Genomic DNA, 72,089 nt, shown 5'->3' with positions numbered 1-72,089 from the left:
TCTCCCCAAAGTTGTGTCTATTCCAAGATCCCTATTCTAAAGGTTTAGAGGTCTTATTCATAGGCTTAGGAATACTCTAGAAAACCTAGAAACCCAAGTAAAATCGTAGGGTTTAGTCCTAGTGCAACTAGGACTAGAAAAACCCTAATACGAAAAAAAAAAAAAAAAAAAAAAAAAAAAAAAAAAGAAGAAGAAGAAGAAGAAGAAGGGAGTCTGGCTGCAACTTCTGGAATTCTCCAGTGCATAGGTGCGCTCGATCGCAGCCCGTGTGCGCTCGATCGTACCTCTACGATCGATCGTATGTCTTCTGCACTCTATCGCAATGCAATCGAGTCTTCTCTTGTGCACACAAGCGTACGCCTTGCACTCGCTCATCTAAACTTCTCTGGAAGTGCGCTCGACCGCAAGGGACCTACGATCGATCGCACTACCAGAATGCTTTTACGTGCTTCAAGTCTTCTTGCTTTTTCCCAATTTTATCCTTTAAGTTCGATACTTCTAGAAATGCTTTCTTTTCTTCCAAAAACCTATAAAACAAAGAAAATATAAAAAGAAAGTAAAATTGCACAAACTAACAACACTAAAGAATTAACACATATAAGTTTAAAGGCTAAAATATGAATATTTTGGTACTTAACATGCTTAACATCATTAATTCCGGTTTTATTGATTTCCTCATATGTGTGTGCCTGATCAACATATGCATGTGGTATAGATTAGTTATTTAAGTCAATTTGGATGATCGAGTCATGGGCTTAATAAAGTGACAAAAGAATTCCTCACGGGTTCTTGGGTTAATCAACATGGAAAACCGGGAGTATACACCCATGCCCTAGGTTTCGTGTGTTTGTCGATTTTCATAAATTTATACTTTCTGAAAGAATAGCTTAGTATATGCCCATGCTAAATCCTTTAAGAAAGAAAAGAGTTAGAGTATACACCCATGCCTAATTCGTTGCTTAGGAAAATCTATAGCTTAAGGAGTATACACCCATGCCCTTAGGTTGGCAAACATTAAGTGTTCATAATATGATTAAAGCATTGGCATATTATTATATTATTTGAGCATGATTAGTGGTGGATATCAAAGCCCTACCTTTATCTTTATTAGCTCAAAAAATCAATCTTTGTTTTATCTTAATTATGGAATTTATTTTAAGCATAATTTACGGCAATCCATGTGGAAATGATCTCGTACTTGCACCCTATACTACTATATTGATCTTGCGCATTTGCGAGTTAAACGTACTAAATATTATCTATTAATTTATGTAGTATTTGGCACAACATCGAGCGCACTCGTCCAGACCCTCACGTGACCTACTTTTTGGTCACGTCTCCCCCTTTTCCCTCACTTTTTCCTTGCGCCGTGCACTCACCCAGCCTCCCTTCTACACGCACAACGCCACCTAGTACCTCCCCGGCACCTCTGCACCACCACACACCACCGACCCTCCTCCACCTCCACCGCACCCCAACACTTCTCCTTTCAACTTTTATCCCCTCATTTTTCTCCCCTCACCCATCTTCCCGTTTTCCCCAAATTTTGTGTTTGAAAGTCAATCTGTGGGTACCTCTCTACGTACGGATTGTCTCTATGTTGGACTTTGTTGGTTTTGCAGGGGGTTGGGTTGTTTTCTACGATGGTTTTTCACCTCCTATTCTTGAAGCTACACGCCAGGTGTTCGACAAATTGCCTAAACCACCTTTCAACATTCCTAAAACTCGAGCTTCATTGTCTCTGTCCTCCAGAGCCCGAGACACGTCCTCCTCGACCACTAGGCAGCAGAGGGAGCTCATTCTAGATACCATATTTGCGGTAAAGCCGACTTCACATCTCTTAAAGCCCCCTAGTGGGTGGTCAAGGAATTCCAGTGCCGTGGCATAACGGGATTTTTCCAACCGGTCAGCCCGACTGTCTACGAGCGCCTGGTCTAGCGATTCTACCAAAATCTCACTTACGACTGCACTCAGCTGGACATCCTCTCCTCATCCATGAATGGTTTTGAAGTTGAGGTGACCATTGCGAACATCGCTGCTGCCCTCCAATGCGCCCATGAGTGCCCATCGACTATAGTGGATCATCTTGGCACTCCTTGGTACATGAATTTTCCCTTTGGGCTCACTACTCAACAGATCGTGGATGATATGTGCGAAGGCCATTACACCGACGATTACCGCAACTACACCAGCAAGGCCTAGATGCCTACACGACTCTGGCTAGTGGACTTCATCTTGCAGCGTAATGCGTGTCCCTTGGTACACAAAATCTAGTGACGGGGACCATTTTTAGCCACACTCTATCCCTTTTGTAAAGGCTATTGGTGCTCCATTCCTAAGCTCATCTTGGGTCAGCTATACAAGTTTTAGGACGAGGCGATTGCACAAGGCACTGTGGGTACCGACACATGGGGACTCCCCGTCCCATTTATCATCACCCATATACTTCAAACATGGGGCATTGAGGACGTGCCCAAGGATGGACCTATCATTGACCACCCTCAGTTCGGACTAATCTAGCGAAACCAAAGCTATTCCCACATGCCACGGAGACGTCAGGTATGAGCAGTAGCTGCAGAGAGGGACAAAGGTGATGCAGTGCCTATGGACATGGACAGGCCCAAAACTGAGGATGGGGAGGAGAAGACCATCACCATGGGCATCTCCGAATATGAGGCCATCCGCAATGACTTGTCGGACCTCCGGGTTGAGTTAGCTGATTAGAGAAGGGAGGCCTAGGAGGACAAGCTCCTGGCAGAAGAATGATTTAAGGCACAACAAGAACTGTGGCAGTCCATTCTATCCCGATTGCCACGTGCTTCAGGGGCATCTTCTTCTGCACTGCAGTGACTATTCAAGTACTCCTATCCCCTGCATTGTTTTATTTTCTCTATCCACACACTGAGGACACTATGCGATTCAAGTTTGGGGGTCTGTGTACACATGTTATTCTTGAGCATGCACTTGATTTTAAATTCTGGTTTGCATTTTGTTGGTGAGCTTAACATGATGAACACATGATCACTTGACTAGGGAATTAGAGGTTTTGTTACTTTCTTTGGCAACATGAGATATTACCTGTTTCAATTTGATTCTCACAAGCACATTAACACGTAGTTTGTGGGGTATGAAATTTGAAATCAATTATGTATGTTGTCAATATCTTGGATGCAGTTGGGTAACTTGTTGGAGGAATGTTAAGTGCCAAAATATCTATATTTTAACCCTTAAACTTATGTGTGTTAATTCCTTAATATTGTTCATTTGTGTTATTTTAGTTCCTTTCTGTGTTTTACATGCTTTTGTAGGCTTTTGGAAGAAAATAAAGTAAATCTGGAAGATTTGGGCTCAAAGAGAGAAATTAGGAAAAGTTGGAGCCATTGACAGTGCGATCGATCGCAGGTGCCCTACGATCAAGCGCACTACTAAAGAAGACAAGCAGTGAACCAGCCATGTGCGATCGAGCGCACAATAGAAGAGGCTCGATTGCAGACGTGCGATCGAGCACACACGGGTTGCGATCGATCGCACCTGTGCGCAGGTGACACATCAAAAGTGCATCCAGACTGATATACTTTCCATATTAGGGTTTTCCAACTCCCACTTGTAATAGGAGTAAAACACTACGAATTTCCTAGGTTTACTTGTGTAACAAGGACTTCTAAAGCCTATAAATATACCTCATAGCCTCTAGGAATAGGTGTGGAGAAAAAAGGCACAAGCTCTGGAAAGGAACTGAAGGCTAGATCAAAAGGAGTTTGGGTTTTCTTCTCTTCCACCTTTTATCTTTATTATGTAGTTTATATTTTTAATTAGGGCTAGATTGAAGCCCTAATTATGTCTATTTATGATTGCAATATTGGCGCCTTTGCTACAATTATATTTTGGTGTATTCAAGTTGATTAATACATGTTATCTTGTATTCCTCGTATGTGTTTGTCTGGCCAACATATGCATGTGGTATGGACTAGTTAGTTAAATCAATTTGGATGACCGAGTCCTGGGTTTAATAAAGTAACAAAAGATATCCACACCGGATTCTTGGGTTAATCAACATGGGGAACCGGGAGTAGACACCCATGCCCTAGGCCTCGTGTGTTTGTCGATTTCCACAGATTTATGCTTTCTTAAAAAACAACGTAGTAGACACCCATACTAAATCCTTTAAGAAAGAAAAGAATTAGAGTAGACACCCACGCCTAATTCGATGCTTAGAGAAATCAATAGCTTAAGGAGTAGATACCCATGCCCTTAGGTTGGCAAACATTAGGCATATCGGTATAATTGGCGCATTGGCATATTGTTATCTTAATTAGTCTGATTAGTGGTGGATATCAAAACCCTAATTCTTTTTAGTTTTAGTTTATCTATTATTTTAATTCAATAGTGACAATTGAATTTTATTTGTTTAATTAAATAGGAAATTACTTCTAAACATAATTTACCAATCCTCGTGGGAATAATCTCGTATTTGCCTGCTATACTATCGTTTGATCTTGTGCACTTGCAAGTAAAACATACCAAGTATTTACCTATTAATTTAGGTGGGTATTTGGCACAACAAGGAATAACCTTGGCATAATAATAATAATAATAATAATAATAATATTGATCACTTTAAAGCTTTTCACTGAGTAATCGGACCCTTGCCTCATTAAGCAGTGAGTGTTCGAGTCAAAACATGGGGAATTTGGGTTGATTGATAGCATGGCTAATTTAGCTTTGTACCCTTTTTGACTCGAGTTAGTAAGCTCTTATGGGTGTCTTAACACCTAATGCCCTAAAGCCATCTAGTTTGGGAGTCATTGGCTTAACGCTCGATACATGGGTCGATTAAAAAGCTTAAAGGAGCTAAGCACTGCACAGCCTGCATAAAATAAAAATAAAATAAATTGCCTTGGTTATTTCATCTGATGGGAAGTCCAATGAATTTTGAGTATTGAAACATTCATGATTGAGATTAGTTTTTTAAGCCTCATGACCATGTGTGAAGTTCACTTTACACTAGTTGAACCTTGTCATATCTCATAGTGTCATGTGTAGTAATTTGACTCTAAATTTCTGGGAATTGTGAAGATGGAGTTTGTTTTGTTAAGCTTGCTAATGAATGAGAACCATGATTTTTATTATGCTACATTCTTGGGGATAACATGGTACTAATAATGTTTGTGAGTATCATTCCTGTTAAACCCTTACGAGACTTCACTCATCCTCTAGGGATTCCTAGGGGTTTGAAAGGCTTGTTCCATACGCTAAATGCAATCGTATATCCCACGAAAGAAGGATTTATCTTCTTCTTTTTTGTTAGTTTTGTTTCCATTTTGTATTGCTAAGGACTAGCAATATGTAAGTTTGGGAGTGTGATAAGTGCCGAATGTTGCACATTCAAGCTCCATAAACTCGCATATGTTACTTCCTTAGTGTTGTTATTTGTTTGATTTTGTTTTGTGCTTCAGTGTTTTAAATGAAAGGTGCAAGAACTCCATTGAAAATTGGGCAAAAAGCACATTTTGGGAGCATCTTGAAGGCCTAGGATTGAGCACACCAGCAGAAGGGCTCAAGCGCACCTGCGCACGAGCACCCCACCAACTAAGGTCTAGCACACATGCGCTCGAGCGCATTCCCCTTGGGCTCAAGCACACTCGGCTTTCCAGAACACGGCAGAAGTCATTTTCCAACTTGGATTGGGTTTTCAGTCTCCCACTTGAACTAGGAGACTGACCTATGATTTTTCTAGAGTTTATAGGGCTTCTAGGGTTCTCCTAATCCCTATAAATAGGCCTCTAAACATTGAAAAAATTACACTGCTACCTAGAGCAAAAATTCAGTAAATACTTCTTGATGGCTTGAAGAGTTGAAGGGAAGTACGTCATGGCAGGAGGCCATCGTAGTAGAGTCATGAGCGGCTAAACCACTCGTGGGGTATTGATATAACCCTATCCAAGCACAATAGTTTGATTGTATCTTAATTTAGAAAATTTTTGTTTATGCATGTTGGTTGTATAATTATGATGATTGCTACAATTTGATGTTGTTCTTAATGTTTAAATGCAATTATTCTAAATTCAAAATCAATATTGGTGAATTTCTTAACTTGTCTTAGAAAGCTTTTTATCTGTATTGAGCTCAAATCATTCTTGTTTTATATGATTATGGAGATGATGATTATACAACGAGTTTAATTGACATATGATCAAGAGGATTAGATAGGCCATACCTAGGGAAGACAGATCGTACTACATTTTAGTTTAGTGTAATTTAGGTAGACGGTCCGTACCAACCAAAAATGGGTTATACTATTCTCTTGATTATATGTACCCTATTAAGGAATTAGATAGTCCATAATTAGGAAAGACGGATTGTACCGCATCTTAGTGGTTAGGTGGACAGTCCATGCCAACCGAAGATGGATTATACTTATTCCTTAATATGGTAATTTCTTGTTTATTTTTATCATGCATAAAATGAATTTCTCTAATTAAATATGATTAACCATTAATGTGCGGATAACGGTGAAGTCAATACCCTATATTCTCTCTCTCTTATATTGCAATTCTCTTTTGCGTTTATTTTATGCACTTTAGTCAACAACAAAATGACAAATCTTTTCTTAAGTTACTTTTAGTCTTGCAAAACTTGATAGCAATTCCTACGCAGTCCTTGAGATTCGACACCCTCAATATAGCCCTTTCCTACGAGGATTCGTACTATTGCGAGTGTTTTATTATTATTGATATTATTTTGCTTTAAAAAGACCACATCACCTACCAAACTGGTCAAGGCCAGATTTGGGGGCGTTACATGCTCAGAATAAGCTTACTGTCTGACCATCAAATGATCAAATATAAGAGGTTGAACATTCAGTCACGACATCAAACGTTCATCCAGATGAGGGTTGAACGTTTGGTGATCGGCAAAAACTCATCTCAAACCAAAAACCAATAAAACCTCCTCTTGGTACGTCCTTAGGTCTTAACATGATCCGAAATATAGTCCTAAACCACAGTAATGCACTCATGCAGAAAAGATGCGTCCAATATCATCAATCCACTAATTCATCGTTAAGCTAGTGTTAAAGCCAACAAAAGCCATCTAAAGGCTTAAACCTACAAGTTATGCCACGAAAACAAACCAAATAGTAAAACAACTAATAAAATTAGTTGGGCTAGGAAAGTTACCTCCTTAAACCACAAAAGACCAAGAAGACTCCTCCTCCTCCAAGACACTCTCTCACACTCACTCTAGAGGAAAACTGACTGGAAAACACAAATGTTTTACAAAGAAGCCAACTAGGTTTTTGGTAATACGGATCTCGAGGCAGTTGCAGACATTTGACATAACAATATTGATTTAGTTTTTGTTTGAGGACTTATTGCAGAATTTTGCAGGCTACTCATGGTAATTAGTACTTTTTGGTGATGTTTCAAACCTAGTGTTTTGAGATGTACTTGTGTATTAAGGTTTAGCATAGATATTCTTTTTAGTAATGATAAGTATAATGTAGTGATTTTAGTTAATATGTGACTCTTAGTAAATGCTATGATTGCATTAATAAAAGAAAAGTCATATATTTATGCTGCTTAGTGTGGCATCTCACATTGCCTGGGTATGGAGATGGAAATGTGTTTATATGTATACTTACACCCTTTATATCAACAACGCGTTTTAAAGTCATGATGGTCATGATCCTATCAGAACTCCGCAGTTAAGCGAGCTTATGCGAAAGTAGTACCAAGATGGATGACCTCCTAGGAAGTCTGATTCGGGAAAGCCAAAAGCAAACAATATTATGTGTCAATGAGGAGGGGTGTTATTCTTAGTAATCTCTTTTTGATGAGTAGATGATATATTTGAACTTATTTACTTGGTAAATGAGTTTAGGGAGACAATCGAGTTATTTACCAATTAATTAATTCCAAGATCGTTACAAGGGAGCAACCACCCATTGCTGGAGGATGGTCATTCCAGCTACCCCCAGCAGTGGAAGGTTGTCCCACATTTTCCGTCTTCAATTTCTCATAATACGTTAGGACATGCATTTTACTCCCATTTGGTGTTATATTTCCAATTTCATTCCCCATGCAATAATTCGAATCTAATGGTACTCCATTTTGTGTCAAAAGGTACAACTAAAGTTCTTCCTTAATGTCCAGTTTTATGGTAAGAAAGTTCATAGGTAAATAGATGAAACTCATAATTATAAAGCTCTATTCACCAGGAAATGCATATCCTGTCCTACTTATGCACTCAATATGAATATATTATTAAGGCAAATTTATTGTTGGATGCATCCAATTTATTCAAAATTGATAATATTACTCAACTTTGAAGTTTTATGGAAGATAGAAACCTTGTTGAATTTTCTTAACTTCCAAAAAACAATGTTCATATTACATGGCTGATCAGAAGTCAGGGTGGGGGGAGTGATAGCCTTTACTCAAGGTCAGAGAAGAACGGCAGCATACAATCAACTCCACAACTAAATAGAACTGATAATTCTTATAGGTTTTTTACCGTCTATGAAATGTTGGCATCTTTAACCACCTTCATCAGTGGTATCAGTTCATTTGATAGGCCAAGTCATTTATTTGACCCATTTCCAACTATTCTTAGAAAAGCACTGTCGCATTTGTTTTTTATTTATAATTCCCTCCCTTTCCCCCCCACACACACACATTATATATATATATATATATATATATATATATATATATCTTAAAATGCAGTAAATTAAAATTCATAAACGAAACAAAGTTTAAACGCATTCCGGCAAATAAGTATGTTTATGAACTAAATTAAGACATATAAACATATTATTTTGCTTGGTCAGTTTACTCAACCAAATCACAACACACACCAGAAGTATGTGAAGCAACTCAGTGGCAAACTTTAATCCATCAAGCCCTTCAAGAAAGGTAAAATAGTACACACACAGAGAGAGAGAGAGAGAGAGAGAGAGAGAGAGAGAGACCCTTGCTTCAGTTACAAAAAACACATTACACTTTCTTCCATCCATCTCTATATCATACTTGGTTAAGATCGATGAAGGGAAAACTAAAAGAAAACAAACAGAAGGGGGAGATGAAATCTTCGTTTCTAACTTGGAGATTAAAAAAAAGTGGAATTACAAATGATAAGTTATGAAGGAAATGGTACAAAATAATAAACAATTAAGAAAGGAAATGGTCTATTCAATATGAGATGAATTTTTCTTGTTCTTTCCATGCCTTTCCTTCAACTTCTCGACCTTCCCATTACCAGTATTCTGATTGCTAACAGATTCAGCTTGAGCACTGCACATCTGAGACTTCAACTTAAACCCAAATTTCTTCGACACGCTTCCCCAGGCACTCGAACCCTTTACACGACCCAACTTCTCAATCTCCTGCCTCATGTTTGTACATTCCTTCTCCAGCTCAGATACTCGCAACCTCATGTGATCCATTCCAACCTTCAAAACCTGATTCTCCCTCACGGCGGTGGCCCAGCCTCCTCCTCCTCCTCCTTCATTAGATGCAGCAATCCCACTTCTTAACTGTCTTGATCCATCAAGATTATCTGAAACCAGAAAGCAGCCAGCAATGGATGTCCTGAGCTGAAGCTGCTCAAAGAAGAGAACTTGAACAACTATTCTAAGAGGAAGCCTCTCATTCTGTGCAGCATGGGTGCATGCTTCTAAGGAAAGCTTCTGGCAGTCCATCAGCCTGCAGAGTTGTTCTCTTTCCGACTCTGCCAACCATGGGTGTGACTGCAGGTTTGATAACCAAAGGGAAACCAAATAAGCCCAAATTTAAAAAGTGTTTCCAATCTAGTATGTTGTCTTCTTTTTTTATCATTATTTTTTTGTCCCTTTCATTTTTCTAAGGGCCCTTTAATATGATTTCAGACCCTGGTAAATCCAGTGCCAACAGCAACAAACTTGAAGCTGATTGCTCTGTCAATAAGTGTCCATAAATACAAATAAAAAGGACATAAGGATTAAAAATTGGGGACTCAGCAGAAGGTAGCCCTGTCTGGTTCAAATTTCCAGACTGAAACCAAGACGAAGTGAAACCGACCTTGGTTTGGTGGCAGTAGTTTGTTTCAGTTTCACAGACAGAAGCAACTTGATGTGCAGTGCTGAGAGTCAGCCAAACTTTCATAAATCAAGTACCAACTACATAAACATGGGGGCACGTTCTAATAGGAGAAAGAATAGAAAAGCGCCAGATAAATAAAATAAGATATACCAAAAAAAAAAAAAAGAACAAAACAAAACAAAAAAATCAAAGAAACCAAATCCTGTCAAAATTGTAACCTGACCCAACTGAATTTGAATTGAGGTGATTCAGGTTGGGTGCAGTCAACAGCTGAAATTGGCCAGGATTGAGAGTAGCAAGTTTGGGCTAAGACGTAGTATGTTCTTTCACACAATTTCCTGTTCAACTATGTTAGAAGTCAAAATGAATTACGAGCTATTCAGGCCCAGGGTTTTGTATGTGAATGAAATAATCAATACCTTCAGATAAATGTCTATCGCGCGGTAAAGACCATCATCCAAGGGCCTTGCATAGTCAGGAACTGCAGCAGCAAGAGCCTGAAATTTGGGGGGCTTCAAATTAACATCAGGGGCAACCTCTGCGAGGTACCCATCGATTAGCTTGGCTACCATTGTGACTGGTGTCAATGAAGGTGAGCCAATCAATTGGCCATCATCGATTGCACATGGAGAGGCCCCACCTGAAACCTGATCCATCTCAAGAAAGTGCTCAAGAATCCGTTGCACACAGTCAACATTGTATAGTGTCTCCATGGAATAAGAGAAATTGGGCATCAACAGATCTTCCACTGTAGCTTGATCAAGCTGCATCCCAATTCTTTTCTCCAAATTTGATATGCAAGACTGGCTGACTCGCAGAATCATGGATGTTCGAAGTAGACCAAATAAGATCTTAGTTGGCATTAGGCCCTTCTGTATTGGAAGTAGCCTATCAATCTCTTCCAAGAAAAGCTTCTGGTCTTCTTCTGATGGCGGAGCCCCCATAGCCACTGGTGCCAGACGGTTACTGGACTCACTGGCTCCCTGACGCCGATTCAAACCTGGCAGGTACCTTTTTGCATAGCAAGTGAGGGACCCAGCAATAATATCCTGTTTGATGCCCCGAGCTTCCATGACTGAAATCAACCTCTTATAGAGAGGCAAACTTAAAGTACATACGTCATCGTACCACCAATCTGAACTCGCATTCTTTGGTTTAGCCCCTGTACTTATCCCATTCCACAACACACTCCCTCCGGGGCTCTGCATGGGCCCACTATGCTCCATAACAGGCCAGCCAAATAGATTTGGGTCAGTACATGCCTTAGTAGCTAGCGACTCAATGCACCTTTTTGTAATGTTAAGTTCTTCAGCATAGGGGAGAACATCATCACAGGTTTGCAGAGCCTTTAGTGAGTCTTTCCAACTACGAAGAACTACTTGATTCAGAAAGGTCTCAGTCTGAGTAATCAAATTGCCTTCACCATACTCCTCTTTCATTTCAAGATGCTCGGCAGCACAGCGTAGGTACACAACATTTGAGGATGTAAGTTCAAGCTTCACCCCATAGCAGAACTTGGCCACAAGTTCAAAAGTTTTAGCCCCACCAGGAATGTCAGGAAGGTTTATGACACATCCTTCGTCTCCATCTTCAGATGCTTTTGCAATCAATTTTTCCATAACCCCGCTTCTAGAGAGCAAAGGGAACTGCATTATCAATTATTAACAAGTGTAAGACATTATAAATGGTATTGCCTGTTCCACCTCACCTAAAAAAGTAAGGAACTATACCTTACAGCTGATATGAAGCAAAAAAATATTTCAGCAATCATTTAATACATAATTTACTGGACATAAAGGTAAATTGAACAGGATAACTAGAAAAAAAAAAAAAAAAAAAAAAAAAAAAAAAAAAGGAGAGAGAGAGAGAGATAAGACTTAATAAAGTGTAGTTCATCAGAAGTTCTTTATAATGATCACATGCTGATCTCTAGTTAGTTTGGCATGCAGGTCCACATTATAACGAGACTGCCCCCCACCTTGAGTAGGAGTCAACAACCAGCTTGGGCAAGAAATCAAGAGACGAAAATTTATGAGAATGTAGGAAAACATGCAACTTACTCACAATAATCAAGAGGCAAGGTTTCAAAATGAAGGGGGGGGGGGATGAGGAATTACTAACATCTAAACCTACTTCTACACCAGGAGACTATTGGACAGGTAATTGAAATCTTGTTCAGTGTTAGTAACCCTGGCAGGCAGAATCTGAGTATATAAGCAATATAAATGATCGTTTACCCAATGAATTAACTCCACTAGATAAAGGAAGCAACATAAGGTTTTTGAAAAGGTGAAGCAAATTATTTTGAACAATTGTCTATATTCAAGTAAAGTACAATGACAATATATATCTCAAAAGGAATTGAATATTAACATAGTAAATATTGGGTACCTTGTGAAGATGAAAGGACATCTCCCCAACTTCAACAACAATATCACTAGGAAGTCCAGTTGTGCAGAACCTATAATATTACAGGTATATGAAACGTCAAAAAGAAGAGAAGAAAAAATAAGAATTGTTACACATGCACACGTGTGCGCGCACGCACTCACACACACACACACACATGTAAGTGAAGTAGCACTTTTGTGATCAAGTAGAGGACCTGGGGCATATCACCAATTAAAAAATGGCAAATCAAAAACACCATTTCATAAGCAATAATCCATTGTGAAGTGCACATGATAAATATCCTTAAAGGCACGTTTTATCAAATCAAAGCAAAGATATAAACTGATCTCAATGACAGTATTTCAATAGTGTTACCAATTGGTCCTCTTCCTTGACGAACCATCTTATGAGAAAGGTTTCCTTGTTATACAAGTTTAAGGTTTGTACATACTAGAGTCATATTATGACTTGTATGTTCTGATAAATTCCACCATCAACAGAAGATACACATTAAAATGGGTAGAAAGCCATCTTCGATTCTTCCTTCTTTCATCTTACCACTTAAAGTTGTGTCATTGTCATAACCACAAGACTCAATACACAAAGAATGCAAGTATAAATATGAATGATCATTTGTGAAGCCATCTCAGATTGTTTATTCTAACCACAAGACAATCCACAAGAGGCCAGATAAGTTCTGGCAGGTAATACACTAAATGTGAGCCCATGGATGCTTCTAAAAGAGAGCCATATCCACATCATATACTTATTAGATACCAATACTCCTCGCATATTCCCCAATACATATCAAATACATGTTAAATATACCAAAATCGGAGAATAAAGCTATATATCTACAAACATTTCCAATAAATTTATCAATGTATGTGTGTTTAATGCACCTAAAGTTTACAACTAGAAACCTTTTTGTTATCTATATCCCTCTTGTCCAATCATCAACATATACCATACCTATACCCATCCTTCCTAGCCAATTGGTCTTACATATGATATATCCATCCTAAATTTTGAACTTAATGAGAAATATTCATTGCTCAATTTCTTACATTCTTTGATCAATTGAGGGGGGAGAAAGTTTGGAAGAAGTCAAACTTTCCCAGAATAAAAAAGAACTAGGAAAAAAAATTTGAAAAAAAAAAAAAAAAAAAAAAAAAGGAAGTAATGGAAGGTCAAATGCCAAACCAAACTCAAGCACTTGGCTTGAGGTCAAAGCCCAACAACTTTGCCCATCCTTAAGAACTTCCCTCGTTTACCAACGAGCTTTAGCTCAAATGGTATTTCCTCCATTTGTAGCAAGGTAAGGCGGAGGGTTCATGTCCCACAAGGTGCATCTATAACTTATCAATCAAAAAACGAAAAAAAGAACTTCCCCCGCCCCATAATCATATTAACTATGCTTACACATGACCGCATTTGCACCCATCAGTTCATAAAACTAAAGAAAACAACCAAACTTCACTCAATGTTGCGATTTTGACAAAAACCCAGGTGGGGGCTTGTGTGTTAAATTTATTTAAAATGAAAAATACCCAGATCCTGGGCCAGGATCATTCTAACTATACGAGATCTAACGGCTGAAGCACATATTAGTAAAATGACAAAACCAATCTAATGAATAAGATTAGTTTTAAAGAGTCAAATCAAACAACCATAGGGATATCTGTGATAAAGCAGCTGGAAATGTCCATCTGCTTTATCAAGCTTAAAAAAATGATTGTGGTACCCAGCTAGAAGGACCGCCCACCCAAATTAGTTGAACCATTCCTCAACTACTATTTCCACATAATTAAGGGAAAATTGAAAACCATTCACCTATTGCCACTTCATCAAAGTTCTATTTAGGCAAATATATTGATATTATCAGCAATGCATGCACATCTTCCCAAGCAAATTTAACGATCTCAATTTCAACTCAAAACCTACACAGAAAAGTTTTCTTAATATACGAAAGTGAAGCTCAAAATAAAAACGAGTGACACAAGATTGTGAGTCATAAGCCGATGAAGAACGAGCAAGCTTCCTATTTCAAGAAAAAATTACTTGTCCGTTCAGATCGCAGACACATACAGATCTTTTCGCATGAAACATCTCTAACAACCTTAACTAAGAATAATTGTCTGTGATAGGGAGGGAGTAAACTTTTTTGTCCTCAACATTAAGTCGTGCAAAAGTCAATAGATTTCATGTATGAATCAAAGAAAGGAAAATATCAGAGAGACCCAATTACATACCAGGCCTGCCCTTGCCGTTGGAATGCATCAGTTTTGGATCCCAGTTTCATGCAAGCCATTTTCTCACAATAAAAGCACCTTAAAACTGCAAGAAAAGGGCTGAGCTAATGTGAAACCCAAAGACAACTCTACTCGGCCTCTACCTCACACTGAAGAGCGTATTTTCACACCCAATAAACCCTTTGGTTCAAGTAGAGCAATTTTAGTAGTAGAAACAGAAATCCAGTTGATTTTTACCCTCAAGAAACCAAAATCAACCAGAAAAACCATGAACGACCAAACCGGAAATTCTCAAACCAAGTCTCTCAGAAACTTGAAAAAGCACCACAATGTGGTTTCTTCCCTTGTATACCAGCCAAAAAACAGCACTTTGAAGAAGAATCCCACAAAATTTTCCAGCAAAACTACCCCAAATCTACCAGTAGATTTAAGAGAACAACGCATATGCCTTCAAAAACCCAGTCCAAAACCCATCAAAAACCTAAAACCACTCCATTAACACACACCCACTTAAAAAATGACCCAAATCCAATCCCACAGGCCACAACCCCAAAAGAAATCCCTCAACCAGACACCCAAATTAGGTCAACCCCTTCAATCTTCTCTGCCCCCAAAACCACCCAGCTGTCCACAGCCAAACCCAAAAAACCAAAAAAAAGTCGGTAAATTTTTTTTCCACCCTTAAACCCACCAAGAAGATTCCCAAATTCAAACCCTCAAACGACACAAGGCACCAAAACCACTCATTACCATTAAAGAAAAAGTACAGGGGAGCCACTGTGCTAAAAAAAATGTCCCTAACACCATCATTCATGCAAGAGCACAAGGCTTTGTTTGGTAATGAGGATGGGGTTGGCCCAAACAATGTTCATCACTATTTTCCAAAAAAATCAACATCAAAACATTCTAACTTTTTCACTTTTAATATCAAATCATTCACCTTTTATTATTATTCAAATAAAAAAATCACTACAAAACAAAACTTTTTCACTTTTCCATACCACTTTTTCATTTTTTTTATACCAAACATTCTTACTTTTTTTCACATCAATTTACATCAACTACCGTGTTTAGGCCATCCCATTTGTCAAACACCCCCCAAGATGGGTCTTTATTAATGCACGCCCTGAAACCCAATGAAACCCAATCCTCCACACACATGTGGGTCCTTTGCCGTGAAACACACTCATTGCTTTTCTAGAACTTAGCTCAAAGCCATCTCCAAACAAAAAACAAACAGTAATATGCAAAAGTTGACCAGCAAAAAGATTTGTATTCATTAAGGGAGAATATCTAGATTAATGACAAGCTTTGAAGTAACATCTACGATCTCTGTCCAGCGAGGCCATGTGATAATGCGTTACTTCGGTTACTTAGAAAACAATCAAATCAATAAAAAAATCAAGCACAGCACAGATTTTCAGTACCCATATAATCATAATATTAAAAAATACGTAGAGGGTATTAATTAATTATTGTATTTTGTGTTAAAATATTTGAGTAATCTTATTGCCCCATGCAAGAGTGGGGACCGTGCCACATTGTGATGAAGATGTGTGTAATAGGGACAAGGGTCTGTTACGAGCATTTAAGACAATTCAAGGGTATTTTCGGAATTTTGTGTTAAATCAGTCAAATCACCTTCCGTAGAGACAATGGAAGGCTTCAACTCAGAAAACGGCCTCTAAAAGTGGTGAAAATCACAAGAAAGTCTTTTTTTTTTCTCCCCCCTTTGAGTGTGGTTTGGGAGTGTTTTTTTATTTTTAACGTCTCCCCATAAGAGGAGGAAAAAAATTTGACTTACTAAGGAGGCGTTTGTTAATACGTGAAAAGCATATATTTTTTTTTAATAACACGTGCTTTTCATATTTTTTTTAATAACTATTCAACACATATCATTTTATTAAATGAATTTATATGAATTAACTATAATTCAGTTTATAGCAAATTTATCAGTAGAGAAATGAGTTGCCAAATGGTGCCTTTGGCACCTAAGAAGACTTTTGAGGTAAGTTTTTTTTAATAATAGTAAAAAGTGATTTATGTGATATAAAATATAAATAAATTTTAAATCTTTTATATGAAAAAATTTTATTTTATAGTGAATTTTTTTGTTTGAATAGTAATAAAATTGATTGATGTATATAAAAAGTGAAAAAGTTCGAATATTTTTTAAGTTGGGAGGAGTGGAAAAGGGTTTGTATTTCTTTTTTTAAAAAAAAAAAAATGGTATCCCACATTTTTACTTTATAATTATCTCATTGTATTTGTATCTCATGTAGCAATTTTAATTAATTTTTTTATAAGAATTAATTCAAGAATTAGTAGAAAATCTCATGTTAGCATTGTGAGATAATTGTGAAATAAAAATATAATTTTTAACATTATTTTTCTTAAAATTTACTTTGATTCTTTTTAGTAATACTACATATCACATAAACATTCTAAAAATATCTCTCAAAACTAATATGTCAAGGTCTAATAACTATGGGATATTTTGTTTTTAATGACCCAAGAATTAATAAACCCTATCACATCAATTTTATAAGAGGAATTATAAGATATTTGTTATCTTTGTTTTTATTTTAAGAAAAATAGAACTGTTAGAAAATATTCTATGTATGAGTCTTATATATTCTCTAACCGTAGTTTTTAAAGCCTAATTTTTTAAAACACAACCCAACAAGATCCAAAATTTGATCGTGTTTTGGGGTCAAAATAGTATTAGGGGCCTTTCTAGGCGGTGAGTGGATAACTTTTGAGGTGTGAGAGGAGTTATCAATAAATAAATAAATAGAAACCGACAATTGAAAAGGAAAGTGAGTCTAAAGTACATGGAATGATTGATGTTAATTACTGGTGTTTGGCCAACCCTTTTGCCCTTGTTATTGTAGCGGATGCGAGAGAAAAGTAAAACTGTTTAGAGGAAACTTTATTTGTAGTCCTAAATTATTATCTTTTTCGATATCTCTTAAACTTTAAAATATTTCACTTTAGAACTTTGAATTTTTAATTTTTATTATTTTGAACTCTTTCGTTAGATTTTAAACATTAAAAGTTAGACAATGACTTTTATACTCCTAACTTTTTCATAAAATTTTAAATTTATCATTAATTTCAAATTAAAAATTATTAAAAAAAAATCACAAGGTGACCCACAGTTAGGCCACCTTGTAACCTTTTTTAATTTTTTTTAATAAAAAAATTGAAAAGTAATTTTGTCTTTTTAAGAGTTTTAACGGCAAAAATTGATGGAGGGGTCCAAAGTGATAGAAATTGAAAGTTTAGGGATCTAAAATGAGAGGTTTTAAAGTTTGAGAGAAGCATGTCAAAAGAGGTGGTAGTTCAGGGATCTAAAGTGAAGTTTTCCCAAATGTTTAATATGAAAAAGTTTAAAAAAAAAAAATGTTTTGTAATGATTTTTTTATTTGAATTGTAATTAAAAGTAAATGATATAATATAAAAATGAAAATATTTTTATGTTGATTTTTTGGAAAAAGAAAATATGAATGGTGTTGAGGAAAGGGGAAGGGGAAGGAATTGACAAATGGTGCCTACATTTATTTGTATAATGTAATGTTATATTTGGTATGGGGACACTTTTCGGTGTTAAATTCCTTAGAAAAGACTAAAGAGGTCAAGAGTCATGCCAATTAAGGTAGATGGCGACTGCCTTAACAGTGTAGGCCTGCATAATATTTAAATCCAAAATTTTACATGAAAAAAAAAAAAAAAAATCTCACATGATAACAATTATATTTGTTTACAGGGGTGACGGGGATTACAAGGATTACAGTATAACAAAAAAATTATGTTAAATCGGGTGGTTTTTGTAATGTCCCAATAAATTAATTAACTAGTAATTAATTATTTAGTATGATTCGTAGTCTAATTCCTTCAAAGAATAAGACCAAGATATATATATATTCAGTATGATTCTCAGTCTAATTCCTTCAAAGAATAAGACCAAGATATTTCATATATATACACTAAGCGGCATAAGCATCTGATATCTCTATGAACATTAATCTTTATAACTAGAACTTCTATTAAGAATCATTATATTAACATAAAATTATACTATACATACCAATGTTATAAAAGATCTAAACTAAACCTTAATATACAAACATATCACAAACACTAATTCAGCAATATCACCCAAACCGACCTTCAAAATCTTGCCATAAATCATCAAGAATTGACTAGATTACTATCGTTACTCCAAGTGGCCACAGGTGGTCCAACTAAAAAACATCACATATTTTACATGTGAAAAAGATACATTCATTATGATGTTGAAACCAATTTACATAATAACACACCCCACCCCCCCCCCCCCCCCCCCCCCCTGCGGTTCCCTTGTGCTTTACCTATTTTTGACATTAAGATTTAAATTTTCAATTATCACCGTAGAATCTAGTTTACAAAGATTTTAAATTCAAGATATTCTTCTTCTTTTTTTCCTTCAACTAAATACAAAAATGACATAAAAATATGATTATGCCCTTCAAGTTAAAAAAAAAAAAAAAAAAAAAAAAGTGGTTGTATAAGCAACACTTTTGAGAGTGTCGGTGTGGTCGTGGCTCCACTCCCTCTAACCAAGCTGGTCGCCCCTAATAAAGAGATGGCTCACAACCACCCCCTAATTAGAGAGGCATGGTTCACAGCCTCCCCAATCCCAATAGAGGAGCAACCCCAATCATGGGGCAAGATATTCCTGCTTCCTTTTGTTTGTTTTTTCTTTTAATTTATAATATGATTTGCATACTAGGTTTTTTTTTTTTTTATGTTATTTTATATAAAATAGATGAAGGTCTTAGATTTAAATAAACTTGTGTTCCAAATTTGTAAAAGTGTAAACTGGACTCTTTATGTCAAAAATAGGTAAAGCACAAATAGGTTCAAACAATATTTTCCCGAATTATTACTACATGCTTGACATGACATTGCATAGAAAGATATGACAACTTCAGTATTTTGATAACAATAAAAGATCCGTCTGATCTCATTTCTATGTTTAATGGTGCTTATTGCTTAGTTCACATGTTTATTGGGTTTTGGAATAATAATAATAATAATTGATGATGTTGAACCAATTCCAAGGGGACGTGCAATCACTAAGAAAACTAGCTTAGAGACTTGTTGAGGAGTTTTTTTTTTTTTTTAATCAAATAAGATTACAAGTGGAGTATTTGCCATTCTTAATCTAAAATGAAGAGAGAATGAAAAACCAATTGAGAATGCTTTCGACTACAAGGTCTAAAGCGACCTATCTGACTAAAAAGAGGTACACAATAAAATGCACTCCTAACAGCTTTGCAAGCATGACAGCTATACAAAGGTAGCAAATAAACAAAGAAAACGAAAAAAAAAAAAAAAAAAAAAAAACTAGAGTCCAATCTCGAGATGCTTGCAGCACAACTGAGCTTCATCAAAGACAGCATAAGACAAGAAATGCGTGGTGGCAGCATGGATAATTTTACTATTAAAGAATCTAAATAACCACAACTGCAACTGACCACTTCTTAACCACCATAACAAAGCACATCAGTAAAACATATACCGTAAAAGATTGAAACCAAAGCCTTGAATTGAGTCTCCACCCAAAAATAAAACAACAATAGTGCAGGGAGACTATAGCTAAAGCTCCAACAAAATGAAAATACAAAGAGAAAAAAAAAAAAAAAAAAAAAAACAACAACAACAACAAAACACCGAACTACTAGTGGCAACGTTGAAGCTGGATTGGCGATTGATGCTTTCTGACCAGCATGTGAGTCCCATGCGCGGGTAAATCCAACATGAAGGCCGATGACTGGACACTGGAAGGCCAGTGAGTACAGTGGTGGAGCGGATCTAACGGATGGAAACTAACCATTGACGAAGTCGCTGACAGGCCAACGTGTGGCCGGCAGAATGAAGCATGAAGGCCAGTGGCTAGAAGAAGGGAGGCCAATGAGCACGGTGAGTGGTTGCATGGATGAACAGAGCTGATAGAGAAGGCTAGATCTAATTTTAAAAAAATTTGATCTAGAAACCCAACTAGATCCGGTGGGATGGCGTGAGCAGCGCGTGGCGTGACAGTGGGATGGCGGTGAGCAGCACGTGCTGTAGCAGTGGAGAGGTTGATTGACGGTTGGGGACTAACTGAACGGCGATGGATGAAGGGTATAAACAATGAAATGGAGAAGAGGAAGAAAAACAAGGGAAACATTAAACAAACCAAGGAAGAAAGAGAGGGAGATATGAGCAAGGGAGAAAGGAACAGAGGGAGGAGGGAAAGAGAAAAACACCTTCCCTCCTCCCCCAGCAGCCACACATTGGTGGCGGAAAGCCTCACTAAGGAGGCAAAAATTCTCTACCTAAAGAGAAGGAGGAGCTTCTCTCGACCTATCAAGGACTTGCAATCACTAAGAATACTAGCTTATTGTGTGCTTTGAATAAATGAGTGAAGTTCTTACCTTTCCTTTTTAACTTTGTTCCCTCTAGTCAAAGGTCATTCCTTCCTCATATGACTTAGCCACGTGTCGCCCTTCGACTGGGTTGCATGTAGTTCTTCATTGGTCTAGGTCGCTGGTTCTAGCAAGGAGTGTCTTAGATAACCCATAATTTATTGAGAGTTAGGTGGCATTGAAGCCGCGTTTGGTTTGTAGATTGGGTATTCCGTTAGGAAAATTAATAACTATTACTAGGAATAAACGAAAGTGGAATTGAATAGTTATTCATATTCCTTAGTTTAGTAACAACATATGTATTCTAATTGAAGTTGAACCAAAATTACTAAAAACCTCACCCTTCTTTTTAATAAAAAAAAAAAAAAAAAAAAAAAAAAAAAAAAACCTAGAATTGCAGTGGTGGCTGCCCCACCCGCTACAAGACTTGGGGGGTGGTGCAAAGCACCTTGGGGTGGACCCCCACGACGTTTCGGCAGTGGCCAAGGCCACCCCCAAATCCACCGAGGGTGGTCGCACTAACCCCAGGGCACCTTGAGGGTTCACCACAAGGTGCTTTGGGGGTGATGCGTGCGACCACCCCTAGGTCCTGTAACGGGTGGCCGACCACCCAATGGGGTTGCCGGCCACCCTCCTACAATTCTAGGTTTTTCCTTTCTTTCTTTTTCTTTTTTTTAATAAAAAACAAATTTAAGAGTTAAAAGAATTTTTTTAAAAAAAGGTTGTCCATTCCTTCATAAAATAGTTATTCTTCTCATTTTTTAGAGAAATAGCTTGTGTGTAGGGATTAGTGATTCCTACTTGAATAATTATTCTTTACTTTAAAACACAAAACACTTTCTTAAAAGTTTATCAAACAATTTTTTTTTTCTTTTTCTTTTCTAATGTGCAACCCACCAAAAAGAAAAAGTTTACATAACTTTCTATCACATCATAAGACCATATCAAATGAAAACACCAAAAACATTTTAAAAACGTACACTTATCAAACATATCCACAATTTTCATATAAAAGAAAGCATGAAAATATAAACATTTATCCAAATTCTTGAGAAAAATGAGTTACTACTACATGAAGTCAAACTAGAAACATAACAAGGCAATAATAACATAATTGTAACGCACCACGAGATAACTATATCATTTCTATAATATTCCGGTTGCGATACTAGTATTTCCTTATAAAAACTCGCAGTGAAAATATGCTCTATGCTCTCTCTCTCCACACACACTCTCACAAAACTATTAAGGGGCCTTGGCTTCCCTTGGTTTTCAATTTTCTTTTAAATTTCTTTTATAAAGTTGAATATATATATATTTTTAGGCTTAAAATTAGGGTTGGTCTCTATCAAAAATAGGTTTGACCATGGCCCCATATATATATTGTTATGGTTTAAAACTAGGGTTGGTCTCTATACAAATAAATTTGACCACTTGTTCATGCTTTGTTCCTTCCAAATCAGAAATTCTGATTCTGTCCGTGTGTATTTATATAGCTTTGAAACAACATCATTACATGATGTAACACCATAGCTTTAAAACATTTGTACTCCTAAAGCAGTAGGAGGACTTGTGCTTAGAACCATGGAGTTGCAAAACAAAGCCCTTTTGGGGGAAAATTCACAAGAATGAGGACCTCCTATGGGTGCAAGCTTTAAGGGGTAAATATTTTGCAGAACTCAAATTTTTTTAGAGCTAGTCCTCCTAGCAATGCATCATGGTTATGAAAGGGAATTCTAAAGAATCTTAACCACAAGAATTGGTTTAGAAAAGAACAAAAGTGTGTTTCTAAATATTTTTCGTTTAAATTGTTATTTTTTTAAAAAATAAATAATTGAAAATCCACTTTAAATTAATAAAAAAATATCACGTGACCATGTCTCATTAAAAATTAAAAAAAAAAAAAAGAAAAACTAAAAATATTGAATATATATATATAATTTTATTTTTTTTATTTTTATTTTTATTTTTTTGCCTTTTAGAGGGTAGCTAAACGGCCACCCACATTGGCCATAGGGGTGGTTGAAATCACTCAAATCAAATAGAGTGACCAAGCTACTCCCAAAGTCCTTGAAAGTCTCTAAATAGAAAAATATAAGTAATTGAAACCACCATAGCGTTCGCCAAAATGGGGGTGACCAATTTTGTCCAGGGAAGGCTTGAGTCACCCATTTCATTTTGCTTGATAGAGTTGACGGGCTACACATTAACTTATCTCCTTTTTAATGCTTTTATAAAGTAAGCCTATAAAGAGATGAGATTATGCGTTTTAAAAATTACCATTTTTTTAATGAAAAAGAGATTCATTTTTACCATTTCTGTAATGACTCATTTCTACTTTCACTTATCGAAATAGAAGTCCATGAATAAACCCACAGTAAGTTAGCCACTTGGCCTTTTATATTTTTTTACCATTAGGCAAGTGTAAGTAAAATGAAGTTGGTTTTAAAGGGGTAACTTAATTGGTTGAGAACCACGCCTAATACAACGAAAAAAATTAGTTTGAATTTTTCTTTCACTTCTTGGACGGACATGTGAAAAAAAAAAAAAAAAAATTAGAGCTGAGAAATTTTGCCGTAGAAAATGGAAAAATGTTAAGAAATAAAAATGTCCATTTTCTTCCTAAATAAGATATTGTCAACTGAGTTATACTTTGGCTGCTCAACATTATCATTAGCTGGGACCTGGTGGTCCATCAACGGTCCTTTTGTAATGAAGAGAATTAAAATTCGAATGACTATTAAAGATCATTGACGTTTACAGCTTTCAGCCTAAACCCTTTCAGAAAAGAAAACCAAAAAGAGTGGGTACGGTCTGCATGGGATAAATTAATGGTATATTCCACTTATTACCACATTTTATTTTGTGATTATCTTACAATAATGTGGTAACTTTTTTTTTTTTTTTTTTTAACAAAGCTTAATTTAAAAGTTGATTAGAATTGACATATCATCATTGTGATTCACAATTGTGTGATAAAATGTACTTTGTTAGTTTCGACGTAAAATATTTTAAAAATATCATTTTTTAGAAAAATGTTTTTTGCTGAATTTTTTTTTCAGCATTTAGCATTTACAAAAAATTACGAATATTTTTAATATCCAATCACATTAACCTGTAAAAACTAATTTTTATTTACAACATTAAAATATTAATATAAAATAATTATAAAAAAAATTAACCTAAAAGTTTGAGATCCGGTAGTGATGGTCTAGCAAGGCTCGACAGTGGTTCGATGGTGGTCAATGGAGGTTAGGTAGTGGCCTTGGTGGTGGCCTAGCGGTGGCCCAGTGGTGGTCCAGTGGTGGTTTAGTGGTGGTTCAATAGTGGCCTCGTTGTGGTGAGTTGGTGGTCCAACAATGGCCCAGGGGTGGTCGGCGGAGTACGATGGTGGTTTGGCGGTGGCTCGGTGCTGGTCCATCGATGATCCAGTGGAGGTCCGATGGTAGTCTAGTGGAGGCTCATTGGTGTTGAGGATTGTGCCACAAATCCCAATGATTTTATATTCATATTAACATTCAATATTTATAATAAATATAAGTTTTATTCATTAATTAAATTATTTTGAGCATATGACATATAAAATATCTTTTACATGCTTTTTACAAAAGTTCATTATATTTATTATGAATGTGAAAAGTCCTTGGATTACATTGAATATGATTATGAGTGTGAGTAACGTAATTATCACACAAGATCTTAGACCATAATCATTGTAGCCTTAAAAATAGAAAGTTTGCAACCAGTAAATGAAATTGGGCATTTCATTTTGAGAAAGACTGTTACATATTGAATCGCGGTGATCTGCATTGATCAAGCAAAGCGGAGACTTCAGATTGATGCGTAGGTGATAAGGCACTGAATGGACGAAAAAGTTGTCTTTCAACAAAAATATTGTCTATAAGAAAAAATAATAACTCCTAAAGACTACTTACAACTTTGATTCTAAATCTTAAAGAAATTATAGACTCAGATGTGAAATAGAGATTGCTTTGATATACCAAGGGGTGAGATTAAATATATGGTCAACAATTCTAGTGTGTTGAGCAACCACATGTAACATTGGGATGTGGTTGATGACCTTCCCGAAATACACCTCCAGACTCCTCCTCCTCACCTGAATCTGCTACATTCTTTTTCCGGTCGTATCCAGTCCAGCCTTCATGATCATAGCATCTTGAAAATCCCTATGTTGCTGACTGTTCAGAGTTTGCCGCCCTTGATTTGGCTGCATGCCTACCAGGATTCCTCTCCACCCTCCTAGTCGGAGATGATACTCTCAGCCACAGGTAGGGCTGTTAAGTGAGCGAAGCGTCTCGCGAGCAAGCTCGGGCTCGGCTCGCATAAGCTCGGCTCGTGCTCGACTCGAATATTAAATGAAACACTTCATGAACACAAATCCTAGCTCGAATATTAAACGAAGCAAGCTTGGCTCGACTCGGCTAAGCTCGTGAACAGCTCGTATAAGCTCGAGTGTGTGTGTGTCTATATATATATATATATATAAACTAAGTAATACATAATTAATTATAAATCTCATAATTATTAAAACCTTAAAATTGCATTTATATTTAAGCGTTAGAGAATGAAAAATTCTAGACCCTTCATGATCAAAGAAAGAGAGCAATCATTAAAAAGACCTTGATTCAATTAGAACATATCCAAACGAAAGGAAGAAGAATCAAGCAGAAACTATTGAGGGAGATTGTGAAATGTATAAACTATTGAAGAATCAAATAGACCCAAACACTATCACTACCTGTTAAGAAAACATCAATCTCTAAGTTTGCTTATCTATAAAAGGATGCATATCCTCTCTCTTTGAAACCAAATGCCTTGCTGTATTGACTCAGGCTCCATACTCGACTAGTCAGGTTAAGCAAATGTTCATATGCAAACTAACTTTTTAAGCCGTTTAAGAGTACTTAAAGTTAAAAAAAAAAATTGAAAACAAAAACATTAAATATAAGAGCCAGCTCGCGAGCTGGCTCGGCTCGACTTATTATTAGCTCGAGCTCGATTTTTTTGGCTCGCCCTTAAGCTCGACTCGAGCTCGAGCTCGAGTCAAATTTAAACGAGCCAAGCCTGAACAAGGGAAGCTCGCTCAAGCTCGGCTCGTTTACACCCCTAGCCACAGGCGAAATTGGGATGTAACCTCCTGATTACGCAGATTACTCCTCTTCAGACATCCCTCATGTCCAAGGTTGATCACTCCACAATGGAAACATAACTTGGGAAGCCTTTCATATTGGAAAGCAATCCAAGTCAAGTACCCCTGAAATTTCAACATTCAACCCCGCGGGAGGGGTTTAGCGAGGTCTATCATAATCTTGACACAAAAAAACTCCCCACATCCAATTCCATCTATATCAATTTCTACCTCCTCCACCATACCTACTGAAGATCCGAATTTGAATCCCACATCTCGCCCCATGCAAGCCAAAGGCAAGTTAATCATCCTCACTCAGAAATAAGATTTTTTGAAAGTGAACTTTGACGATAGAGTAGGGCTGTCGAAATCCTCAACCAGGAAAAGATTACCTTCAAATACCCAAGGTCTACCCTCCAAGACTCGTGCTTTGTCCTTGGCTTGTTCAAATTTGATCAGAAATAAATTTTCCCCCAAGACTTTGAAAGTTAGGGCCCCACACAGTCTCCACCAACGCATAAGCGTAGTTTTGATTGTCTCCTTGCTCGCAATCTAATCCGCCACCAGTTTGCCCACAATACAGGATTGACCTCTTGTGACCACCCCTTTCACCTCTGTCGCCTGAATTTCTACCTCCACTCCTTCCTCAATTAGAGAGAAATTATCCCACAATTTTGATAGATCGTCCGCCATGGTTACTAACATTCAAGACAATCTCAGTCTACTTCCACGATCTTAAACAATCATGAAAAGTGGCACCTTCTCCTCCAGGGTTTTGCTAGAGAGAAAACTTATTAGTTAATAACAACTATCCTTTTTAAATATCTGCTACATCTATCTGTCAATCAGTTTTCAATAACTTGTTATGACCAAATCAATTGTAATACTCTACCTAAATAAATAAGTAATCCCAACTTTAAAAGAAAAATGTAATAATAAATATGAAAAGAAATTAGGTTAGTAAGTGCACAGAAATAATACTTAAGAGGATTCAATTGATTATCGTAATACTCAAGAAAAATAAAAGCTAACTCTTACTAAAAAGTAGGGCTTGAGCCGCCAAGAGAAAAAACACAGAGGAGGGAAGAATGACTTCTCTATTTTTCCCTCCTCCCCCTCCCTGTCCATGTCCCTCTTCCTCCCTTGGTAGCAGTGTTTGGTGTATTGTCAGTAGTCTCTTCCGGTCTCCATTTTGATGGTTTTGTTTTATAACTAGTTTTTAGATCTAGATCTAGTTCTTCATGATCAAATCTACTTGTCCCGGCCGACTTTTCTGCTTTCCATTACTTTTCTGCTGATCAACCAACGATCTCACGCACCGACGCATGGATCTCACGCGCCAAGTCGTGTCTTCCCGGGGATGTCTACAATGTTGTGCTCCTCTACTATTGCTTCTGATGGTATTTTGTTGTTTTTAGTTTTTTGCTTTTATTTATTTGTTCTTCTTTTTGTCATGACTTTTGGATTGATGACGTGAGTTGACTCATGACCTTTGGGTCGAGGAGAATTAGATCGGTGTGTGGGATTATTTATCACAGCCGAAAAATAAGTTTTGGGAATTCGGGCTACCCATGTCTTAGATCTAGTCTATCTGGAGCAGATCTATTTCATAACTGAAGTTATGCATGGGTTAGCGGAAGCTAATGTCATAGATAGGATTTGATTGTAAGAATTTTTTTATTGTATCTATGACTTTGTAATTTTATAGCTAATACAAGAGCTTTCATGCTCTTAATCTTTTATCAATAACTTCTAAAAGATTTTCCTTTGAAATAAAATAAAATAAAATAAAATAAAAGCTAAAGGAAAATAGCAATTTGAAGATAATCACGAAAAGAGAAAAGAGGACCTAGCAACCCCAAAGAGAATAAATATTTTATAAAAATGTTATTTCGTTCTTTCTGTCTTTTTCCTTTTTGTTTTGGCTGAATTTCTTTTCTTTTGTTTTTTTTTTAATCTCATAAATTAAACATTCCGGCTTCCACCTTTAATACAGTACTTGAACCTTTTTGGGCACAAACAAATTTTAAAATACCTTTATGGCCAATATATATATATATATATATATATATATATATATATATAAAACAATTCAAATACAATTTGGGCTTGTTTTCAAAATCCTTCATTTTTTTCTTTCCAGAATTCAAAAGTTCTCATTGTTGGGCCCAAATTCATTATTATGCACCTTGAATAATTTTTCTTCGTACTTATGGCTTAAGCCATTAGGCTCTAAGCTTAAAGCCTAATACCGGGTCTATAATTTATTTCTATACTCAATGAATTCAATTAACACATTTCAAACTCATTTTTACCCTATTGAAAATTTTAATTATAACTTGTCTATTTTTTCTCTTTCCTTGTAAAATTCAGCTTCCCTAAACACGTGTGGGCACATATCACTTTGTTATTCTTTAATATTTTTACTATATAATTTTTTATTTTGATAATTTTTATTATTTTTGGTCGGGGTATTACAATATTTTAGAGGCTTCATATGTTTACTCGTGTAAGGTAAACCCGAAGCAATGGTCTCAACACGCATTTAACACTTTCCCAAGATTGATATATAATGTGAAATAATATCGCATAATAATTTAACTATACCACATGGGGGAAAATATATATCGAGTGTTACGCCCAAACATAAACCCTATGCAACCATGCTTGATCTTGATGAGTGGTTGGATTGCAAGGATAGTCTTAAAGTGTTTCCACAGTTCGGAGGAACTTGGGAGGCCTAAAAAGGAAAGGCGAAGGTATGTGGATTGAAAATATAAAACAAACTCTAAAATACACCTAGTGGGGTGAATAGGTGTTTATTAAAAATCATGCAAAATTAAAATCTAGAAGTATGCAACAAACAATCACCAAAATATGCAAAGCAATAAATGAGATGAACACATATATTTTGATGACAAAGTGGAAATCTTTAAAGAACTCTTTAAAAAGAAAAACTACTACGGGGCAGCCAAACCTAAGAAATTATGCATTATAGAAGGATAAATTACAAGTTATTCACACTTACAAAACCTTTGTAGTTGATACAAACTTGTCTAGACAATTGACCATTCTTGCCTTCTACCGCAGTAGTTCTCCAGAACCTCTGAAAACTTCTTCTATTGATTTTTCATGTCAAAACCTCTGACAGACTTCTTGATTGTCATTGAATAACAACTTCTTAAATATTAGCAACACTCTAAGAAAAATATTTTCTCTTAGCACAATTTAGAATTTGCCCCCTTAGTTGCTTGAAAAAAAAATCATGCTCTGAAGAGCTATATATATATAGGCAACTAAGAATTAGGTTTCTTTGCTGAAAAGGAGAACCCTAATATGAAAAAATCGAGGTGGTGTTCGGACGTCTGCAGATCCCGTTCGAACGCATCTAGGGTTATACAGAAATCCAAGCTGAAGATGAAAAACCCTAAAACGGCAACTGACAACTTTCATTCAGACCTGGCTAGTTTAAACTTCTTCTTTGACATCTCTCGTCCAAACCCACGGCAAATAGCCTTGTGAACGAAGCTCTCTGGATCCACTAAGTGCAACTCCCATTCGAACAACACTGTAAATGCTTAGCGAATGAAGCTCTCGGGTTTTACTATGGAATGCATCTGTTCGGACAGTCTTTCGAATGCCCAACAAACAAAGCATTCTACCTTCTCTTCAATAATCATTTGTTCAGATGCCAACGAACGAGGCCTTCTGGAAAAACACGTAGAGGCATGCCGTATGAACTTCACCAAAAGCTCTTGCACATTGAAGCTCCAAATAAAGAAAAACTAACAAAGTTTGAGCACTGAATTACCCAATAAAAATAACTAACATAGCGTGTTGACACTTACAAAGTCAGTGAGAAAGGGTACAATCTAAAATTTTGTAGCTTTGGGTTTGCTAGCCATAACTGTCTTAAATGTTCATAGCCACCAAATCCTAATAGAAAGATATGTAAGAGGTAGTTCAGGCCAAATATAAGAATGGTAATTTATGTTGGGATCATGTGCATAAAATTATTGCACAACGAAAAATAATCCCATGATCTTATACTTCAAGAGAACTAAGCTAGAACATGCATAAATGAAATTAAAACACAAGAAGAGTGCACCTACATGGATTTTCGGCAACTCCTTAGCTTATTGGGGAAATTGAATTTTCTTTTCCTTGCATGCTGACAAAAAACACTAACAACAGGAAAACAATCTTTCAAGCCTTCTTCTTGATGATTGAAGATGACTAAGAGAGTGGGCTCTCAAACTGTTTCTCAATTTCTTAAGAAATCAAAAGCTTAAACTCTAAGAAAAAAATTGTTCTCTTAGAATTAAGAATGATAGACTTTCGTCTGTCTATTCTCAACTCTGTAATTGTGTTGTGTTGTTTAAGCTCTCACTAAGGACCTTTATTTATAGGCCAAGGAAAATATGAGTAGGAAAACAAAATCCTATTACTACTAGGATTCAGCCACAAGGAGAATTAATCCCCTTGTACCACATGGCCATGGGGAGAATTATTCTCCCCATGTGTCTGTCTAGGAAACCCTACTGTACTTCCTCTTAGCCTAATGCTTCTTTCCTTATTTGTGTTATGAATTAAATTCCTTAAGCCCAAACATATCCTTAAAACTGACAATTTGGAATTTAATCATTTTGGCCTATTTTTTATAAAATAAAACAAGCATATAAATAAATAAATAATTGAGGCCCTAATATTACTGGTCAAATTACATCAAGTCAAATTACATAAACTTATTAACTGATTGTTGTATGACTAACCACCGATTCATTAAGAAAGTATAAGCTCCTTCAGTAAGGAACTCCTTATGTGCATGGAAGAATGCGTGAATTCTTTGCCAAAAAAATTTATGTTTTTGGTTAGCCGCTTGCACTACATCCGAAATACAGCTTTCTTCTCCTCTTCTTTTTTGTTAGACAATCTCTTGTGTTAAGACTAATGTTCAGAATTTGTAATATATTTTTGTATTCCTTATTGCAAAACTTATTGTATAAGTAGGACGCAATATTTGTCTAAAAGACATTGATATTCGTCTTACTGTCCAAAAATATATATTTTCATTTCTAATTCATAATCCTTACACTTGTAATTGCTAAAACACCTTACTCCCCTCATGCACAACAAATTAAGAGCATGTTTGGAATTGCATTTGAAAAATACAGTTTTTAAGTTAAAAAGAGCTTTTGAGCAAAAGTTTCATTTTTAAGTTTTTGCCAAAAGTGCCTTTTGGCCATTTTTAGGCTTTTTGGACATTTAAAAACGCTTTTATTTTTTTTTATCAAACGAGTATTTTTTTCTTCAAACGGACTTTTTGAGTATTAAAAACACTTTTAGACCCCTCAAATACAATCTCAAACCGGCCCTAAGTCTCATTTTCTTTGCTGCCAACTTACAACCAAATGTTTTGGTCTTTGTAGACATCAAAGCGGAAAATATTGCTAACAACATTACTTTTAAATTTTTTTAATTTTTTAATTTTTTATTTTAGTAATTGTTCAAATGATCCTAACATGTTTATTGTTAATACCAATTTGAAGTATATTTCATGCACAAAATATCATCATACAGAAGACTGTAATTTCAATGACAAAAATGGTAACAATAGCAAAGAAACTATGTTAAACAGTAAGGATAAATGGAATTAAAAACCAAAAAAATGACACATTGTCTACAACGTTTCTTTTATGCAAACACAATGCCTGGTTCAACTTCAACAGTACATGGTCACCACCATACTGCAGGCTATATTATGGCTGTAACAATTTGCAAAAAAAAAAAAAAAACAAACTTCCTACTATACTTGCATTTCACCTAAAACCAATACAATGATAAGCCCAACTCAAAAACCCTCAAATCTATATACCAACAAAGAATCTCAAAAACCAACACCAACCCGACTTATCTATTGAGCACCTTCTCAGACACTCCCCCAACGACAACAAAGGTCCATGTTGATAGAAATCAAATCAAACACATCTTTTTGCTTTGAGCATTATCACTATAGAATAAGAGTCAGAGGTCATGAGTTCGAACTCTGACTCTACAAGTTATTTTATTTTAATTAAATATTTCATTTGTTGGGTCTCACCTATTAAAAAAATAAAGTTCAAACCTACATGAGAGGAAGAGTGTTAAAATATTGATTAAATGATTAAATTCATTACTTCCGATCAACTTAAACTTTTAGAATAAGTGGTGAGTTAACATTCCAACCATTTCAATTTTTTTCATCATATTGAGTTATGGTACATGATTAATCTACCATAACTCATTATTATTATTATATACCTTTTTTTTCAGTAAGGTGCATAATAATCATGACAAAATATAAAAATTGAGGTATTAAATTGACCAGATTGAAAATTGGGTTGTCAAACGCAAACGTTGCCTTTGGCATAAGGGATTTTGAATAGTTTTTTTTTTTTTTTTTTTTTTTTTTTTTTGTTTTGATAAAGTCTATTTAGTATTCGCATACTATAACCTAATTAATAACGCCTCTCTAAACTTTAAATTGTAAAAATGTCTCCTAAAGTACAAAAAATTGATAATATTCCTTCACTGACAAAAATATTCTTAGTAAAAAAAGAAAAAACCCATTGCTAACATTGGAGTTTTTTTTTTTTTTTTACTTTTTCGTTTTTTGTTAGTTTAAATTTATAGCTTATTAAAAACAATTAAGATTATTTTTGTGTTTTTTGCTAACATTGGGAGAAATTGAAAATTGTTTAAGGCATGTTTGAGTGTGCGTTTGAGTAGTCTAAAAGCGGATTTAACACTCAAAAAGTGTGTTTAAAGAAAAAAAATACTCGTTTGGTAAAAGAAATTGAAAGCATTTTTAAGGGTCTAAAAAACTTAAAAATAGCAAAAACGCACTTTTGGCAAAAGCTTAAAAATGAAACTTTTGCAAAAAAAAAAAAAAAAAAAAAAAAAAAAACGCTTTTTGAGTTAAAACTGTATTTCTTGAACAAAATTCCACACACACTTCAATCTAAGGGCCTGTTTGAGAGCGTTTGAGATGCCTAAAAGTGTTTTTAACACTCAAAAAATCTGTTTAAAGAAAAAAGTATTTGTTGATAAAATAATTAAAAACGCTTTTAAAGGTTCAAAAAGTTTAAAAATTGCCAAAATACACTTTTAGCAAAAACTCAAAAATGAAGCTTTTATCTAAAAGCTGTTTTTGACTTAAAAACTATATGTCTTAAATGCAATCTCAAATAGACTCTAAAGTTTGAAATAGTTATTGCCAATTTGAGTCATGCTATGGGGGCTGCCAAAGCATAGGACAAATATTAAAAAAATAATAATAATTTTTTTTTGTTAAATTTTTATGAGTTAATATTTAATTTCTAATGCTTCAAAACTTATTTTTGGATTTAAAACTAAAACTTAGGGGGTGGAAGATTAACTCTTTAGGGATAATATCACTTAAAAGAGGTTTTATCATCATAAATTTGGTACTAATATCTCAAATTTAAATTCTCCTATAATATCTCTCTTTTTCAATTTTTTTTTTTTTTTTTTTTTTTTTTAAAAAAAAAAAAAAAAAAGGAGGAAAGAAAGAAGGTCAGATATCTGACGCTTAGCAGCCGGAAATCCCTATTCGCCAATTTTGCTTTGTTTGATATGCAATACTTACCGTGGTACGTGTGTTCCTTCTAGAAGCGTTTTGAGCATATCTTGCAGGGACTCTAGAAGGAGTTTGGGAGAGTAGAATTGGTTAGAATTAGCCGAAGACAAATAGTCCGAGAGAGCGAGAGAGCTAGGGCTCCACAGAGCTCAGAGAGAGAGAGAGAGAGAGAGAGAGAGCGAGAGGATGAGTATCTGGAACTACGTCGTTACGGCTCACAAGCCCACCAACGTGACCCACTCGTGCGTCGGCAATTTCACCGGCCCTCAGGAGCTCAACCTCATTATAGCGTAAGCCCCTCTCTTTCTCTCAATCTTCTTTCTATTCAGCCGTTTTTCTCAGATTCGTTTTTGGGATTTTCTCTTTCTGGTTAGGGTTTCGCTTTCATTTTCATTAACTAATTCGTTTCTTTGATTCGAATGTATCGAATTTTTTGACAAGGTTCGTCCAGTGCTTGAAGTTTGTATTATGCTTTGCTATTGGCTAAATGTGTTGCCGCGAAAATCATGTGCTTTTGTAGCTGTGTTTTGTTTATTTGTATATAGAACTTCTCTCTTTGTAAACCATGAGATTGAAAATTGCAAATTTTTGTTTGATGAGATTTAATAGATATTGCTAGTTTTATTCAATTATTAGGGGATTGTGTGTATGATGATGAATGATATTGTTTTGGCGGATGATAGTTCCAACATGTTTTTGGGGAAAATATTGTAACGTATATTATCTTACCATGCTATGAGCTTCAACTCATTTTTCTCTCGTAAACTCTTTTAGAGAGTTGAGTTCATCTTCCTCATTTTGGTCTTAATTTGCATAAAAAGTTGCATTTCTGAATAAATTGGCTACTAACAGTCTGGAAAACATTTTCAGGAAATGCACCCGAATCGAAATTCATTTGCTTACTCCTCAGGGCCTTCAGGTATATAAATTCCATTTTTTTGGCCTTACTAATCTACATTTCAGTTTAGGCACTTCTGTTAAGTGTTTAGAGGTTGTATCAGCTTGCAATCCCCTACTTTCTTTTTTTGCATATATCTTTTATTTCTTCACTTTTGATGGAAGGACCTGCACTAGTTGTCACCTTGTTTTATTTCCTGAACTGGGGTTTTGTCATCATGATTGTTAGGATATTAGTTCATTGTCTACAAGTTTAGTTGACTGTTGTCTTTGCTTACTCTCTGAATCATTAAAACAATTATACAATTATATTTTTAAAGTGGCATTTCATGGGAAAGCATACATCAAAATTTATTTTTCTTGAAAGTATTTAAGAGATGGCTCACAACTAAGACAAAATAAGTATGGATATGAACACAACATTTTTAACAAAAGCATTTTATTTTTGAAGTGTAAAAATGCCATGTGGGAAATAGTTCTTTTTTTTTTTTAATTTTTTATAAGTAACATAATCTCATTGAAAAAGAGCAGAGGGTGCGAATCCTATTTCCTAGGAAGTATACAAGAAAATTCCCTAATAAGAAGAAAAAGAAGAACAAAGGTTCAAAAAGTTTGAAAAACTAGAAAAAAAACTTTTAGGAGTTGCTATCCATGTGTAAAGGGCAATATAATCTTTTTCAACTCCGTCTCCACTGTCTCTCCATCTTCAAAGCTCCGTGCATTCTGCTCTCTTCAAATACACCACATTAAACATAAAGGAGCCAAGATCCAAACTTTCGAAATATCACGACACCCCACTTGAACTCCCAGACTCATCAACAGCTCTCTCACCCTTCTAGGGATAATCCAATCCACACCAAGCAAATTACATAACGAACTCCATAAATCTCTTGCTACTTCCACGATGAAAAAGAAGAAGATTAATAGACCCCCCACTCTTTTTGCACATACAACACCAATCCATCACAATGATGTTCCACCTCCTTAGATTATCCAACTTCAATATTTTCCATAAAGTCACTGTCCACACAAAAAATGTCACTCTTGAATGAGTCTTAAATCTTCAAATACTCTTCCACGGAAACAGGAACCAATAGATATGGTTAACACATGATAAAACGTCTTTACTTCGAACTTGTATCTCTTGGAAGGGATCCAACATATTCTATCCACATCTCCTTGCCTTACTCTGAGAGAATACAACATTTCAAAGAAAGAGGAGACTAGGGGTGGCAAAATGGGTACCCATACACGACCCGATTAGACCCGCGGGTACCCGTTACACGATTAGCCTATATCCAGACACGACCCGTTTAGCTAAACGGGTAATCGGGTTGACACGATTATGACACGAAAATAATCGGGTAACCCGACACGACCCGTTTTACCCGTTTAAAATAACCGGGTATAAATGGGTAGACACGACCCGACACGACCCGATTACCCTAAACTATAATTTATTTTTTTTAAAAAAAAAAAAAAAAAAATTCAAAATTGTAATAATAATACTAATACATCAATGATTCAATATAGTCAATGCAAAAAATTGAGTTCTAACTTCTAAGAGATTAAAGGTTTTAATAAAGGATAAGAAAAAAAAAAAAAAAAAATTGGAAAGTAACCGTAATTGACAAATTGTACTCCAAAATAAATTACTAAACTCATAATTTCACCTAAACTTAAAAGTTAAAAGTTAAAACAAGTAAGTTCATTTATTAAAATAGTCCACTTATACCAGCTAAACATCTAAAAGATGCCTGAAACACCTCCAATTTTAGGGTCTTTTTGGTAGGGGGGCTAGAAAAGTAAGAGGAATGAATAGGAAGGATGGAAAAAAAAAATTAGAAAAAAAATGACGAAGGGGTTGTTTTTCTTATACAAACTTTTGTTGGGAAGGATGAAAAAGTATCTTGTAACTATTCACAGCGAATCAGCGATTACCTTGACACCATTCAAACCACTTATTCATGTCATTTTATCTCCTGCTTTCCTCCTATTTTTGCTGCAACTGGATGGAACATGGTGGGCCCATATGGAAACACATCATCCATCCCCTTCCTTTCCCACTATACCAACAAGAAGAGAAAGTAATAATCAACTTCCCATTTCCTCCTTCCAATGTCCACCCTTATCCATTCTCCCACTTCTCCTCCTCCCTACCAAAAATAATGAGAGACCCGTGCGTGAGCTGCTGAGTGCTGGCACGGAAAAATCAGAAAAAAACCGGGTGCGTGAGCTGCTGACCCGGGTCCAGAAAAAAAACCAAGAAAAATAAAACCGGGTTGCTGGGTTGGCGGGTCACGGGTCCAGGAAAAAGGAAAAAAAAACCGGGTCTGACGGGTCGACCCGCCAGACCCGTCAGACCCGGATACTATGCGGGTCTGGCGGGTCGACCCGGCAGGCCCGCACAGTAATCGTGTCTGGCGGGTCGACCCGCCAGACACGAAATTTCCGGGTCTTAATCGGGTAGACCCGATTACGACCCGAACCCGATTAGCCCAAACCCAATACCTGTTTTTTCGTGTCGTGTTCGTGTCGGATTTGCGGGTCGTGTCAAAATTGCCGGCCCTAGAGGAGACCAACTCCACTTCCCAATCCTGTACAGGTCTTGTAAAAATTATATTCCTATGAATACTTCCATCCTGGTATAGCATGAGATCTACCATCTGCTCGTCCTTACAATATGAAATACTAAACAAATCCGGATAAGATATCTTAAATGGTTGATCTCCACACCACACACATTTTTTTGATAAGTAATAATGATATAAAAAGCGCAAAGGGGCGCAACCCACATACACGAGAAGTATAAATAGAGAGTGCCTAAGAGAGAGAGAAATGAAAAAAAAAAATCAAAGAAACTAATTACTAAAGGAGCTAGTCAAGCGGCCGTCCAAGAGTAAGAGTAAAGAAGAAAAAGTGAGTCAATTCCTCTATGGTTCTAGTGAAATTTTCAAAACATCTAGCATTTCTTTCATTCCAAATACACCACATAAGACACAGAGGGATCATCTTCCACACAACCACGCTTCGAGATTGTCCTCCCGACCACCAGCTATCGAACAAGTCCCTCACCCTGCAAGGCATGACCCAAAGCAACCCAAACCGCTTAAAAATTGTGTGCCAAAGAGCACTTGTGAGCTCACAATGGAGAAGAAGATGATCAACTGACTCCCCGGTCTTCTTCCACATACAACACCACTCCACTACCACTATGTTCCTCTTACGCAGAGTATCATGAGTCAAAATTTTGCCTAGGGTCGCAGTCCACCTGAAAAATGCCACTCGCTGAGGCGCCTTAGTACGCCAGATGCTCTTCCAAGGAAACTCCTCTTGATTAGAATTGGACAAGGCCTTGTAGAGCGACTTAACCTCAAACTTGCCCTTCTTGGACGAAGACTAGCAAATACGATCTACATTGCCTAAGGAAACCTTGCAAGAATACAATCGATCAAAAAAAGGAGAAGCCAAATCCATCTCCCAATCTTGGACTAGCCGTACAAAAATGACATTCCACTCAACAACCCCATTCCTCCTAGTAAAATTATCCTTCACCCAAGCTTCTTTGTGTCTGGCAATACTGAATAAGGACGGGAAGGCTTGCTTCAAAGAATTGTCCCCACACCAAATATCATGCCAGAAACGAACTTTCGAACCCTCTCCCACCTCAAACCGAATACCTTTGGCAATAAAAGTCCACCCTTTGCGAACATGCTTCCATAGACCCACACCATGAGAACCCGAAACCTCCTTTGTGCACAACCCACTTGCTTGGTCTTCATACTTAGCTTTGATCAACTTACACCAAAGAGCCCTGCTCTCATTCGCATATCTCCAAAGCCATTTCCCCAAAAGAGCTTGATTAAACTGGTGCAACTTCCGAATGCCAAGACCACTATAGCGTAGGGGGCGTCAAACTTGGTTCCAACTTACAAGATGCAACTTAGGTTCATCTCCCATTCCTCCCCACAAGAAATCTCTTTGGACTTTCTCAAGCCTTTTAGCTACACTTAAAGGAATCGAAAACAGAGGCAAAAAGTAAGTCGGAAGATTAGCCAAAGTGCTCTTAATGAGAGTTAAACAACCTCCTTTAGAGAGATACATTCTCTTCCAACCTGTCATCTGACGCTCCATCTTTTCGATCACATCATTCCACATAACCGTATCCTTATACGGCACCCCAAGAGGGAGACCCAAATACTTCATAGGCAACTCGGCAACACTACACCCAAAGATATTAGCTAAAACCCCAATGTTCTCCACCTCACCAATAGCCACAATCTTTGACTTTCCCAGATTCACTCTCAAACCCGAAACTGCTTCAAAACATAAGAGAATGAGACGAACATACCAGATTTGCTCGATAGAATCTTCACAAAAAATCAAAGTATCATTCGCAAATAAAGAGTGAGAGACATCAACTCCGACAAGACCCTATTTCCCACCGAGAATCCAGTTAAAAGGCCTTGGTCTACCGTCGCATTCACCATCTTACTCAAAGCCTCCATAACAAGTACAAACAATAACGGAGAGAGAGGATCCCCTTGCCGGATTCCCCTCGAATTGTTGAAGAACCCTTCCGGAGAACCATTCACAAGAATGGAGAATCTTACCGACTTAATACACCACTCTATCCAAGCCCTCCACCTCTAATCAAAACCACATCCATGCAGCAAATACAAAACAAAGTCCCAATCTACATGGTCATAGGCCTTTTCCAAATCCAATTTACAAAGAACACCTGGCACCCCTGATTTCATGCGACTATCCACACATTCATTTGCAATGAGAACGGAATCTAGGATTTGCCGACCCCCAATAAAAGCATTTTGAGAATAGGAAATGACCTTACCCAAAACAGTTCTCATCCTATTGGCAAGAACCTTAGACACAATTTTATACACCCCTCCCACCAAGCTAATGGGCTGAAAGTCCTTCATCTCCACTACATCCGCCTTTTTCGGAATCAAGGAAATAAAAGTTGCATTCAAACTCTTCACCAATTGACGTTTACGATGGAACTTAGCGAAAACCGCCATAACATCTTGTTTAATAACACCCCAGCAAGCTTTAAAAAAAGCCATGGAAAAGCCATCTGGACCCGGAGCCTTATCACCATCCATGCCTTTTACCACCTCCCAAACCTCATTTTCCTCAAAATCTCTTTCTAACCACCTATTATCCTTCTCATCGATGGAAAAAAAAGGCTGGTTATCCGTTCTAGGGCGCCAAGTGCTTTGTTCCGAGTATAAGCTTTGGTAATACTGCACTATGTGATCTTTTGCCTCAGCTGGATCACTGGATAATACGCCATTAATACGAAGCACTTCCACACGATTGTACCTTCGATGAGAATTAGCCATCTTGTGGAAGAAGCGAGTATTCTGATCCCCCTCCTTGAGCCACAAAGCTCTTGATTTTTGGCGCCAATGAATTTCTTCACGCAACAAGGTATTTTCCAAATCTTTCAACATGTCCGCCTTTCGGAACTTCTCCTCCTGATCTAAGCCTCTCGATTCCGACAACTCATCCAACTCCTGGATACCTCCCAACAACTCCTTCTTTTTCCTCCCAATATCCCCAAACACCTTCTCATTCCACTTTTTCAAATCCACTTTAAGGGATTTCAGTTTATTAGCAAGCACAAAACTAAGTAAACCCTCAAACGAATACGACCCCCACCAAGAAGCAACCTTGTCAACAAAACCCTCTGCTTTAAGCCACATATTTTCAAATTTAAAACCCTTCTTATCTCCACAAGGAGTCCCACAGTCCAGTAATAAAGGGAAGTGATCGGAGAGCAGGCGTTGAAGTCTTCTTTGTGACACTGCTGGGTAGTGATCTTCCCAATTCGTGGATAGCAAAAACTGGTCAATCCTTAACCAACTCTTATTTTCTTGATTATTAGACCAAGTAAATTGACCCCCCATCATCGGAATATCCACCACATTGTTCTCTGAAATGAAGTCTGAGAAATCCATCATACCCGATGAATAATAAGAAACACTGGAGCGCTCACTAGGAAATCGTACAATGTTAAAATCCTTGCCAAAACACCAAGGGACCTCCCACACCCTCATCAAACCGGCCAGCTCTTCCCAAAGTGCCCTTCTTTCCACTTCCTCATTCGGCCCATACAGCCCCCAAACGCCCAAACCCAGCTATCCTCCACATTTTGAAAAGAGCAAGCCAAAGTGAAATGCCCCACACATTCCTCCTTACACTCCACTACCCTCCTATCCCACATCATTAACATCCCCCCCGACGAACCATTAGATCCTTTATACTTCCACCCCACATGTTGACCTCCCCGAAGACTATGAATCACCTCTCGGGAGATAGTCTCCATCTTAGTCTCAATCAAACACACTATATCTACTTTCCATTCTTTCAAAAGACCCCTAATGCGCAACCTTTTTTTGAGGGCATTCAACCCTCTCACATTCCATACTAAGATATTAAGCTTCATGATCCACCAAAACGACCCTCTCACATTCCTCAATCTCTTCAAGTCCTTTGAGTGCAGGAACATAGGCAGAAATGCCTCCCAAATCAGAATCATACTGCATTTTAGAAGCTTCAATAGCTTTGAACAAAACCTCCAAGTCCTCCTTTTTTCCCTCATTAGAAACACCAACTTTAGGACAAAATTTGAGGCAGATGAAATCGTGTCTGACCCTAAATCCTCCAACCCTATTGTTTTAGAAATTTTGTCCTTAACCATACCTGAATTAGACTCAAAAAGCTCCAACTCCGATATACAATCCAATCTTTCCTGACCAATTTGAATCAGTGGACCCAATCTCATTACCTCCCCCCGACGAGCTTGCTGAGCGCAACCCCCCACGGCCATCCCAACCTTCCGTCAAGAGGGACTCCCCCTCAGAAGCTGACCTGTGGCCGAGTCCGTACCCGCCCCAGCCTCGCCGGTCTCCATAGGCCTCTCCGGCGACCTCTGATGTTCCTCCGGCGCCAGAAGCGTCTTCGGCACCCTTTGAGAATTTTCCGGCGTCGGTCCAAGGATCCCTTTCAACTGCCCAAACGCCAAAACTAAAGCTTCTAGCGAACCCACCAGAGTCTCGTCCCGTCTCTGCGGCCCTATCTTCCTTTTCCTATATGTCAACAGGGTTTTTCCTTTACTAGAGGGCTGAGTCTCCTCCACCGGGCTTACGGGATTCTTTTGACTTGATTTCTCTCCGGCCAAGAAACCCGTTAGTACCCCCCGCAGAAGTGCCGATAGACTGGGAGTCCCTTCTGTCGCTGACCCAGTCACCCTTCCCCCTGTTAGCACTCTGTCGGCCAACGACAAGCACGCCGATGAAGCCATGAGAAGTCGCGACCTAGTCGTGTCTTTCTCAGAGGCCGCCATTGAAGCCAACCCAGCTTGAGAATTAAAACCTCTTGGACCATCTTGAGCTGGGCTAAAGCTATAGCCCACGCCTGAGCCCACGACACCTTTGGGCTTAAAAATCACCTTCTTCTTCACCTTCAGCCTACTATTGGGCTTTATTATTTTTCCTTCTGGCCCAAATTTCTCCTTCTCTTTCAATTCTGCCTTCCACTGACCAGCAACTTCCTTATCTCCCGGCCCAAGCCCACTGAGCTCCATCTGTTTAATCACCCTGTCGATCTTGCTCATCCCCACGTCACATTCCCTCTTCAGACGTCTCAACGACTCCTTCACGTTGAGGAGCTCAATACCTACCTTAGAGTAGGTTTGCCCAGCATGGTACCCCATCCCCTCTCGTCCCTTCATGCGATCAGAGACTGACAACGACGCAGATTGCTCCACCGGCTTTGCTGTACAACTCGCTTGAACTGTTGGCAAGACCTCCACGCAACCTCCAGTCTTCGTACCATTCACGCCACCCTTTACCGGACCTAGAACAGACTTCGCCAGCCAGAAAGATTTCGTTGGAACCGTAATAGGCTCCATCGGAACTCCCCCCGAACCTCCCTGAGCCATTGCTGGAGCATGGGTCTTCTTCGAACATAATGTCTTCTTGTCATACTTCTGTACCTTCTGTACCGTATATCCTCACCGACCTGGTTCTTGGTAGACATTGCAACCTTCCTGGGTTGCCCACGACGACAGTCTCACTGTCTCCGCATAGCTTCTCTGCTTCTTTAACTCCTTTTCTCCCTTAAGCTCTCTATACTCACTGATCACTCGGTGTTCATGGAGAGAGGAGATAGCCGCTTGCATTTCCTTGATGAAACGATCCCACCCAAGCCCACGACGTCCTTCAGGAATGATGATCGAGCCACACCTTCTTCTTCTATCGAATTCCTCCACTGTCAGGAAAGATCCATGCCTATTAGAGCACTTATGAGCAATTATTCTAGGGTATCCAGCTCTGGATTGATCCCAAAATACTTCAAAATTGTCCACTGCCACCAAATCATCCACTATTCGCACCATCCAGGCTAGCTCATCCTTTTTTAGAAAGATGGACCTTTTGATTCTTTTGCTCCTTTCAAAAATCCTCACCCTTGATACTCCTACCTTGATCAACACCTCAAACTCCTTGGACTCCACCGTTGACCTTCTCGGCCCATCCATGACACAACCTGAAGCTAGCACCAACCAACTTACACACGCCCCCACACGCCGACACAGCTCTCAGCTCTCCCCACACCACACACATCATGCAAAAACCTGACCTTGAATCCATCACCCACCTCTAATCTAACAAATTTTGAAAAACTTTCCCACCCTCTCCTATGTTTTCACACCCCCACTCCAAAATGTCCCATTACCTCATTGGAACACCAACCTCCCTTTAAATTGTCATATTCCACAATGCCTCACTCTCCGTAGCATAATGCCATAGCCAATTACCCAATAGGGCTCGATTAAACTAATTCAAGTTTCTATTCCCCAATCCTACTCGTTTCATTGGGGTACAAATTTTTGACCCATTAACCAAGTGGAATTTAAACCTGCCACCAATTCCACCCCATAAAAAGCCTCGCTAAAGTTTATCAATTAGCCACGCCTATTGGAATAGGGAAAAGAGACAAGTAGTAAGTTGGCAAATTAGACAGTGTGCCTCCCTTAGATAAATAAACGTATATTATCTAGCCAACCAACTTTCCATTTTTTCATTGATGCCATTCCAAATAAATATAGCCTTGTAAGAGCATTCACAATGGGTTCTTTATATTTAGCTTTTCCCTAAAAATCTAACAAAACTCATGAAAACATTCATTTAACAAGTTCCTTTTTTTACTTTATATTTAACTATTGTTAGACATGCTTTCTACATTCTAAGAGCCAAAAAGCTAAAATTATATAATTTTTTAAGCTTATGTTGTATTGACCACTCCCCTGATTGGTTTAAAACAATAAAAAATAATATTTAATTAAATTAGAGAAAGGTATAGAAAGTTTGATGTTTGATGCTTTTTAAAAGTGCCTCTCTAAATTTGATAAAGTGAATTTTCTCCTCAAATTTCGCTTTTATTTGAGGAGCCCATTGTGAATGCTCTAAAACACCCAAAGGCAAAGCCAAATACTTCATTGGTAAAGAAGTTACTCTACAACCAGGAATGCGAGCCAATTCCTCTATATGTCCAACTTCACCAACAAGAGCTATCTCTGATTTTGCCAAATTAATCTTTAGTCTTGAAACAACTTCAACACATAAGAAAAAAGAATGGGTATAAAAATAATATTATCTTGAAATAGGTCCAACTTTCAATGTAAGGTTATCATGTGGTATAAAGCTATTAAATCTCGGTGGTGTTGTAGATTTAATTGCACCCAGTATCATTCTAAAAAGCCGCCGTAGCACATGAACTTGAGGATAACTCAACACTTTGTACTGCATGCATATCCTTGATGAGAAGCATTCAAGACCAATCTGTCTCCAACAATTTTCACACAAAATGCCATGGAAAGTTTTATTTGGTGTTTATCTTGTGAAAAAGGTGGGAATAAAGAGACTTTTTATTTTTTATTTTTTATTTTTATATAAGTAATAAAATATTTTACTACAAAAAGCGTGAGGCGCCCGTAAGTACACAGGATAGTGAAGAATAAGATAGCTAAGCAGTTGCATAAGAACAAGGAGTTGCTGATCGAGTTTGTGGCGGAAACTCCGGTGGAGGGGGTGGACGGCTATTCTGAGGTGGCGCTCAGTGCGGTGAAGTTCCCTCCCATTGTGGGGTTGTCTTGTGGAGGTGACAAGGAAAGACTGTTGGATCTTTTTTCAGTCATTGAAGAGGAGCGGGAGCCCAAAAATGACGTTTCTGCTCCAAAGGCTAAGGGAGGGAGCTCAAAATTTTGGAATGCTCCATTAATTTTGAGGCTAGAGGCCACGGCTGGAATAGGGTCATTGGCAAGGTGATGTAGGTTTGCCTATTGAGCTTAGGGTTTTTGAGTGTTTTGGGGTATTGGATTCTTTAGGACTCTTTTGTTTTTAGGGTTGGTATAGGGTCTTCTTTTTGTGGGATTTTGTGGGGTTTTTTTTTTGTATACTATCTATGTACTTAGAGGCACATTGCGTTTTATTTTTTTATTTTTATTTATACAATATTACTTATCAAAAAAAAGTACATAGGATATTCTTTCCGCTTCAAGAAAGAATATACTCTTTATGCTTCTTTCCCCATTAACTGTTATTTGGTTGTGTCATGGCTGGTTCGAGGAGGTGGTCAGTGGAGTCCAAGGAGTTTGAGGTTTTGTTTAAGGTGGGGCAGCTGGGGTAAGGATTTTGAGAGGAGTAATAGATTCAAAAGGTCCATTTTCATGAAAAAGGACGAGTTAGCGTGGATGGTGCGAATAGGTGAGGCTCTGGTGGTTGTGGATAATTCAGAAGTTTTTTGGGATTAGTCTAGAGCTGGGTATCCTAGAATAATAGCTCAAAAATGTTCAAACAGGCATGGATGTTTTCTGACAGTGGAGGAATTTGATGGAAGGAGGAGGTGCGGCTCAATCATCATTCCTGAAGGACGTCGTGGGTTTGGGTGGGATCGTTTCGTCGAGGAAATGCGAGTGGCAAACTCGTCTCTCTGTGAGTCTCGAGGGGTAAGTGAGCACCAAGTATTCAGGGAAGACAAGAGAGATAAGGAGGTGAAGGAAAAAAGGAGCTATGCGGAAACACTGAGAATGTCATCGAAGTCAACCAAGGATTGCTACAATTCTTTCCTAGAACCGAAGGCCAGGGTGACTAGGGAGCGGAAAGATGACTCCGAATACAGGAAGCGGCAAGCTCAAGATTATGGCAGCAAGGCGGTGTTTCTGTCGAAGACCCATGATTCGGCGTTGGCTATCGGTGTTTCTGGGGTGGGTCCGAAGAAGCTACCCTTGCCGGCGAGGTCTGATACAGGTCCGATAGAGGCTAGTAGGCACAGCGTGAAGAATGGAGGATGCATGGAGGCGCCGATAAGAGCTCCGGCAAGTTGCAATTCATTGCCGGCAAGGCAGAAGGCGTCGACGTTAGCTTCTGTGCACTTGAAGGGATGGAAGGGAGTGGTGAACCATGCTGGGCAGACCTACTCTGATGTACATCTCGAGCTCCTCAACGTGAGGGAGACTTTGAGATGTCTGAAACGGGAATGTGACGTGGGATTGATAAAACTTGACAGAGTATTCAAGCAGTTGGAGGGCAATGGGCTTGGGCAGGGAGATAAGAAAGATATAGGCCATCAAAGTTCAGTTTGGAAAGGAAAGGAAAAGTGTGGGCTGAGCTCAAAGCCCAACAGCAAGATGAAGGTGAAAAAAAGAGTAGTTTTTAAGCCCAAAGGATTGCTGGGCTCAAGCGCGGGCTGCTTCAGTAGCCCAGGTAGAGTTGGACCGAAAGATATATGTCTTTTAGCTGAGGTGGCAATCAGGGAGGAGGCTGAGGAGAATTCGTTAGAGCTGAGATCACACTTAGCACAATCAGCGAACTCGTCGTTGCTGGCCGAGAAGGTTCTACCTGTGGGTGGGAGGGCTGTATTAGCGGAAGGTGGTATACTCACAGAGGTCTTCGGCACTTCTACATGGGTTGGCAATGGGTTTATGGTCGGTGAGAAGCCAAGCAACAGAGTCTCCACCATGTCGGCGATCGAGGCTCAGGTTACCGGAAAGGGAAAGGGTTTGTTGACTTATAGGAGAAGGAATTTTGGGCAAAAAAATTGGGACGATGTGTCGGTAGGCTCGATTGCGGCTTGTGGGCAGGGGAAAGGGGTTCTGGGGTCGAAGCCGGAATCAGCCCAGAGGGTGCCGAAGATGCAAGGTTCGCCGGAAAATGCCCAGAGACCGCTGATTTGTCTTGTGGAGACCGGAGAGGCTGGGGAAAGTATTGCGACTTGTGGGTAGGGGAAAGAGATTCTGGGGTTGAAGCCAGAATCAATCCAGAGGGTGCCGGAGACGCAATTCTGGCCGGAACATACCCAGAGCCCGCCGATGTGTACTGTGGAGACCGAAGATGTGGGGGCAAGTACGGGCGTGGGTGCAGATCAGTTCTTGGTGGAGTACCCTCTCGTCGGAATAAAAGAATGGTAGGGGGGAGCTGTTTGCAGGAATTATGTCGGGGGGAGGCAAGCAGTACGAGTCCGCAGTGGCTGGAGGGAAAAAAAGGAGTGGAGTGTATGCCAGCAATGGAGCCCTTCGGGCCTGGCTCTAGTTTGGAAGAGGAAAGTATCTCAGATTCTGTTGGGTTGGAGGATTTAGGGCCAGGGTTGATGTCTTCCAGTTGGGTAGTTAATAATTGCCTCAAATTCTGCCCTAAAATTGGTATTACTGATGAAGGGAAGAAAGGGGAGTTGGAGTTTTTGTTCAACTCTATTGAAGCTTCTAGGATACAGGGTGATGCTGATTTGGGAGGCATCTTTGCCTATGTTCCAGCCCCAACAGGATTAAAGGAGCTCAAGGATTGTGAGAGGGGCACGTTGGTGGATCATGAAGCTTAACATAGTTGCATGGAATGTGAGAGGGTTGAATGCCCTCAAAAAAAGGTTGCGTATTAGGGGTCTATTAAAAGAGTGGAAAGTAGATGTAGTGTGTTTGATTGAGACAAAGATGGAGGTTATTTCCCGAGAGGTGGTTCATAGTCTTTGGGGAGGCCAACATGTGGGGTGGAAGTTTAAAGGGTCGAATGGCTTGTCGGGGGGGATGTTATTGATGTGGGATAGGAGGGTGGTGGAGTGTAAGGAGGAGTGTGTAGGGCATTTCTCCTTGGCTTGCTCTTTTCAAAATGTGGAGAACAACTGGGAGTGGGCTTTCGGGGGGGTGTATGGTCCGAATGAGGATGGGGAGAGAAGGGCTCTTTGGGAAGAGTTGGCTGGTTTGATGAATGTGTGGGAGGTTCCTTGGTGCCTTGGAGGGGATTTTAATATCGTTCGGTTCCCTAGTGAGCGCTCCAATGTGTCTTACTATTCCACTAGCATGATGGATTTCTCGGATTTCATCTCAGAGAACAACTTGGTGGACATGCCCTTGATGGGGGGTCAATTTACGTGGTCTAATAATCAAGAAAATGAGAGCTGGTCTAGAATTGACCGTTTCTTGATTTCCTCGGATTGGGAAGATCACTGCCCTGCAGTGTCACAAAGAAGATTTCAGCGCTTGATTTCCGATCACTTCCCTTTATTATTGGACTGTGGGGCCCCTTGTGGAGGTAATAAGAGCTTTAAATTTGAAAATATGTGGCTTAAAGCTGAAGGTTTTATTGATAAGGTTAGTTCTTGGTGGGGGTCTTACTCGTTTGAGGGTTTACCTAGTTTTGTGCTTGCTAAGAAATTGAAATCTCTCAAATTGGATTTGAAAAAGTGGAATGAGGGGGTGTTTGGGGACGTTGGGAGAAAGAAAAAGGAGTTGTTGGGAGGTATTTAAGAGTTGGATGAGTTGGCAGAGGTAAGAGGGCTAGCCCAGGAGGAGAAGGTTCGAAAGGCGGATATGGTGAAAGAATTGGAGAACACCTTGCTGTGTGAAGGAATTTATTGGCGCCAAAAATCGAGAACTTTGTGGCTCAAGGAGGGGACCGCAATACTCGTTTCTTTCACAAGATGGCTAACTCTCATCGTAGGTTCAATCGTGTGGAAGTGTTGTGTATTAATGGCGTTCTATCTGATGATCCAGCTGAGGTAAAAGATCATATTGTGAGGTATTATCAAAGCTTATACTCAGAACAAAGCACGTGGCGGCCTAGAATGGACAACCAGCCTTTTTTGGCCATAGATGAGGAGGATAATAGGTGGTTAGAAAGAGATTTTGAGGAAAATGATGTTTGAGAGGTGGTTAAAGGCATGGATGGTGATAAGGCTCTAGGTCCGGATGGCTTCTCCATGGCTTTTTTTCAAGCCTGCTAGGGTGTTGTCAAACACGATGTTATGGCAGTTTTTGCCGAGTTCCATTGTAGACGACAGTTGGTGAAGAGCTTGAATGCAACTTTTATTTCCTTGATCCCAAAGAAGGCAAATGCGGTGGAGATGAAGGACTTTCAGCCCATTAGCTTGGTGGGAGGGGTGTACAAAATTGTATCTAAGGTTCTTGCAATTAGGATGAGAACTGTGTGGGGTAAGATCATATCATACTCTCAAAATGCTTTTATTGGGGGTCGCCAAATCCTAGATTCTGTTCTTAGTGCAAATGAAAGTGTGGATAGTCGCATGAAGTCAGGGGTGTCAGGTGTTCTTTGCAAATTAGACTTGGAGAAGGCCTACAACCATGTGAATTGGGACTTTGTGTTGTATTTGCTGTATAAGTGTGGTTTTGGCGAGAGGTGGAGGGCGTGGATAGAGTGGTATATTACGTCGGTAAGATTTTCCATTCTTGTGAATGGTTCTCCGGAAGGCTTCTTCAATAGCTCGAGGGGAATTCAGCAAGGGGGACCCTCTTTCTCCGTTACTTTTTGTGCTTGTTATGGAGGCTTTGAGTAAGATGGTGAATGCGACGGTTGACCAAGGCTTTTTGACTGGTTTCTCGGTGGGAAATAAGGTGTTATCGGAGTTAGTGGTCTCTCACTCTTTATTTGCGGATGACACTTTGATCTTTTGTGAAGCTTCCATCGAGCAAATCCGGTATGTGCGTCTCATTCTCTTATGTTTTGAAGCTGTTTCGGGTTTGAGAGTGAATCTTGGAAAATCTAAAATTGTGGCTATTGGTGAGGTGGAGAACATAGGGGTTTTAGCTAATATCCTTGGGTGTAGTGTTGCGGATTTGACGATGAAGTATTTGGGTCTCCCTCTTGGGGCGGGATATAAGGATAAGGTTATGTGGAATGAGGTGATCGAAAAAATGGAGCGTCAGATGGCAGGTTGGAAGAGAATGTATCTCTCTAAAGGAGGTCGTTTAACTCTCATTAAGAGTACATTGTCTAATCTTCCAACTTACTTTTTGTCTCTGTTTCCGATTCCTATGAGTGTAGCAAAAAGACTTGAGAAAGTTCAAAGAGATTTCTTATGGGGAGGGATGGGAGATGAGCCTAAGCTGCCTCTTGTAAATTGGAATCAAGTCTGTCGTTCCCTTCGGTACGGTGGGCTTGGCATTCGTAAGTTGCATCAGTTTAATCAAGCTCTCCTGGGTAAATGGCTTTGGAGATATGCGAATGAGAACGAGGCTCTGTGGTATAAGGTTATCAAAGCTAAATATGAAGATTTGGAGGGTGGATGCTGCATAAAGGAGGTTTCGGGTTCCCATGGTGTGGGCTTATGGAAGCACATTCGTCAAGGTTGGAAATTATTCGCCAAAGGTATTCGTTATGACATGCGGGTGGGTTCGAAAGTTCGTTTTCGGCATGATATTTGGTGTGGGGACTCCTCTTTGAAGCATGCTTTCCCGTCTTTATTCAGCATAGCCAGACATAAAGAAGCTTGGGTAAAGGATAACTTTATTTGGAGGAATGGGGTTGTTGAGTGGAATGTTATTTTTGTGCGGTCAGTACAAGATTGGGAGATGGATTTGATTTCTTCTTTCTTTAACCTGTTGTACTCGTGCAAGATATCCATAGGTTCTATGGATCGTATTCGATGGTCTTCGTCTAAGAAAGGCAAGTTCGAGGTTAAGTTCTCTTCAAGGCATTGTCCAAATTTGACCATGAGGTGTTTCCCTGGACGAGCATTTGGCGTACTAAGGTGCCTATGCCAGTGGCTTTCTTCAGGTGGACCGCGGCCTTGGGCAAAATTTTACGACATCCTGCGGAAGAGGAACCTAGTGGTAGTGGAGTGGTGTTGTATGTGCAAGAAGAAGGAGAGTCAGTCGATCATCTTCTTCTCCATTGCGAGATCGCAAGTGTTCGTTGGCATACTATTTTTGATCGGTTTGGGATGCATTGGGTCATGCCTTGCAAGGTGAGGGGCTTGTTCGATTGCTGGTGGTTGGGAGGACGTTCTCAAAGCGCGGTAGTGTGGAAGATGATCCCTCTGTGTATTCTGTGGTGTATTTGGAATGAAAGGAATGCTAGATGCTTTGAGGACTCCACTAGGACTATAGAGGAATTGAATCATTTTTTCTTCTTTACTTTGTATTCCTGGATGGCCGCTTGGCTAGCTCCTATAGGGATTACCTGCTCTGATTTCCTTTTTCATTTTTCTCCCTCTTAGGCGCTCTCTTTTATACTTCCCGTGTATGTGGGTTGCGCCCCTCTGTGCTCTTTTATATCATATTTACTTACCAAAAAAAAAAAAAAAACTACATAGGATAACCAAAGCTAGCTCACAAAGGAAACCCAACAAACCCACCAAAGGCCCTCAAACCTGAACCCCACAAAAAAAACACGACACTATATGACGTGAGCCTAGCCTTTCCCGCGCCGAGAGGAAGAGCTAGCATCGCCATAGTTTATGGAGCTTCTTAAATTCAATAGCTCCCTCTTACCCTTAGACTTAGGGCATGCTATCTTAACAACTCGATGATAATCCTCTTCAATGCCTTCTAAGTTCGCCAAAGACGGATCCTTGTCCTCTTCACCATCCATCAACCAATCCAATGACGTGTCTGGGTGGTAAGCATCCCGTGGGAAAGGGGAATCACCAACCTCCCCATCCCAAATCTTGCCACCCTAATCCCACACAATGATCTCCCTAGACGAACTGAAGCCTACCGGCCACTTTTGAGATTGGGTCAATCCAGTCAACGTGAAGTCCTCACCCATTTCAGCAGTTGTGGTGTCAGAGGTGTAGCCACCCAAAGGAGAGGGAGCCCCTTTCACCCAATCATCCTTAACAACCATAGTCGACGGCGAAGCGACTGACATCTTGGGCAAGGGAGGAAAACTACCTTTCACTGACTGACTTGGAATAAGAAACCCCCGCTGTAGAAAGCCCATCCCATCACCGGAGTAGAATGCTGAGTCATATTTCACTAGTGCAACCCCAAGAGAAGTGACTTTCTCCAGCTTCCTCTACATGAACTGATCCCGAAAATGGAGGCAATGAGATTTGTGCAGCCTCTAACGAAATCTGTGCAACGAACCCAACACTTGGCGTAGATTGAAACTGCACCAACAGAGCACTGAGAGACTCCACCGCCTCAAGAAGAAGAGAATCTTTCACCGGAACTCCTCTGGCTTCCTTAGCTCTCCGGTAATATTTCAACGTCTACTTGTACATTGACCAGACTAATGGAGTCCCATTCTCCGACGTCCCCGGAAGCGAGTGGAGTCTCTCTCGGGGGAATAAAGAGAGACTTGACAAAGCCCATCAACTGGACTCTGAAGTCAGGGCAAAGGGCTAATAAGATGTGCATAAATTGTTAAACCCCAAACTTTCGAGGTGCAGTGGAGTGAAAGTTGTAAATATAGGTTGACTACGTAATATCTTACAGAAATTCCATGTGGTAATACTTGGTAAGAGCACAACATTTTCCATTAAAAGTGGCTTTTTTCGTTTGGTTGGCGGCTTTAAGGAAAATTCTTACCATGGACAATCTTAAGAAGAAGCATGTCATTGCGATCAATTGGTGTTGTTTGTACAAACAGAATGGGGAGTTCGTGGACCATCTCCTTCTTCATTGTGAGGTTGCATGTGCCTTATGGAATGCTATCTTGGGATGTCCTGGGCTATGCTTAATTAGGTGGTTGATTTGTTTGCCTGTTGGTGGACAAGCGGGTGGTTGCTTTCGGAGTGCTGTTGTATGAAAGATGGTGCCTTCTTGTCTTATGTAATGCTTGTGGAGGGATTGAAATGATAGAACTCTCTAGAACCAAGAAAGGACATTGGAGGAGCTCAAGTCTTTTTTTCTTTTATTTCCTCTTTTCTTAGACTGCTGCATTTTTAGCTCCCTTAGTGACTAGCTTTAATGATTTTTTTGTTATTTTTTTCTTTTGCTTAGGCGTTCTCTTGTTTACTTCCTATGTATTAAGATTGTGCCCCACTGCATTCTTTAATGATTACATTACTTATCAAAAAAGTATATTATTTGGATTTGAAGTATTTCCTTTTGTATTATGTTAGGTTATGGATTTCCGATATAGCATTCTTTTGTATCATGGGGATAGTTCTGTGGTGGGGATTTTGATGGTTATGCAGATCAGAGATGGAATTCTTTGGATTTTTTTTATCTTACCTGCAATTTGGTTTGCATATATTATATATTTCGCATCTACCTTTATTTTATTTTATTTTTATTGGTTGAAATTTCTATGCTTATTAAAAAGAAAAAAAATTTGCCATCAATTTTTCTTCTGGTAGTTCAAAAATAAATAGAATGAAATTGATTGTTTAGAAATTTGATTACATGTCGAACTTTTTTATGAATTTTCAAATTTACTACGGCCTCCAAATAGCAAACTTCACCAATGGTCAGACTATGGATTCCTTGATGATAAACAAAAAAATACTTAACTTCTTTATTTTTTCCAAATTTATGGGTTTTCTATGTTGTGTTTCTTCTTCTTCACTCATTGATGAAGTAAAGAGCGGGCTCTTTCTCTCTTGGCAGTGTTGAGCTAATTGTTAATTTGTATTTTAGTTGATTTATATTACTTGGTTGTCGGGAAAAGCAAGAGGAGGAATGATTTTAGAAGTTTTAAATAGAAAAAGAAAAATATATTTTCCTTGTTTGAATAAAGGATGGAGAGAATAATGGTTTATACATGGTATAAAATTGATAACTGAATTATTTATCCAAAAAAAAAAAAATTGATAAGTGATATTTATTAAAAAAATAAAATTGATAAGTGATGCCACCTTATTTCATTGGTTTAAGCAATTGTGTACGTTATGCCATTGGTTTGAAGTTTGAACATCATCTGCACCTCGTATTTGGGGCTTTGGAATTTAATCTTTACTGTAAGGGGATTTTGGTGTCACAAATAGAACCACAAGGTGTCCATGTTCTATGGCCTCACTGTAGAGGTGTAAAGTGTAATTTCCCGGAACACACAAAAAGTGAAAAGAAGGAGAGAGGTTGGGAGGGAGTTGGCGCATTGCTTACCATGTTTTTCATGTCACTATATGTGAATGATCCTTTAGTTTTGAACTAGAACAACAACATATTTGGTTGTCTAACTACAAATTATGGAGTTGTTTTTCATCGTTCATAGAATCTTATGGTTCTTGGACCGATCTAGATTACTCACTCAAAGATCTCAGGTCAAACTGTTGTTTCAAAAAGAGGTATATGCTATCTGTGATATGCTAATAAAGAAAATTTAAATGTCCAACTTCTTTGTGGTTTCATCTTCATTTAGTCTTCCTTCTCCGTGTTGACTATGAATTTCTTTTCATGAATATTAGTATTTTTTTCCCGGGCAGCTAGAACCGAGATCTAAAAACTTAAGACTTATCTAAAATTTCTCTTGTGCAGCCTATGTTGGATGTGCCAATATATGGGAGAATTGCAACACTTGAACTTTTTCGCCCTCATGTGAGCATTGCTATTAATTTTTTTTATCTGAACCTACACATTTATTTTGTGATTTACTTTTTATTTTTTACTGCACTCACATTACTTGTTCTGAACAGGGTGAGGCACAGGATTTTCTATTTATTGCAACAGAAAGATACAAATTCTGTGTTCTTCAATGGGATGCCGAGAAATCTGAGCTTATTACAAGGTTTAAGCTTTAATGCTTTATTTTCTTAATTGATGTTGGGTATTGTTGGGAGTTAGTGCTCATACTTGTATTTTGTAGGACATAATCATGTCAGTGTGAACAATTGAGTCTGAAAAGGCTGTTATATTTTTATGTTTTATTAAAAAAGAAAGCTAAGCTGTTATCTTGTTTATGAAGTCAAACAGTAAGTATATTGATTGTTAACTTGCCTTTTCTTATGTGAATCAACTTTTGGGGGTGTTGTGGGGTGGGGGGAGATAGAGAGCACTCTAAACGTGAATTGAAGGAGCCTGTACATGTCTGTGACTCATTGTAATGTTCATATCTTCTTTTGAGAGCCCCTTCCCACTTACCTGAGCACTGTATAATATGGCCAAAATTAGAACTGTGTTTTGAATTCCAATTGGGCTTTTTAGTAGAATTTTGATTATCTTTATGGAGGAAAATGTTGTTATTATGATGCAACATATTCAAAATGAAAGTAACTTAGGCTCTAACTTATTTCAATGTAAAGCAATTTTTATCCAAAAAGTTTTCTAGTAGAAGACATTTATTGGTAAAGTTGTAAAATTTTCACAGTTTGGCTGAAATCTTGAAAATGATCTTAAGAACATTTTCCATTGTTTAGCTTGCTTTGAAAATCATTAACCATATAATTTCTAAAGGATTGGCCTCCTCCTCCTCCCTTGTCAAAACATTGATGAAAATTTTCATGGCCAGCGATCCTGGATTTCTTGGCTTTGCCATCATCATTAAGCTCTACCACCTTGGCTTAACAAACCTCTTCCTCTGCACCCACTTTGAGGTTGACTTCACCCTTTGAAATTCCTTCGTTCGACTTCGCAATCAAGCAATGATTTTTGTTTGAAGCAAAACCTCTAATCACCACCTCAATGCCCTAAAACCCCTTACTTCAAGCTCCCAATAGAACAACAATTGCTTTGGATTCGAATCAAGACCTCAAATGAATTAGAAGTTGTTGCTGAAGATGTCGTTCTGACCAAAAGCAAAACGGAGTGGATGCAATTCGTAACCCGAATTGCCAATTGGATGCATCATTTTCTTAAAAGAAAATTCGAGTTCTGAAGTGAAAAAGCACTACATATGGGACTGACAAAAGGCCATGTGCAAGTACGCAACTGAGATATGAGAACTAAACTGCCATAGGTCATGTGTCTAGCTCGGACCTCATTGCAAGAATGTGGCCTTTGTTGACAACTCCTACTGTGTTTGTTGTGGTGCTTAGTCTATTTGTCGGCAAAGGTGGTAACACTGACAACGTCATCAATCTTGCCAGCTTTAGCCATGATGGCGACTCTTCGGTTTGAAGGTCGTGTTGATCTCCCAATCCCTTTACAGTGTCACCAACTCCCGACTTCAATCTCTCTTATTCTAGAACAATATAACTGTAGATGTCGACAAAGGTGGTAACACTGACAACGTCATCAACCTTGCTAGCTTTAGCCATGATGGCGACCCCTTTGGTTTGAAGGTCATGTTGATCTCCCAATGCCTTTACAATGTCACCAACTCCTTACTCCAATCTCTCTTAATCTAGAACGCTATAACTATAGATGCCAAGAGACCCACCTCTCACCCTAAGCACACAAATGAAGAAAGATAAGGAACAAGATCACTTTGATGATTGGAGGAAGGTTGGGTCTCGATGGAGAGGGAGACAAAGTAGTTGAGGTTGTCACCAGTGCAACTAAGAAAGTTTGAGCTGGGTCGAGTTTGGCCATGATGGAGGGGCAAAGTCTGGGGGAGTGGGACTTATTTTTTAATAAGTAATCGATAATTATTATTAAAAGTGTAAAGGTACCCCTACGTACACAGGAAGTGTACAAGATGATGCACCTAGCTAGAAGGAGCAAAAGGGATAAGGAAATCACTAGTAAGTGACAACGGAGAAACATAAACAACTATTCAAAGATACAAAATTTTGAAGAAAAATGATTTGATCCCCTCCAAAGTCCTCTTACAGTTCTCAAAACTTGTGTCATTGGTTTTCTTCTATAAACACCATGAAAGGCATGTAGGCAAATCCTCTACATAGCCGCACTTTGCGTACTACTGGTAGTCTACCAAAAAGCATACAGGTCAACTACACGTTTAGGCATAACCCAAGACAAGCCAAAACGACTGAAAAAGGCAATCTAAATGGCATAGAAGCCACCTCACAATGAAGAAGAAGATGGTCCACATACTCTCCATTCCTCTTACACATGCAAAATCTGTCCACCGTAATGACATGCTGCTTCCTGAGGTTATCCACGGTAAGGATCTTTCCTAGAGCCTGTAGGGGGAGGGGGATTTAAAATCGTAAAACTTGTTTCATCCATCGTGCTTAGTTTTCTGTTGACCTTCTGTTGGCTTAGGTTTTCTGCTGCATCAAACACCAGAAAATGTCAAAATATTCGCCAAAAAGTGTTGTGAGTCAAACCAAATGCACCGTGGATTGACTCCTTGTAAAAGAATTATTGGTATCAAAGGAAATGAGTGCAAAAACTATGGAAGTTAAGGGGAAAAATGGTTGATTCCAGTATTGGTTGGAAGAAGTCCATAAATCAACCAAGGATGAAAGAAAATGTTGTCCTTATCAAAAAAAATAAATATCTCGATTTGTTGGTGGACTTGTTAAAACTTTTCTAGGTTGCCTCCTAGAAACAGAATTGTTGGTACCAAAGGAAATGAGTGCAGAAAATATGGAAGCTTAGGAAAAAAATGGTTAATTCAAGCATTGGTTGGAAAAAGTCCATAATCAACCATAGGTTTAAAGGAAATTTTGTCCTTGTCAATAAATATCTTGATTTGTTGGTGGACCTGTTAAAACATTTCTCTACATCGATTTTGCTTGCTAAGTATTTTGAGGGATAATGTCTCTGGAAGTTGTAAATTGTTGGATATGATAACTGATTGATAAATCTCTTCTCCATGCAAGAGAAAAAAGAAAAAATCATGGTTCTGTACAATTTAACACCTCTCTCCCCTCTAATTTTTTCTTGTGTTTGGGTTTTTTCTTGAGTTTTAGAGAGAGAGAGAGAGGAGGGGGGAACAAGGTTAACATCAACACAATGGTTAGACAAAGGTTGTCTAGAAGATTGAAAAGTTTGTTAAAGATTGGAATACCTTGATGTTTCCTTTCACAACTTTTTAAATACAAGTGGATCGGTGGTGGATCTAAAGGCCTTCTTCAAAACTCGTTACCGGTGGACAACTGCTTATGATTGTCTTCATATTACTAGATATCATGATTTAAAAAAAAAAAAAAAAAAAAAATCTTTATCTTATTAGGTATTTCTCTTGAACACTTCCTATATATTTGGGTTGCGCCCTTTCGATTTTAATAGAATTTCGACTACCTATTAACAAAACAAGAAAAAGAAAAATACAATTTCAAATAGGGAGTTGCTTTAAGTTTATTTTCCTAGAAGTTACTGTCATTACGTAATAAATCATCTAGATAAAAACTTCTGATCAGGAATGTATACATTTTTCATTCCTTTTATTATCTGCGAAGAATCTTCATAACTCTATGAAACCATTGTATTTTGTTGATAGATTTTACACTAACAAATTCATGTCTGTCGTGCAGAGCAATGGGCGATGTATCAGATCGTATAGGTCGTCCTACAGACAATGGTCAGGTACATATTTGAATCTAGGTTCACTTCATTCTCTTCTTGACTTCTCTCAGTAGGTTTTTAAGTATATCTTAAAGCTGTTGCTTTTCCTTAAGGTGGACATCTATAACTTATTTTAGTTTTTATTGAAAATTTCAGCGAATCTCATTGCACCTAGTTTTCTCTTGTTCTTATTCTTATTATTTTCCTGCAGATTGGCATAATTGACCCAGATTGCAGACTAATTGGACTCCATTTATATGATGGATTGTTCAAGGTATGTTGTTTGATATAATTAATTGCGGTGTCCATGGCTAATACTTTTTTGGTAGTTTGTGTCCCTATTTACAGTAGAGCAGAATTCTTATCTTTGCCTTTACATTAAATTTTTTTTAAGTGACCATCAAAGTTTGTGGTTTCTCAGGTCATTCCTTTTGATAACAAGGGGCAGCTCAAAGAAGCATTTAACATTAGGTATGCTGCTTTTATTGTTCTTTGGGCTTTTCTTTGTGTAAAAAATTACTTATCAAAAGGAAATTGTTCTTTGGGCTTCTAGCCAGAAAGGGATTTTTGGTTGAGTATGCTTGTGAAGTAATTGGCTATGGCATGGATGCATAATGTATTAAATACTCTCAAAATCTCATATTTTTTTGTCCATGTAGCTGCTGAAATATACAGAAACTTCATTCGCTGATATATATATATATATATATATATATATATATATATACATGTAGCTGCTGAAATATACAGAAACTTCATTCGCTGATATATATATATATATATATATATATATATATATATATATATATATAGGTGGTTCCTTCTTGAAGATTTATCTTTATCAATCATACAATAGTTCATGCTTTTAATGTTTTAGCATTTTCTTAGTTTATTGGAAGAATCAATCTAGTTACATCTTTTTACCTTTTGTGTTTTCAGGCTCGAGGAACTTCAAGTTTTGGATATCAAGTTTCTTTATGGTTGTTCAAAACCCACAATTGTGGTTCTCTACCAGGTGCCCCCTATATTTCTTTTTTCATCCATATGTTTATCAAGCGCTGTGTGCTTTTCAATGTATTTACAAAAAGTTCTTCAATTATCATTAATGCTACCTTTCTATTGCATTTTATTTTGGGACTTTTGTGACACTTCAAAAAGTTAGTCCCACATTGGGGTGGATGAATTTTTCACGTAGAGTGGATAGATTATAAATGTGTTCATGTAAGTCTTACATTGGTTCTTTAGTAGGTGATACTGGGCTTTATAAGTGATTTTAGAGAGCTCCTATTGTGACTTGACTAGTTCTTTTAGAGCGATACAGTAGATGTGGCTAGTGCTTTCCCAATAGTTATTATAAATGGTATTAGAGCAACCTAGTAACACCATGTAGCATTGGAGCATGAGTAATTCTAGAAGTTCCTCTTGTGTCTTTCCAAGAATGATGTGGCTCTTAAAATTACCATTTGATCAAAATCCAATAATGATCAATCACAAGCTCAATGGTGATTTTAAGAGACACATCATTCTTGGAGGGACACAAGAGTAACATGAGAGGGACTTGTAGCATTACTCATTGGAGCATTGCGACATGAACCCTAATGAGGATGTCAAGGATTTGAGTGAGTAGATTATGACACCCCAGAAAGTTTCTCCCTGCTGCTCCTTTTCCCATTCTTTTTGGTCCCTTGAAAGTCACTTTGGCCTATGGATTACACAGGGTAGTTGACTTTTTTTTTTTTAATCACCCATTGGCAAACTCTTATTAAAATAACATCTCTGTGACAGGTATATGCATTTGTTCCTGTATAAATGCACATGTATAAACCTTGTCATATGTGAAATTCTTAAGTAAAAGGGTGGGATCTTAATCCATGCTCATTACATTTCCATTGTCTGTAATTGTGTCTGTGGAGTGCCGCATTATGAGTGGCTCTAATATAAGCTTGGCCTCCAACATGTGAACGACTCTTCCTTAGAAATGTAACATTTAAATGACACTTATATAGAAATGTCTCTTCTGCATGGTCAGAGACATATGCGCTCCCTTGTAATTTGTCAGGTGTATTCTTCTTTTTTTCTTTTGTGATTCTTCTAGTCTATCCATGTCAGATAGCCTCATGTAATTTATTTATTTGTGACAGTGCCATTGCATTTAGTGTAGTAATTTAGATGGCGTCATTTTCATGTTCTGACTTTTGCAGGATAACAAAGATGCTCGCCATGTCAAAACATATGAGGTCGCTCTTAAGGATAAAGATTTTGTTGAGGGTCCCTGGTCTCAGAACAATCTTGACAATGGAGCTGATTTGCTAATACCAGTACCTCCACCTCTTTGTGGCGTCATTATTATTGGTGAAGAAACAATTGTCTACTGCAGTGCCAGTGCATTTAAAGCAATTCCAATCAGACCGGTAGGATATGCAGAGTTCTGCTGATAAATTTGGCTTTGGTCTTTCGTAGTGAAATTTCCAAATAATTGCTATTCAAAATTTCTAATGGGTGGACTAAGTTTTCTTATTGTTGCTCATCATGTTGGTCTGCACTTCAAGTCCATCACAAGAGCCTATGGAAGAGTTGATGCTGATGGTTCTAGGTATTTACTTGGTGATCATGCTGGGCTACTTCACCTTCTTGTCATAGCGCATGAGAAAGAAAAGTAAGATATTCCATCTTGTGTTAATGATTGAACAACATGCACTTGAGAAATTTCTTGATTACAAAACCAAAGGAAACCCTGGTTTATAATTTGTGGATTTGTTTTAACACTCAGATTTTCTCAATGCATCATCTACCTTACTTTGTAGGGTCACGGGACTTAAAATTGAGCTCTTGGGTGAAACTTCCATTGCATCTACTGTATCATATCTTGATAATGCATTTGTCTATATTGGCTCAAGCTATGGAGATTCACAGGTGTGAGATTGCATTTACTCTTTGCATAGTTAAGTGTATATTCTGAGAAATTACATCAGAAGTTTCACTGGCTTTAATGATCTTGACTTTCCAATTGTTATTTTCAGCTTTTTATCTGAAGCCTATATATTTAAAGATTGATATAATGAAGACATGGTAATAAACAATATCCATGTAAATAGCTAGAATATCTCAGATGAGCTGAATTTAGAATGAAGAACAGGAATTATTGGAGGCATTAGATATATTGGAAGCATTGACATTCGCCTCTTGAGGAAGATGTTTAGAAATGCAGAGGCTGCCATCTTTCCTAGTTGCCAGCTCAAGCAATTGATGGCAGAAAGTCATTAGAATTTCTCTTATTCAATTTCTCTTTTAATAAAGCCAATATGTTAACCAATTTTTTTTTTTAGAATGACAAATAGATTGTGTTTGGATGTGTTTGCAACCATTTTGGCGACATTTTTTATGTATCTGGTTTGGTTTATGCCAATTTTAATTAAAAGAAATGTGGATGTCATTTTAAGGGAATTTTTAAAGGCTTTTGGCATAAGGTCCAACTTTTTTACGGTATACTGTAGAGTAACATGTCAATATGACTTGTAGCTGTAAGTTGTTTATTGTTATAAGATCACTTGCAATATTGGGTATTAATAGTCCATTGTGGTGTGTACACAGCTTATAAAGCTAAATCTTCAGCCCGATGCAAAAGGTTCATATGTGGAAGTACTGGAACGGTATGTAAATTTGGGGCCAATTGTTGACTTTTGTGTGGTGGACCTGGAAAGGCAAGGCCAAGGTCAGGTTGTAACTTGCTCTGGAGCTTATAAAGATGGTTCTCTTCGCATAGTTCGAAATGGAATAGGTATTAATGAACAGGTATGTTTTACTTGGTGGTTCACTTTTCCTCAAAACTCCTCTATATGCATTTTTGGATAAAACTAAATTGGTGTGTATATATGAAATGGTGTAGGCTTCAGTAGAACTCCAAGGTATTAAGGGAATGTGGTCATTAAGATCTTCTACTGATGATCCATTTGACACATTTCTGGTTGTAAGTTTTATCAGTGAGACGCGAATTTTAGCAATGAATCTTGACGACGAATTGGAAGAAACCGAGATAGATGGCTTCTGCTCTCAAGTGCAGACTCTGTTTTGCCATGATGCTGTACACAACCAACTTGTACAGGTAGGTTTTGTTGCTCTTTTTCCGTTATCAATCTATGAGTTCCTCTTTTGATCTAAATATGTGGAAGATATTTTTGGATGAATTGAACCAAAATAGATGAATATTCTTTTTTTGTAATTTTTTTCCTGACTAAATGACCTGCAACTGGTAGTTCCAAGCCTTCTTAGTCCAAACAATGCATTCTCTGTTTTAAATATTTGAAGCAGTATTGTGAAATTTGAAACTGGAAGCCAATCAGTCTGGGGTTATCTATGTCCAAAGCATCTCAATTGCATTGATCATTTAACCAGAACTTCTAGCCTTTTTTTTGTGAATCAATGATTTTGTGTTGAATATTTAAATTTATCTTGCTACCTAGCCTTCTTGAAAAGAGATTAAGGGAAAAATTTGCTCAAAGTTGTTTCTATGTTGTGATTTGATTAATAACTAAAGTCTTTCCTTTTGTTAATACTAGGCATTTTTGTCAACAAATTCTTTTTTTTTTTTGATAAATAAGAATAAATTTATTTCTAGCAAGTGACGCTTAAGTACATGTGGTTATGTACAAGATATCCCTTAAAGAAATATAATCAAGAAATTCAATGAACAGAAAGAAGATGATGAACACTGCCTACAGCCAGCTTCTGTTTGTACAACATTCTAAAGAAAGAGGTTTTATAATTGCCTTTGTGAAATTAAAAAAGCTGGAGATGGATAACTTGTTATTAGTTTGCAAATTTAGTATACGCTGGCTGATCAACTGCATTTACAGGTCACTTCGGGCTCTGTGAGACTGGTCAGTTCTACATCTAGAGAGATGCGGTACGAGTGGAATGCTCCATCTGGCTTTTCGATTAATGTTGCCACCGCTAATGCCACCCAGGTTCTTTTACAACCTGTGCTATGAGTTTGGACTATAATTTTGGTTTCAGTGGTGCTGGGTGATAATGTCCCCAACACTACTGCCGTGATTTGATCTTTCCATAATCTGTTAATTATTGTTATTTGCCTTGGGAAAGTGAATCCAATAATTCTTTAAATAGTATAATGATTTGAATTTTGTGATTCGCCAATGCTTGAGTTGGTGCACTTGGGAACACGGATTGAAGTACGCTTCGTACAACAAAATAGTGGAGTGAATACTTGCTGCTTACTAGCACCCATTTGCCTTGTTCAGATTTTGTCTTCATTCGTATCAGTGTGGAGTTTATGAAATTAATGGCCAATTGATGCCTTGCACTTCTATGACAGGTTCTATTGGCAACTGGTGGTGGCCATTTAGTTTATCTAGAAATTGGAGATGGGACATTGACAGAAGTAAAACATGCACAGTTGGAATATGAGATCTCATGCCTTGACATAAACCCGATCGGTGAGAATCCCAACTATAGTCAGCTGGCAGCTGTTGGGATGTGGACAGATATAAGTGTAAGGATATTTTCGCTTCCTGACTTGAATCTTATCACAAAGGAGCTTTTGGGAGGAGAAATTATACCTCGCTCTGTTCTTCTTTGTGCCTTTGAAGGGGTATGCTTATCTCGGTTCCTTCTGAGTTATTTTTGTTCACGATTATAAGTTCTTATTGTAGCCTTTTAGAGATACATTAATGGTAGTCATCATGACATCCAATTGGAACATTGAGGGAAGCAACTGTGGGCCAATTCAAATTAATATCAATGATGCTGTGAAACTCACAAATTTGCCACCTTTTACATTTCATTAATGAAGTTTTTATGTTGTACTTCCCTAGCTTTTCATACCTTGCTTAAATAGGTCTGTTGTTTGTTTGTTTCAGATATCTTACTTGTTATGTGCTCTTGGAGATGGGCATCTATTAAATTTTCTATTGAACACAAGTACTGGGGAGCTGACTGATAGGAAGAAAGTCTCTCTCGGCACCCAGCCTATTACTCTCCGCACTTTCTCATCCAAGAATACTACACATGTATTTGCTGCATCTGATAGGCCAACTGTCATTTACAGTAGCAACAAGAAATTACTTTACAGCAATGTAAATTTGAAAGAAGTTAGCCATATGTGCCCTTTCAACTCTGCTGCTTTCCCAGATAGGTATTTTCTTTCGTCACCCTTCCTTTTTAAGTCAGGTGGTACCTGAGTGGTTAATACTGAATATATCATCTTTGTGTCCTATATTCAGCTGTGATCTGGTATAATACTGTTTTAACCTTACTACAATTTGGATATTTCTATTCATCAAATTCTGCTTGTGAAAGAGGAGCTAAATGGGCAGTTGATTTATGATAAGAAAGTGTATTTTTAACATAATACAACTCTATACATCAAGCGATTTAGAAACAACTTGTAGTCATAAATAGAGTAATGAGGATCCCAAGTGCCCTGAGATATCATTACAGCTCTAGATATATATATTTCTTGACTCAGTTCAAGCTGGATCTTACTCGTATTTATGGTACTTAAAATATCTTTGGATTGCTTGCCCAGATCTGTTAGTTTTCCTTAATGGGAGTTTATCAGATGTTTTTCGTAACCTGTTTGTTGGTTGTTCTGGTATTGGCTTTAGATTAGGTTCTCTCTTGCGGGTGTTTTTGAGGTGGGTTATTCGAGTATGTTTGTTGTTGAGTGTAAGGTGTTTGAGCTCTGGGCGGAGGGGTGGTGGTCGGAGTGTTTTCATTATCTTGCTGGAAGGATAAGATGGAGTGGGCCGGAGAAGCTGCAAATTTGAGTTGCAAAATGTTGTCAATTTTTTTTTTTTTTTTTTTTATTCAGGTTTCTTGCAGCGGAAGGGTCAGAGTTTTGCCTTCCTACAAGCCTCTTGGTGGCCTGTTGTCAACTGGAGTGGGCGGCAGGTCATTGGTTGTAGAGGAGAAGGCTCCGCCTAAGGGTGTTGGGAAAAGGTCGTATGTGGAGGCTTTGGTAGGGATGGGGCAGTCACCAGAAACTGCCACAGAGCGCATTGGCATTGCAGGTTTTTCAAATTTTAGAGTACGAACGGGAGGGGTGGCTAGTGGCAGAGGTGTGCTAGGGGCAGCGTTAGGGCAGTCCAGTTTTTACACTGGCTGTGTCTGGCCTACAGATCCCAGAGAGGATTTGGGAAATTGTTTGATTTACACACACTTTAGGACTTGTTGTTTAGTCTAAAAAGGGAAATCGAACATTGTATTGGTAGGCTGGAGGTGGGCCAAGGCTTCTGTGGGCTTGAGAGGGTAGTGAAGGATGGAGATGTGGTGGTAAAGTCCAAGCCCACTGTGGGGGCCCCATCTAACTGAGTTGCTGCATCAGGTTCACAATTTTCAAGCTCATTTGTAGTGGCCTAACCCATTGGGGTGTGTGCCAAAGGTTTGGGTCTAGATTGTTGTAAAGAGCCCTTGGTGTCGAGTAAGGTCGGTTCTAAGAGCTCGGGTGTGGGGGCTTGTGATGTGGGCTCGGGTGACGGAGCCGGCCTGGGATGTTTTTCTAAGCATGCTGGCTTTTCAGATCCGAATGTCATGCATTATGGGATGACCTAGTCGTTTGTGGGCTCGAACACATGTGATCCAGGCCCTTCTTTGGCCCATCCCATCAGGAAATGTGATACAACCTGAGTTTTAAATCCACAGCCCAGACCCAAATTTGATCTTAATGGTGAGTTAGGCACTGCTGCTCACACTCGACACCACGCGTTCTGGTAGAGATCGAGAGGGGAGGTTAGGCGTTTCAAGGGACTTGGCTCTGAGAGCATTGCAAGCTCCAAGACAGTGGCGCTACCCTTTGTCGCCCAAACACAGTCATTGTGTCTTGTTGAAAACACAGTCTTATGGTATTCTTTTTTTACAAATGTGGTTTCCAGGTCATTTATGATGCTAGAAGTAGAATAGATGCCAAGTTGTCGAGTGTTATTGGAGGGAGGGATTGGCATTGGATTCCAGCTAGATCGGATGCATTGGTGTCCATTCAAAGCAATTTGCCTCTTGTTAAAATTGGAAGGGCTGCCTTTTAGGAATTTGAAGTATTCTTGTAAAAATAATTGGAAAGCTATAAGGGTCAAACAGCGTAAGGTTGAGTGGAGTAAGCTGGTTTGGTTTTCCTTTGCTATTCCTCATCATGCCTTTTTCTTGTGGTTGACTTTTTGTGATAGTCTTGCTACGGGTGACAGATTGAGATGGGGTATGGCTGGTGACATGAAGTGTTATTTTTGAAGAAGTGCCATAGAGGGTAGAGACCACTTATTTTTTTATGGGGAAACTTCACAAGGGATCCTTGAACTACCTTGCGATTTGAAAAGACCCCTCCAAATTTCAAAACCTCTCAATTTTACCGTCCGAACTTTCAATTCAATGCATTCTACTCCTATCAATTTTTGGACGTTAAAAGTGATAAAATAATCTTTTTACTCTTGAAACTTAAAAAAATTTGCAAATTTACCCTTAATTTAAAATTGAAAATAAAATAAAAAAATAAAAATTGAAGGGTAATTTGGTCTTTTTAGTGGTAATTGTTGTAATCCTTTGGCTTTTCTCAAAGATTGGGATTAGTCTAATATTGTTGTTTTTTGTTGCCGTGCAACTCTGTTTCAGTGAGTCTTTCTTGCTGGAGAGACATTGTATTCTGTGTGGTATGAAAAATTTTATTCATCTAAAAAAAATATACTCATTATGGGATAGATGGGGCATTTATTATGGTATAATGATTACCATAACTAGCTGGTATGTGAAAACTGCTGTACTTAAGACCAAAGAGAGAGAGAGAGAGAGACAGAAGAGGTTCACACCTGCATTTGTTGGCCTGTCTAAAGATGACACTTGATGTGCAAGATGGATATCGGAAACCTGATCCCAGCCCTCCATTTGTTTGTTTTTTCTTTTCTTTCTTTTTTTTCCTTGTTTTGTGTGTCTTATATTTCTCTCTTGACTAATGAAGGGATATGGAGGTGGGAGGGGAGGTTAAGCTCCATTTACTTTCATACTGATTTTATTTATTTTTTGTCAACAGCCTTGCGATCGCAAAAGAAGGTGAGCTTACTATTGGCACCATTGATGATATCCAAAAACTTCATATCCGTTCTATCCCACTTGGTGAGCATCCAAGCCGTATCTGTCATCAGGAGCAGTCGAGGACCTTTGCTATTTGCAGCGTGAAGTATAACCAGTCCAGCCCAGAAGATTCTGAAATGCACTTTATCCGCCTTCTGGATGACCAGACGTTTGAGTTCATTTCTACTTACCCACTTGACACTTACGAGTATGCTTGCTCCATCCTTAGTTGCTCTTTCTCTGATGATAATAATGTGTACTACTGTGTTGGCACTGCATACGTATTGCCAGAAGAGAATGAACCAACCAAGGTAATATTGACAGTCTTTTTTTTTTCTTTTTCTTTTTTAAGGCCCCGAAACATAAATGTAGTAGTCTGATATTATTGACTTTTGTGTTTCCTTCATAAACAATTTTAGGGCCGAATATTAGTTTTCATAGTTGAAGATGGGAAGCTACAGCTTATTGCCGAGAAGGAAACTAAGGGAGCTGTTTACTCTTTGAATGCCTTTAATGGCAAGCTGCTGGCTGCTATCAATCAAAAAATCCAGTTGTACAAGTGGATGCTCCGGGATGATGGTACTCGTGAATTACAATCTGAATGTGGACATCATGGACACATACTTGCCCTCTACGTCCAAACTCGTGGAGATTTCATCGTTGTCGGTGATCTTATGAAGTCAATATCCTTGCTAATCTACAAGGTAAGCAATTAGCCCCCTATTCTACCATCATATGATTTATCCTCTAGTCATTTAAATTATCCTTCTTGTCTACCAGTCCAACCACCAGTGAGCCCTTAGGTGAAAATAAAACCCACCGGCCGCATGTGATCCAACATTGTACATGTGCTGTTGGTTTCTGCCCTGACAACAAAAGACTCCTGTTTGAATCTTCAAACATAATTTCAATTTTCTTTTTCGGTCCTCTTGGTCAGCAGTTCGGTTTTTATCAGGATTCTTATAGCTACACTTTTCTTGCTGAATGACACAAACCTGCTCTTCTGTTCAGCATGAAGAAGGTGCCATTGAGGAGCGAGCCCGTGACTATAATGCAAATTGGATGTCAGCTGTTGAGATTCTTGATGATGACATTTACCTTGGTGCTGAAAATAACTTCAATCTTTTCACTGTCCGGAAGAACAGTGAAGGTGCCACTGATGAGGAACGGGGCCGTCTTGAGGTAGTTGGTGAGTATCACCTTGGAGAATTTGTCAATCGGTTCCGGCATGGTTCCCTCGTCATGCGCTTGCCAGATTCCGACGTGGGCCAGATTCCAACAGCCATTTTTGGTACTGTTAATGGTGTAATTGGAGTAATTGCTTCGCTTCCTCACGAGCAGTATCTGTTTTTAGAAAAGCTTCAGTCAAACTTAAGGAAGGTGATAAAGGGTGTCGGAGGGTTGAGCCACGAGCATTGGAGATCATTTAACAATGAGAAGAAGACAGTAGATGCCAGAAATTTCTTGGATGGAGATCTGATCGAATCATTCCTTGATCTCAACCGTACTAAGATGGATGAGATTTCAAAGGTGATGAGTGTTTCAGTTGAGGAGCTTTGCAAGAGAGTCGAAGAATTGACGAGGTTGCATTGATATCATTGTCTTATTTGATTCCTCCTCTTTTCTTTTCTTCTTTTTTTTTTTTTTTTTTTTGTTCTTTTTAATTCTTTTTATCTCGTCATTTGACATTCTTGCAGATGAAATCTTCTTTTGTTTTTGAATCTTTTTAGATTACGCTCTGGTCTCCTGTATGTCATGTATTATATCTTTGATCGGTTCATGTTTCATAAAATGAATGTTTGGCCCCATGGTTTGAGTAACCATCAAGTCCAAATCTGTCCCACCATTCGTGCATAAGGAGAGAGGATTATTCCCACCAATTAACTACAAATTGATTGGTTTAAACCTGAGAGTTTGGTCATATAACTTTTCTCGGAGGCTTGGTTAAATTAGGGAGTGAATATGATGTTATATGTGTAAACAGGTAACGAGAGGTAGGGTCCAAAACCCAAACCCTATCCCGGCCCCGTGTTCAGAAAGGTTTGGCTATGTTTATTAACGACATTGTTTTCCGTCTTACTCCTGCAAACTCTTCTCTCTTCGTCTCTTGTGAACTCTGTTTTACCTTTGCTGTCTCCTGCAAACCCTTCTCTCTTCCTCTCTTGTGAATTCTGTTTTACCTTTGCTGTCTCCGAGTAGGAGCGCGGCCCCTACCTCTACCTTACCTTCTTCTCACCTCTTCCCTTTCCTTCTCTCAATCGGATATATCCCCTTGCTATCCCATGGCTTTCCACCTCTACCTGCCACCCTACCTTTACTCTCCCTTAGATCTTGCTTTACCTACTCCAAGTCTAGACCTTTATTCATGTCTCTCCACCGTCCTCCCCGACCATTGTTGGGAGCCTTTTCGGAAATCACGCCCTCTTTGGTCACCAAAAAATAATTTTTTTTTTATTTTTCTTATTTGATGTATGTTCTTTTATTTGGCCTCTCATTTTCAAGTGCTTGGGTTTTTCGGTTTGAGGGGTCACAACAACTAGCATCCAGATTCTCAATGCATTAAGACACTCTACTTGTAAGTCTTAAGTCCATCTTGCTTGCTTTTGTCTCCAACATACTACAGATTGCATAACTCTCTAGGTTAGGTTTGTTCGATTTCTATTATCTATAAGAATAGATAAGTAATCAGATTTTACATGTTAATATACCTCAGTTCTTGTATATATCCTTATCTTATCAAAAAATATACCTCAGTTAATATAATTTAATATCTCCAATAAAAAAATTAATCAAGAATGATAATTCTTATACATAATTTAACCATGTTTTGTTATATTTTATAAACAAAGAAAAAATTTCCTTTTGTTAGATTTTATTTTTCTTTGTTGGATCTTTCCCTTAACAGTAGAAACTAGAATGGATTCCTTTGAAAGTTTCCTTTTGTTTGCTTTGTTTCTTTGTATTGGTTCTTTCTTTGTATCTTTTTATTTTTTTGTAGTTTTGTATCTTATTCCCACATTAAAAAGAAAAGTTCTGCAATACTTTTTCCAAGTGCTTTCTCTTTTCTTCTTACGTTCATTTCCAATTGAAAATTAAAAAATAAATAAATTAAAAAAATTAAAAGAAAAAATTAATCGTAGCTCAAATGAGAAGAATAACGTTAGCACTGGTCATTAGGAGAATGAGGATTTCATGTAATAAGATTGTCATATTGCAGGTGGGGTTAGGGTTGCCCTAGAAGGTAGGACTCGCTTATGCTCTCACATGAATTGTCTTATTGTACCGAATCCAAATCCGTCACCAGGTGTATATATCATGTGTCATCATGAGACATCAAGCTTTACGCCCGTTTATAAAGATTTCAATTGCTTGCTAAAAAATAAAAATAAAACAAAGAATGGATTGGGTGTGAATATGTATTTATACACAAGAATGTGTAAATAACATGTAAGTTGCCTGATTAGTGTTAATCACTTTGATTTTCATTGATATCTTGGTGGAGATGAATCAAGTTATGGATCAGTCTACTTAAGCGAGGATCTGCGGTTTCTTTTGTCTAGGCCCCTCCTATGTAGTTTTCAGTGAGTAGGTACTATGATTATGCCCAAGTAAAATAGTTACAACTAGTCTCTCTGCTGTCTTTTTGCTTAGAAATAATGTAAAAAAAAAAAAAAGTACTGAAGCGGATGTATCATGTATCTAATTTGTTACAGAAGAGCTCAAACTTGGAAAAAGTTCAAGCATTGTTGCTCAAGTAACCGACATAAAAATAATTTTGGACGTTGTTTGTTGATTGTTACTATCTATCAATCATATACGGTAAGAGTAAAAAAAAAAAAAAAAATAGATGTTCTGCAAATGTAAGTTTTGAGCCACAAAACTTAGAAAGAAAGTCTGTGGATAAAGGGCAAGAAAAAGTGAGATTCTGTGTCTGTCTGATTTTTCAAAAAGGAGAGAAAAGTAGTCATAAATCCTAAATTTACGCACCAAATTTCCTCATCTACCTCTCGAATTTATTCTTTATTTTTATTTTAACTACCAATTTTTTCAACGCACTTACATCCGACTCTTCAAACTAGAAATCTACTTTTATTTCCATTTAAATATTTTATATATATGAACAAATTAACGAGTTGATCCGAGTTTACACTAGCTATATTCACAATCATTAATTAACCGAGTTCAATTGAGTTTATATGAGTATATCTTGTTAGTAATCAAGCCTAATTTCGTCTCCAGGGTCAATTCATTTATTAAATGAACCAAATTTAAATCGAGTTTATATGAACCGAGCTCAAAAGCACCTCGAGAAATATGCAAACCCTATGTTGACTTTAATAAACTAGTTGCTAACATTTTCTTGTTCTTCACTCATTGTGTAGAAAATTTAGTAGTCTTGTTGAAAGCAAGTCAAGCAACTTTTGATAGTGATTGATTGAGATCAATTCCTTCTAGTCACCTCCTAATAGTCTAAACGTCTTTTTCATGCAGCTTTCAGTAGGTAGGCACTATTATGATCACGTTCAAATAAGACAGTCACATTT

General features: G+C 38.1%; 2 protein-coding genes across 2 annotated transcripts; one reads left to right on the top strand and one right to left on the bottom strand.

Moving 5' to 3' along the window:
• Positions 1-8,958: 8,958 nt before the first annotated feature.
• Positions 8,959-15,508, bottom strand: LOC132170432 (Phototropic-responsive NPH3 family protein). Its single transcript, XM_059581418.2, has 4 exons — positions 14,723-15,508; positions 12,471-12,540; positions 10,499-11,725; positions 8,959-9,748 (listed from the first exon to the last, which is right to left on the bottom strand). Exons 1-4 carry the CDS (start codon positions 14,779-14,781, stop codon positions 9,188-9,190), a joined length of 1,917 nt encoding a protein of 638 aa, XP_059437401.2. The 5' UTR covers positions 14,782-15,508; the 3' UTR covers positions 8,959-9,187.
• Positions 15,509-33,962: 18,454 nt separating this feature from the next.
• LOC132170216 (DNA damage-binding protein 1) lies at positions 33,963-69,361 on the top strand. The gene is made up of 19 exons (XM_059581108.2): positions 33,963-34,255; positions 34,836-34,884; positions 54,598-54,657; positions 54,756-54,847; positions 58,443-58,494; positions 58,685-58,747; positions 58,895-58,944; positions 59,413-59,488; positions 60,675-60,884; positions 61,023-61,129; positions 61,278-61,386; positions 62,065-62,265; positions 62,360-62,575; positions 63,327-63,437; positions 63,806-64,081; positions 64,350-64,624; positions 67,505-67,856; positions 67,965-68,249; positions 68,557-69,361. Exons 1-19 carry the CDS (start codon positions 34,152-34,154, stop codon positions 69,136-69,138), a joined length of 3,270 nt encoding a protein of 1,089 aa, XP_059437091.1. The 5' UTR covers positions 33,963-34,151; the 3' UTR covers positions 69,139-69,361.
• Positions 69,362-72,089: the final 2,728 nt, after the last annotated feature.

This window comes from Corylus avellana, chromosome 1 (assembly GCF_965113065.1).
Source record: "Corylus avellana chromosome 1, dhCorAvel1.hap1.2, whole genome shotgun sequence".
NCBI lineage: Eukaryota > Viridiplantae > Streptophyta > Magnoliopsida > Fagales > Betulaceae > Corylus > Corylus avellana.
This window is presented reverse-complemented; position numbering and strand designations above follow the sequence as displayed.

What these genes read in the sequence shown, in the direction of transcription:
- LOC132170432 (XM_059581418.2), bottom strand. Translation starts at nt 14,781, where the DNA reads ATGGCTTGCATGAAACTGGGATCCAAAACTGATGCATTCCAACGGCAA. An exon ending in CAACGGCAAGGGCAGGCCTG is followed by an intron (nt 12,541 to 14,722) that starts GTATGTAATTGG and finishes GTAATATTATAG; the next exon opens with GTTCTGCACAACTGGACTTC. An exon ending in TGTCCTTTCATCTTCACAAG is followed by an intron (nt 11,726 to 12,470) that starts GTACCCAATATT and finishes TTGATAATGCAG; the next exon opens with TTCCCTTTGCTCTCTAGAAG.
- LOC132170216 (XM_059581108.2), top strand. Translation starts at nt 34,152, where the DNA reads ATGAGTATCTGGAACTACGTCGTTACGGCTCACAAGCCCACCAACGTG. An exon ending in CAATTGTGGTTCTCTACCAG is followed by an intron (nt 59,489 to 60,674) that starts GTGCCCCCTATA and finishes TGACTTTTGCAG; the next exon opens with GATAACAAAGATGCTCGCCA. An exon ending in TACACAACCAACTTGTACAG is followed by an intron (nt 62,576 to 63,326) that starts GTAGGTTTTGTT and finishes CTGCATTTACAG; the next exon opens with GTCACTTCGGGCTCTGTGAG.